At 39.7% G+C, this 72089-nt stretch overlaps 1 protein-coding gene across 6 annotated transcripts; it reads left to right on the plus strand.

Annotated features, from left to right (window-relative positions):
* Window positions 1-24637: 24637 nt before the first annotated feature.
* LOC148843860 (uncharacterized) lies at window positions 24638-55582 on the plus strand. 6 transcript variants are annotated; one of them, XM_088959002.1, is made up of 7 exons: window positions 24707-25029; window positions 26136-26342; window positions 52725-54009; window positions 54194-54244; window positions 54321-54419; window positions 54630-54788; window positions 55159-55582. In XM_088959002.1, the coding sequence occupies exons 3-7, from the start codon at window positions 52747-52749 to the stop codon at window positions 55288-55290; spliced, it is 1704 nt and encodes a 567-aa protein (XP_088815128.1). In that variant the 5' UTR covers window positions 24707-25029; window positions 26136-26342; window positions 52725-52746; the 3' UTR covers window positions 55291-55582. The 6 variants fall into 6 exon arrangements, with proteins under 6 accessions (XP_088815124.1, XP_088815128.1, XP_088815129.1 ...); XM_088959003.1 differs by having other exon boundaries at window positions 24960-25029; window positions 26035-26342; XM_088959000.1 differs by lacking the exon at window positions 24707-25029 and adding an exon at window positions 25034-25535 and having other exon boundaries at window positions 26035-26342.
* Window positions 55583-72089: the final 16507 nt, after the last annotated feature.

Below are 72089 nucleotides of genomic sequence, written 5' to 3' on the forward strand. Positions count from 1 at the left end.
ATTCGATGGAGGTTGTGAGCACGACTTCAGATCAGCCTTTCTCCAATGGCTGATATCAAGAACTATTCTAGATCGCTCCTACAAAACTAGAGATCAAAGTGGTAGTAGGCGGCAATTGGAGGAGAACGCAGGGAGAAGATGGCGCAGTCACACTGTTGTTGTCTTCTCTCTTTGTGATCCGAGATCTAATCTCTGGAGATGAGATGTTTTTGGATGAGCTGAATGGTCCGTCCCCTACTCCTTTTATAGACTTAAAGAGATCAGCTCCTAATCCCATTAGGAGTTTCCTTATTCAAATCCTTATTTGAATTTGGACTCTCTTTAAGTGATAAGGATAAGTCCTTATCTAATCTGCATATTAGATCAACTCAATCCTAACCTCATTAGGAGGTTTCTAGATCCAAATCTCTATTTGGATCTAGACTCTCTGAGTGGATAGGGTAAGATCCTATCCTATCTACTGATCCAAATCCTAGATCTGCCCCTCTTTAATTAGTCTAACTAAACCAATTTGAAATGAGCTTTAGGCCCAATAAGTCTTATGTGCTCAATGGCCTTCCAAACTGCTGCCCAGTTGGGCTTCTTTCTATGGCGTGGGACCCAAACATTTATCTACACATCAACCACATGGATTCAGCCCAACCTCTGTTATAAGGCCTGGCCAAATACACTATTATGGACAGTGAACCCTCTGAGCCCATCACATGGGCTCTTAATGGGCCCAACACTTACATTAAGTGGTCCCTGGGCCAAGCCACCTTATAAAAACCTATGGACTGTGGGCAGATGCAAGATTAGCCTATCAGGTATTACCCTCAATGGTCTTAAACTTAACCTCTTAGCACATAATGATCAAACACTGCCCGATAAGAGAGGACCTCTCCCTCGGCTGCAAGGAACAGTGTTGCACTCTCTACTCACATGGATTCATATATAAATATATTTTGCAAAACAAATTTCAACGATTGAAATCGATTGCCGGCAGCCTTGGTTTCCATCTGAGAGAGTGCATCCCCGATCATTACCTTTGTTCGACAAAGGGGCTGATCATTCACTATTATCACCCACTCGGGTGAATTCTCAGACTATCCCAACATACCCAGGTTTTGGCCCCCTCTATGGATCTCACTAATTGGCATATCAAAGGCAGCCCAATCCGACACCTAGTGCAGTATCATAATTGAGTCCAGGGGTCAGGTGTAACTTTTCAGTTTTGCCCATCAATCTCCAAGGTCTAGGGAAATACTGGAAATCTGGTCCTGTTCAGGGTTTCATGTAAACCTACACTGCAAGTAACTCGAGTCTCACCCTGGCAACTGAGACAGGCCACCCCAACACTTGTTGGCACATCAGTGTCAACCTTGGCAGGATAAATCTCCCAGACTTATCCAACGGCTGCGAACATTTTAAACTAACATGAGTCTCATATGTGTCTAGTTAAGGGATTACACAGAAACATACCACAATAACACGAATCAAATATTTACTTTACTCATTTACAATAAATGTCATAAGGTACATCAATCTGGTTGGAGCTAAGGGCATACACTGTCTAATAGCTCCCACTTGCACTTAGGCCCAATCTAGTATAAGCCAAAGTCTCATACTTTCCACGTGTTTCTCAACACTTTCTATGTCAATGGCTTAGTCAATGGGTCTGCTACATTCTTCGCTGAATTTGTTATTTCTTTTAGTAGTAATCATATTACCAAAAAGAATAGAATATCCATCCGTACACAACTTTGAAACAGAAATTAGATTTCTTCTCAAGTTCTGTACATAAAGACAATCTTTTAGTACAATAGTTCCTTCTCTGAAAATTAACTCTACAGTTCCTATAGTTGCAGATGCAACACTTGTAGAAGTCCCCAAATAAAGAATTACTTCTCTGTCACTCAACTTTCTGCTTACTTTGAACCCTTGTAGTGAGTTGCATGCATGAATTAAAGCCCTTGAGACAATACACCAAGACGCAGAAGTTACCAACAGATTGGTGTCTATGACACAGGATTCGAAATTACCTTTCTTGGATTCCAGGAATTGAGGTCAGTTCCTCTTCTAGTGGCCGGTCTGTTTGCAGAAGTGACATGCATCAGATGTCTGTCCTTCTTCTACTTTTTGGACTTGGTGGTTTTCTTCTGAGGCTTCTTCTTTTCCTTCCTCCTTTTCTTGCCTGACTTGCTAGCTTCAATAGGCATAGCAATAGGCTCATCCTTCTTTAATCAGTTCCTCGGCCCTCTACAACATATTGCTGAGTTCCTGAACGCTGACATTCAGCTTATTCATGTTGTAATTCATGATGAACGGATTAAAGGAAGGAGGCAAATAATTCACAATGGCATCTATTTGGGTCGCATGGTCCAGCTTGGATCCAAGAGCCTCAAGCTCATTCATATAACCCATCATCCAAAGACAATGGTCATGAACTTGCTAGCCTTTAAACATCTGTGCGGTCATGAACTGCTTCAGGACCTTCTGTTGAGTAGAACGATTCTGCTCTTCATACATTGTCTTTAAACTATCCATTATGTCCTTGGCAAGTTCGATCTGATCAAACTGCCTCTGTATCGGATTATCCAGTGAGGCAATGATATAACATCGGGCCAAGGAGTTTTTCTCCTCCCATTCCTGATAGTCCCTCCTATAGGCCTCAGAAGCCCATCACCCGGACACTCCGGGGCAGGATTTTTAGTCACTTTGTCCAACTTCTCAGAAGTCAGGACCAGCATAAGGTTTCAGTACCAGTCAACATAGTTTAGTCCTTTAAGTTTTTTGTCGTCCAACAATTTTGCAAATTGTCCATTTGCCATTTCTGATAAAAGCAAACATTAGTCCACAACCTAATTTGATTCATGTTAATTACATAGATATGGCTTTTAATCTATGTTCGATTCCCATTTATTCATCTCTAAGGTTTCCCTCCCATCTTAGTGACGGAGACAGCGACTTATGTCTCTGGAAATGTGGGAGATCACATAGGGTGCATGGAGTATTTCAGCTGCATAACCCTACCACCTTTCTGTGAAGGATCATATCCACTAACCATGTGAGCTTTCCCATTGGCCTCTGTCAAACAAGGTTCATTGCCATTTTAGGTTAAACCTTTCTATCCAGTGAGTGCTCACCCATCATATTTGTGAACACAAAGGTACCGTGAGAGAGTCCTCCATTTTCTGATAAGCCCCTCCCACATCGGTCTATCATCTTATGAAACATTCCAACAAATCTAGCAGCAAATGGATAGCCCAATTTTATGGTTTGTTTCCTCATTACTGAAGGACCCATCTTCATACTAATGATGGAAGGCCTTTAAAGAGTTCATCATATGAATCTCCTTATCACATTCACTCATATTGCAAGAGGGAACAAAAGTTATGCCCTAGTTTAATTTAAGTCAAACCAAAGTGGTTACCACTGACTTTCATAAAGCTAGATTTCTGGTGAGCCCTAAATGACTAGGGTTCTGCACGTATCCTTTTCAGGGGTGTGGGGCCCACCATTGAGGAAGATCATCCGATGATCTTTAGGGACACTATGGCAATGATGTGCATTCAGTCATGGTGTGCGCAAGAGCCACTATTGAATCTGCATGGGCCAACTACTTATGGCCCATGTACGATGCACATCACACATCCATACATCACATGCAAGGATAAAATTGATCCAATTAATTAATATCTGTAAAGCCCATTACTAAAGCTCATTTTAATCCATAATATTACTAATTAATATTATCTAGGTAAATGGGCCGAATAGGGTAAAGCAGTTCGGCCCATATAGCTCATCTGCAATTAGTGAGCTTTTAGTAGTTTTAACTCTTTAAAACTGGGCCTTACAAGTGTGGGCCGAATTAAACCTCTCAATTAACTATATATCCCTTAGCTCAAAAGTGGGAAATTAGGCTGACATCAGCCTCCATTGAACCACAGATTTGGTCTAACCAGTTTGGACCAATCTGGTTTGAATGGGTCTAAGGTTCGATTTTTAATTAAAGAATTAATTCAAGAAACGATTTGAAATTAAATTTACTGATTAAAGAACAAGCAAGAATCAGTAACAGGTAGGGTAGGCAGCTGATTGGATAACAACTCTAGTTTCCTTTAAAGGACCTAATCTCAAAGCATAGTAAATCGAGTATGGCATGACATTGATAGATGCACCTAAGTCTAGCATGACATGCTCGATTCGCTTATTTCCAATCACACAAGGTAGGGTGAACATACCTGGATCAGCATGTTTTTCTGGTAAGGTCCTCTTGATCACGGCTGAAACATTCTCTCCAATTCTCACCTTAATGGGGCTCTCGTTTGAGTCCTGTACCTCCTCTTCTTCCTGTCCTTTATCCGCCTTCCTTGGTGAGGTAGGTTCTAGCTGCAGTTCCTTCCCGCTTCTCAGCACCATTGCACTTACATTCTCCTTGGGGTTGACTACCATTTGTGATGGTAGTTTCCCGGAGCTCTACGCCTCCAATTTGCTAATGGAAGTGACAAGTTGACTGATTTGGTTCCCCAAATTCTGAATGCTGGCTATTGTTTCCTACTGAAATTGCTGAGTGTTAGTAGCAAGAGCCTTAATGATTTCCTCTAATGACATACATGAACTTGAGGGTTGACTTTGCTTTGTGATAGGTGCTGAATATTAGGGTTGTCGATTGAAATATTGGGGCTGATATCTCTACTGTCCTCCTTGGTTCCTGTAGCTCAGATTTGGATGATCCCTCCACCCCGGATTGTAGTAATTGGAGTAGGGGTCATAATTTCATTGGGGCTGCCTAGGAATCCTTCTACGGCATTGACTTACTGCATTGAACCATCTTGCAATGATGGGCACATGTCCGTAGGATGCCCAGGAATTGAACAGACACCACATACCCTAGCTGTTTGCAATTGTCCTGTAGCGAGTTGTCTTATCAAGGCAGTTAGATCTAAGATTTGATTTTCTAAATTAACATGACATACCTCATTAACATGCCTAATATTGCCCTTTGTTCTTGCGCCAAACTATTGTGAATTTTCGGCCATGTTGGAAATTAATTCCTTGGCCGCTTCAGGTGTTTTGTTCACCAAGGCTCCGCCACTGGCTGCATCTACCATACTTCTATCCATGGGCTGAAGCCCTTCATAGAAGTATTGGATCAAAAGTTGTTCGGGTATTTGGTGACGTGGACAGCTAGTAACAAGTTGTTTAAAACTTTCCAAATATTCATATAGCGTCTCACCACCAAATTGCCAAACTCCACATATTTCTTTTCTTATATTTGCAACCCGGGATGCAGGAAAATATTTGTCTAAAAATATTCTATTCATCTCATCCCATGTGCGTATTGAACCGGGAGGAAAAATATACAACCAATCCTTCGGTTTATCACGTAAAGTAAATGGAAAGGCTATGAGTTTTACCTGGTCTTCGGTCGTACCATGGGGTTTCGTGCTTGAACATACGACATGGAATTCCTTTAGATGTTTATGAGGGTCCTCACCTGGAAAACCATGAAATAGATGCAATAATTGTATCAAACCAGATTTCAATTCAAAAGCTACCTCAAGAGTGGGATATGTTATGCATAAGAGTTGTTGGTTCATAATCGGTGCAGCCAACTCCCTCAATGTCCTCTCTCTATCAGCCATTTTTTCTCCTTCAAAAATGGGTAGATTACAAGCTGGTAGATCGAAATCTAAATTCACCCTTTTAGGTGAACGATCCTTCCTTTGTTTCGCCTCCTTCCTTAAACGACGGGTAGTCTTCTCAATTTCGGGGTTGTACTCGAGTTCACCTCGTTGAGAAGCACACGTCATAAAACAAAAGAGGTTAACAAGAGAAAGGTAATAGCTAAGAAATTAAAGTTGCTTCCCGGCAATGGCGCCAAAATTTTTACAGGTTGTCAAAGCCCTCAAAATTAATACTAGTCCCACAATAAAATATTTGTAGTAAAAGTGGTACTAGGTCGAATCCCACAGGGAGCTAAACACTAATCTCTTAGCCGAATGGATCCTATAATTGAGTGGGAAAATTTTATAACTAAAATTAAAAGAATAAGAAAGCAACTAAACAAACAAGAGAAAATCAGTCTTACTAAATTCTGGTTCAAGGGTTTGGATTGAATCAATTGGCCATCGATCCTAGGTAAATTTCAGCATTCTTGCGATTCAAGCATTTAACCTTAGATTTATTAAGATAGCCATAATAAGCCTTGTGTTTTCCTAAATCAGTTGACCATACCCAGCATTCGATCAGCACTTATCTTTAATCAACTGGGTATGATAGCGCTCCATATTAATTAATGATAGCATTAAGCTTTGTGAAAACAGTTAAACCAAAATAACAATAATTGAGATAACGACAATTATTGAATCTTGTTCCATCGATTCCCTTTAGGTTAAAACATGTCAATACATTGGTCAAAGGCTGTCATGAATAATTGACCCAGAAATATATTAGCCTAATTGTTACTTGTACCACTATTCGTGACAATTACGGATCACCGAAATCATGGATAGTAGTAGGAAAATCAACATTAATTCAGTTTGTTAGACTAATTAACATTAACATCCAATAAAAATGTGCACAAGAACCAATGAATACTTCAAATTAAAAGCAAGAAAATAAATTAACTACAAAACCTCACAATGGCACAATCAAACCTCCCCCATTGAACCAAAAAAAGAAGCTTAGCTCATGATTTGCGAAACCTCCATGCTCTGCTTCTCCATGGCCGAACTGCTCTCTTAAGTTTCTTGAGTTGCTTGGTGATCTCTTGGATCTTGGAGTAAGTGATGCTAGAGATGGTCCGCCCCCTCTTTATATAGCAGAGGGAGAGGGCTGCTTTACAACACTTTTTAGGAGATGGTCCGCCCCCCTCTTGGCAGGATAAATCTACCCAGACTTATCCAACGGCTGTGAACATTCTAAACTAACATGAGTCTCATATGTGTCAAGTGATAAGTATTACACAGAAACATACCATAATAACATGAATCAAATATTTACTTTATTCATTTATAATAAATATCATATGGTACACCAATCTGATTGGAGCTAAGGGCATATACACTGTCTAACACCCTGGGGTGAAAGCAATTGGTTGCAAATGGATCTACAAGAGGATGAAGAGCCCTGATGGAAAAGTTGAGACCTATAAATCTCGGCTTATAGCGAAAGGGTACACTCAGAAAAAAAGGAATCGATTGTAAGGAGACATTTTTGCTAGTGGTTATGCTCAAATCCATAAGGATTCTTTTAGCTATAGAAGCACACTATGACTATATGGCATATGGATGTCAAAATAGTGTTCTTGAATGGAGATCTTATTGAAGATATATATATATATATATATATATATATATATATATATATATATATATATATATATATATATATATATGTATATATATGCAACAGGTGCAAGACTTTGTTGCCACGAAACAGGAACACATGGTGTGTAAACTGAACAAGTCCATCTATGGCTTGATGCAAGCTTCCAGAAGTTGGAAAGTCCGATTTGACTCAACAGTCAAACAATTTGATTTTGAGCAAAATACGGATGAACTCGGTGTTTACAAAAAGATAGTGGGAGAAATTTTTACTTTCATGATTCTGTATGTAGATGACATTCTATTCATTGGGATTGATATAGGAATGTTAACTACAGTGAAGGTATGGATTTCGCAACAATTATCTATGAAAGATCATGGAGAAGCCTTCTATATTTTGGGACTTCGACTCTATAGAGTTAAATCGAAAAAGAATTGGATTGTCCCAATCTATTTACTATTAACAACTAATTTTTACTCGGTCCCATCACCCTACTTCTTTATACCCCCTCTTAGACATCGAAAACTTAGAAATACAATCAAATCAACTTGAGACTTTCCAAAACTCGAAATGCATTCCTTTAACACAATCCACAAGGCAAAACAACATTGATATCAATATTAACATCCGATCAAACGTCATCCCCAGATTTGGAAAACTACAACTTAGTTACACATCAATTCTCATGATTAAACTCCAAAGATCCACCGTTCATCACACCAACTTCCTTTCTAAGGGCCACAATCCATGCAATATTCAAACTCCACTACCCAAAATCAAATCCAACATATCCAACACCTCGAGATCATTAGGAAACAATCAACCAGTGAATCCCACCATAAAATTCTACGATGATCAACCGCAAAAACATCAAGATTTCATTTCAATGACCCTGAATGATCACCAAGATTGACCACATATTTCTCATATCATAACCATCCACTTGACTCCTCCCTTAATCCATGCCTAGCTACCAAATTGTAGCTCAAAATTCCCCCATTTGACCCCCCATCAAGCCTAGAACCTATTTCAACAAATCTCATTAATTAGAGCTTACCATTCATCATCCCAATACAACCAAATAGACCTTAAAATTGTGTTCAAAAACCCAAAAAATCTTAGCATGTAAAATTTCACAACTAAACATCTTCGTTTGATCATTGAAAAAGTAAATTTCCTTTTCAGGCCCTCTCGTTGATTGAATAACCATAAGCTAAGACCATTATTTGAACTAAAACACTCAATCTATACCTCTGATCAAATATTCATCAATTCCATTAGATTCAGGATGTTCAAAAGTGCTAACCCACCAAATTTGATCCTAAAATTTCCTTTTTTGACCCTTCATCAAACAAATATTCTATTTTAGCAAATCTCATTGATCCAAACTTGTCAACCATAGATCTCAATCATCCTGAGCCTATATGATCAATCAGATATCACCACTTTGTTTAGATACCAAAAAACCCTAGCACCTCAAATTTCACATCCTAATTCACCCATTTGACTATTAAACTAGAAAGATACAATTTCGATGCACCAAATTAAATTGCCACATCCTCTGTCCTAACCTGAAGCCTCAAAAGGGTGATGGCTGATGTCAAACCCATTTTTGACCCATTAGAACAATTGGACTAATGAAACAAAGCCTAATAGGCTTAAAAAGCTCAAATTACCAACCAGACCCCCCACTTAAAGCCAAGAAAAGACAAAACCACTTTAAAAAGTTCATCAAATTTACATTTTTTGCCATTATCAGCCTTAAATACGGGGTTGCAACGTTTGGCATGCCCCAATCCCTCATTTGATGCACAAAATCCATGAAAACTACTTTCAAATAGAGGAAAATGTTTCACCAAATAGGAAAGCTTGACCGAGCACATATTTCTTTGAAGACTCTTTACCTATTTGTGGAAAAAATCTCTATGGAATCTCAGGCATTGTAGCTGAGCGAATTTAGACTTGACCCCCCTCCCATTCTCTATAAATATTGACCTAATTCAAGCTCAAGGAGGGGGGGACTGAAGGGAGGAAATTTGAGAGAGGTCCCTAAAGAAAAAAAGAGAGATGAGGAGGGAGATTTCCCTAACTTATTTGATACACCCATTCTGCTTGAAATTTCAAAGTCCCTAAAGCCAAGCTTAAGCCTCATCTCTTGTCTTCCAAACTTAAGACCAGAAAGCTCAACTTAGTTTTGTGTCTTACTCAAGTTTCTTTTGTAGTCCTTTTAGCTACTGAAAATCTTTTGACAAGGTATATACGAAAAATAAGTCATTTTTTAGTTTTACTAGGTTTGCTTAAGGTTCTAAAATGTTGGAGAACCATTGCTTGCAATTTCTTTTTGACTGAGAATAGAGGTAGAGAGGTGAGGGTCTTAGGGAAATCAGTACTTAAGACCATATAACATCACCTCAAAATCGATCTTAGGAGAAGTTGAAAGCATGTTCCTCCAGATTTAAGAAATTCTTGCAACCATTTTTGTTTTTCCCCGAAAGAAGTTGAACCTGAACAACTCCCATATATTGGCCTGTTATAGTAGCTTAGAGAGAGGGGTGCCTAATACCTCCCCTTTCCCAACCCTTGGGACTCGAAATCTCTTGCTTGTGTGCTTTTTTCATGGAGGATGGAGTTACTATCAAAGACTTAAATAAAAAATTTCAAATCTAAAAGTGAGGGCCCATTTCCCCTAAAAAATGGGTGGCGACTCCTCTTTGAGCTAGCCATGAGCTTTTCAGAGCTCACACTTACATTGACAAGATTGTCAACAGGTACAACATGGAGACTCTAAGAAAGTATTCATTCCTTTTAGGCATGGAGTCACTCTCTCTAAAGGCATGTCACCTAAGACCGCAGAGGAGATAGAGGACATGAGAGAGGTTCCCTATGCCTCAGCCGTTAGGAGCATCATGTATGTCATGTGTACACTCGGCCAGACATTCCTTAGGTCGTCAGTGTAGTAAGTAGATACTAATCTAACCTTAGATAGGAGCATTAGAATGCTGTGAAAATCATAATAAAATACCTATGAAAGACTAAAGATTATTATCTTGTCTTCGATGGTAGGTCACTACAGATGGTCGTGTATACTGATGACGCCTTCCAGTCTAACCCAGATGATAGAAAGTTTACATCTAGACACATCTTCATGATTAGGTCCTATATAGATAGTTAGAAAAACAACAAACAAGGGTCCACAGAAGATTCCACGATCGAGGCCAAATACATTGCCACAAATGAGGCTGCCTAGGAATTAGTATGGATGAAGAAATTCATCCACAAATTAGGAGTTGTTCCATCTAGCACATCACCTATTCCACTATTGTGCAACAACACTAGAGCCATTGCTTAGGCTAAGGAGCCAAGAGCCCACTCATAGCATAAGAATGACGTATTTGTGACTTTTAAATAGTGGAAAACTTTGCTTAAAAAGAAAACAGGAAAGCAATTCAAGCGGTTAAGAACAAATAATTTTTTAGAGTTTTGTGAAAATGAGTTTAATGAGTTTTGCGAAAATGAAGGCATTGTAAGGCATCATATTGTTTCAAAACACCACAACAGAATGGAGTTGTAGAACATATGAACAGAACTCTACTAAAGAGAGCAAGGTGGATGTTGTCAAATGTTGGTCTCTCCAAGGATTTTTGGGCGGAAGCAGTTCATATGGCTTGTCACCTGGTACATCAATCTCCATCTACTGCCATTGAGTGTAAGACTCCAAAAGAAGTATGGTCTGGCAACCCTCCTAATTATTCAACTCTGAAAATATTTGGTTGTCCAACATATGCACATGTTAATGAAGCCAAGCTTTAACCTAGGGTTAAGAAATGCATATTTCTTGGTTATGTTTCAAGTGTGAAGGGATACAAATTGTAGTGTCCTGATCTTAAATCGCCAAAATTCATAGTTAGTAGAGATGTTACTTTTGATGAGTTTGCTATGCTTCACCCAAGAAATGAGTCTTCAATTTCTTGTGATGCAAATAAAAACTAGGTTAAGGAAAGAATGTGGAGTGTGAAGTTAGAAGTTCTTCTTCACATCAGTTTACATCAGTGTAGGTGCCCTTTTTTATTGAGACAGAAGAACTTGCACAAGAGGAAGAAGAGGAGGAGCGGTATTTTTTTGATAGTGGTAGAACAGGGAGAGATGTTAGACCACCTCAGAGATATGGTTGTGTTGATCTGGTTGCCTATGCATTGTCCGTTGCAAAACCTAATACGTGTGTAGAAGCTAATCCTTGCATAGGAACTAGACTTGGGAGTTGGTAAAACCACCTAAAGGAAAGAAGATTGTTGGATGCAAATGGATTTTCAAAAGAAAAGAAGGATCTAAGTGTAGAAGATGCTAGATATAAGGCATGATTGGTTGCAAAAGGCTACAATCAAGTACAATGTGTTCATTTTAATAATGTTTTTTCACCAATTGTTAAACATAGCTCCATTCATGTTTTTCTTGACTTGGTTGCCATGCATAATTTGGAATTAGAACAGTTAGATGTTAAAACTACTTTCTTGCATGGAGAACTTGATGAACAGATTTATATGCATCAACCTGAGGATTTTGTTGTTGAAGGGATGGAAGACCATGTTTGCTTGTTAAAGAAATCCCTACATGGCTTAAAATAGTTTCCTAAACATTGGTATAGAAGATTTGACTCTTTTATGGTGGCTCTTGGGTATTCTAGATGCAAGTATGATAGTTATGGTTATTTTAGGAAACATGCAGATGATTCTTTTGTTCACTTGCTGCTTTATGTTAATGATATGGTTATTGCAACGAGAGAAATATCTGAGATCAACAAATTAAAAACACATTTGAGTGGTAAGTTTGAAATGAAAGATTTGGATGCAACAAAGAAGCTTCTTGGCATGGAGATTCAGAGGGACCGAAAAATAGGGAAGTGACACAACAGAAATATGTTGGAAAGGTCTTAAAGTGTTTTAGCATGAAAGATGTTAAACCAATAAGTACTCCTCTTGCATCCCACTTCAGAATTTCAGCAATTTTATCGCTATAAATAGATGAAGAAGAAAGATATATGTCACATGTCCCTTATTCTAGTGCAGTTGGGAGTATTATGTATGCCATGGTTTGCACATGACCTAAAACTTCACATGCAGTTAGTGTGGTGAGCAGATATATATGTCATGTCCTAACAAGACACATTTGGCAGGTAGTGAAATGGATTCTCAAATACTTGAAAGGAACATCATGTGCTTGTTTAGAGTTTGGGAGGAGTAGTGATAGTTTGATGGGTTATGTTGATTCAGATTATGTAGGTGATCTTGACAGGAGAAGATCACTCACAGGTTATGTATTTTCTATTAGCGGTTATGCTATTAGTTGGAAAGTTACTTTACAGTCTACAGCTACTTTATCTAATACTAAGCCAGAGTATATGGTAGTGACTGGGGAAGTTAAAGAAGCTATTTGGTTGAGAGGTTTGTTTAGTAAACTCAGCTTGGGTCTAAAGGTGTTGTCTACTATGATAGTTATAATGCTATTTATCTGACTAAGGATCGTGTACTATGAGAGGATGAAACACATTGATGTGAGGTACCATTTTGTCCATGATGCTGTAGAACAAGGAGATATCGTTGTGAAAAGACTGGTACTGCAGATAACCCAACTAATATATTAACAAAGCTTCTTCCTGTGGATAAGTTCAAGCATTGCTTGGACTTTACTGGTATTTGAAACATTTGAGTTTGCCCATTGGAGCTTTTGTTGGAGAAGATGGAGGGAGATTACTATTCTGTGATGATTGAGAGAATTCAAGCTAAAGTGGAGATTTGTTATGTTTGTGCCTTGAATTCTTTGTGACAATCCTCTTCATGAATCCGCTCTGAATTAATTTGAGAAAAACCCAAAGGTAAATTTTCATAATGGTTTGTGTTGGATGCATAGCCCTTAGCCCACCACAAATCACCTTTTGGAGTGTGCGGGTGCAGCCCCGTGGCAGTATGGACCCAATCCATATTCATCTTATAGGTCTGAATCAAATACGAGCAGTTATGTATTTTTGGGGGTTTTCTCTCTTGTATACGGAGAGTCATAGTCTTGTAAGAGACAAGTGAGACATTGGGTGTATTTGAGGCTTAGGTTTTCTTCTTTTTTTTTTCCTGTGAAGGCACAACTCTATATTTCTTCTCCTGCCAACTTTATAATGGATTTTTTGTTCCTCCTTCGCCCGTGGACGTAGGCTATAATTTGAACCATGTAAATTTGTGTGTGTTCTGTATGCTTGTTTCTCTTTATCTTTACTTTTACTTTCAGGTTAGGTGCCATTCAAATCTGTTTTTTTTTTTTTTTTTTTTTTTTTTTTTGGGGGGGGGGGGGGTTCACAACATTAATATAGAAGGAAGCCTTCATCAATGACCTATATATTTCAATGCTTTCCTTAATTTTACAGTCACTAACGGACCCAAGTGTGAGCTTTGGGAAGCTCATGGCCGGTTCAAAGAGATGGAGTTGCCACCCATTTTTTAGAGGAAATGGGCCCTCATTTTCAGATTTGAAAATATTTGATTTAAGTCTTTGATAGTGATTCCGTTCTCCATTAAAAAGGAACACAACCAAGAGATTTTGGATCCTAAGGATTGGGAGAGGGAAGATATTAGGCACCCCTCTCTCCAAGATAATGTAGTAGCCCAATACAGGAGTTATTCAAGCTCAGTTTCTTTTGGAGGAAAACAGGAATAGTTGTAGGAATTTCTTAAATTTGGAGGAACATGCTTTTAACTTCTTCTAAAATTGATTTTGAGGTGATATTATCAGGTCTTAGGTATTGATTTCCCTAAGACCCTTGCCTCTCTACCTCTATTCTTAGTCAAGAAGAATTTGCAAATGATGGTTTTCCAATATTTCAGAACCTCAAGCAAGCAAAAAAAAAACTTACCTTTCATATATACCTTGTCAAAAGTTTTCCAACAACTAGGATGAGATAAAATGAAGTTCAAATGGGTTCTTAAGCTAAGGAATGTTTCGGGTTGCAACAACTTATGTTTAAAAATGGAGGAGACGAGTTCAGAATCTAAGGTTTAGAGCACCTCTGAATTTTGGGTGAATATGAAGTAGTATATGGGCTATGAAAAAGCTCACTTCTCTCTCTTTTTTCTCTCTAGGGTCCTTCCTCAGGTTTCCTCTCTTTAGTCCCCCCTTTTGAACTCAAATTATATCAATATTTATAGAGAAAGGGAGGGGGTCAAGTTTGAAATCGTTCAACTACAGTGCTTGGGATTCAATAGAAGTTTTTATACAAATAGGCAAAGATTCTTCAAAGAAATAGATGTCCAATCAAGCTTTCCTATTTGGTGAAACATTTTCTTCGATTTGGGGGTGATTTTCATGGGTTTTGTATGTCTAATGGGAGCTTAGGGCATGCCTGTCAAGGAGTCTCGTATTTGGAATTATTAGTGGCAAAAAATGTAAATTTGATGAACTTTTAAATGCTATTTTGTTTTTTCTTGGTTTCAAGTGGGGTCTATTTGGTATTTTAAGCTTTTTAAGCCTATTAAGCTATGTTTCATTGGTCCAAGTATTCTAATGAGTCATGAAATTTGGCATGCTAGGATTTTTTTGGGTCTCTAGACATAATGGTGAGTTCTGATCAAAAAACTAGGGTCAAGATGATTGAGATCTAAAGTTGACAAGTTTGGATCAACAAGATTTGTTGAAATAAAACATTTGTTTGATGAAGGGTCAAACAGAGGAATTTTGGGATGAAATTTGGTGGATTGGCACTCTTGAACATCTTGAATCTAATGGAAGTGATGAATCTTTGATCAGATGATAGGCATGGATTAGGGTGAAACTTGTTGAAATAGGATCTAATTAATGAGATTTGTTGAAATAGGATCTACGCTTGATGAGGAGATTAAATGGGGGAATTTTGAGCTATAATTTGGTAAGCAGGTATGGATTTGGGTCAAGTGGATGGTTCTGATATGAAAAAGATTTGGTTAATCTTGGTAATCATTCAGGGCCACTAGAATAGGATCTTGATGTCTTTGTGGTTGGTTGTCATAGATTCGTGTTGGGATTTGCTAGTTGGAGGGACTAGGCAAAAATTGTGGTTGGTTGTCATAGGGTGAAGGGACTGAGCAAAAATTGGGTGCTAACAACTACCTCTCTTTGTTAGAGGTAGCAAGTTTCTAAACAATAAAGAAAGAGAAGCACACAAAGATTTTTGTGAGGGCCAAGAGTTTGGAGGAAGAGATTTCACTGCTAGAATTCCAATCAAGGTTGAAGTTGATGTAGTGCAAAACCTTTGTTTGGAAGGTGTTGTACCATCCCAAGCCATGGAAGGCAATTGCAACTGTCAAACAAACACGGGAAAAACATAGTGGTTCAATCCAAAAAATAGCTAGCATTAGTTGATGTTTGATTTTTTTGATGCATGCATTTGTGATTGATGATTCGAAAGATTTGATATGTTTTGGTATTGGTTGAAGCTTGCTATGCTATTTTTTATGGATTTCAAATTTATTATTTGTTGGATGCTTATTAGTTGGGTTTGATTTTTATATATTGTGAAGTTCGAATTTGTGATATGATGAAGGCTTACAAATTTTGATTTAAAAGATTGTTGAGATTTTATGGATTTAGGTTTTTGATAGTTGATGTTATGAAGTTCAAATTTGTTATTTGATTCAAATGCTTAATGGAATTTTTATTAAGTTAATATGGATTTTGGCATTTGGCTTGAATTTTTTTATAGGTCGTGATTTTGATTTAGATATTTGATGGATTTTTAAATTTGGTTTGAATTTTCACAAGTTTTGATTTTTGAAATTAGTTATTTGATTCAAATATTTAAATTTTTGTTGGTTTTAGTTATTTGATTTAAATGGACTTTAGCTTTCGATTTAAATTTTTATGGGTTTGATTTTTGAAATTGGTTATTTGATTTGAACATTTGATGGATTTTGACTTTTGATTTGGATTTTTATGGGCTTTGATTTTTGAAGTTGGTTATTTGATTTGAATATTTGATGGATTTTGACTGTTGATTTGAATTTTTATGGGTTTTGATTAGTTATTTGATTTATGGTCTTTAATTTTTGAAAATATTTGATGGAAGTTTAATATGGATTTTGATTTTTGTTTTGAGTTTTTATGGGTTTTGATTTTTGAAATTAATTTTTTAATTTAAGTATTTGATGGAAGTTTAGTAATTGAATATGGATTTTGATTTTTTTTTTTTTGAGTTTTTATAGGTTTTGATTTTTGAAAATATTTGATGGAAGTTTAATATGGATTTTGAATATTATTTTTAGTTTTTACGAGTTTTGATTTTTTATGTTTGATGTTGAAATCATTTTAGGAAACCATTTCCAAAACTTGACAAAGGTCCTATGCATGTTGTCATTCTTATAGGTAATAAGATCCTTTTAGATAGGAGTTATTTGCGCATTAGAACTTTGATAATTTAGGCAATGAAAACTTTATGGTGCAAAGTGTATGATGTTAGAGTAAATGTTATGCCCCTAGTGAATGGTATGATTCATTAAGGGTGGTTTGAGGGTAAGGTGGTTTGGTCACAACTTATTAAGCTTTTTGTGCTTCTAAACATATTGCCATGCATCGGGGGCAAAAGATTTTGAACTCTACAATTAATTTTAGAAATGATCAAATTGAAAGTTTTTTTTTTTCTTTGAGTGATTTGCCCGAAGGTATCTCACATGAGATTTTTTTTTTATTACCAAGTGAGTGCTTTTGATTGATTCCAAGATTTTGCACGAAGGCAAGCCACACAAAGTGATAGATTTTGATGGATTCTGATGGGTGTTTGATTATTCCCGAAGATAGATCACATAAAGCAAGAGATTTTGATGAATTTTGATGGGTATTCGATTATGCCTAAAGGTGGATTGCACGAAGTGAGAAATATTGATAAATTTCAATGGGTATTCGATTATGCCCAAAGGCGGATCACACGAAGCAAAATATTTTGATGAATTTGGATGGGTATTTGGTTATGCCCAAAGGTGGATCGCACGAAGCAAAAGATTTTGAAGAATTTGGATGGGTATTTGATTATGCCTGAAGGCGCATCACATGAAACAAAAGATATCAATGATTTTTTATGGGTATTTGATTATGTCTAAAGGCGACCGCACGAAGCAAGAGAATTTAATGAATTTTGATGGGCATTTATGAAGGGAAGGGAGATCCATCGAATGGATGGCCAAACCATGCAGAAAGGTTAGGCGAAATTTCAAAAAATTTCTCTCTCCCTTCTTGGGAATCTGATTCCCATACTTAGAAAACTACATTTTCAATGTTCATTCTTGAATCCAAAACCATACTAGATCTAAAACCAAAAGAGAGTGGAGGAAGTACTTGATACGAAGTAACAGTAACTCCCAACGTAGGTGTTCATGCTTAAAGAGAAGACCAAAACCCGCTTCCACTAAAGATGCACAATGTGTAGTGAAGCAAGATCAGTAGGATGGTTATTCAGCAAGAATTTGAATTCTTCGACAAGAATCGAGTAAGGGTTGATGAGCACAACTTCAGATTGCTTCTTCTACTAAGAAAAGCATGAGTCTCATGGATGTCCAGTTTAAGGGGTAAATTCATAGAAACATACCAATGTCAATATGAAACAATATTGTACTTTTATTCATTTATAATAAATGTATCTATACATCAATTTGGAGTTAAGGGCATACATTACCTAACATTCTCATGAATGACTTCCTGCAAAACTTCATTTGATAACAGCAACTGGATCGTGACTAGGGTTTTAAAATCTAACTTGTCTCATTTTTCATCACTCATGGTTGCAGGTTTCTTCTTCCCGTGCAAAGCTTTGTGTAGTATGTCTTGTCCCAAGATGGAACACATCTTGACTTGCCAAATACTGAAACTGATGTTACCATCAAACTTCATTGATGGTATTATAAGTGGGAAACGAAAAATAAGGCTCTGATACCAGTTTGTTGCAAAAAAAAAACCAACAAAATAGATTCGAATGGCACCCAACCTGAAAGTAAAAGTAGAGATAAAGAGAAACAAGATCAAAGAACACACAAATTTACATGGTTCGGCTTATAGCGTATGTCCACGGGCAAAGGAGGAATAGAAAATCCATCATAAAGTTGACAATGGAGAAAAATACAGAGTTGTGCCCTCACAAAAGAAAACCCTAAGCCCCAAATACACCCAATGTCTCACTCGTCTCTCACAAGACTAAGACTCTCTGTATGCAATAGAGAAAACCCCCGAAAATACATAACTCTTCATACTCGGTTCAAACCTATAAGATGAAGGCTGCACCCCCACACACCCAATGGTGATTTGTAGTGGGCTACAGGCTATGCATCCACCATAAACCACTATGAAAATTTCCCTTTAGGTTTTTCTCAAATTAATTTGGAGTGGATTCATGAAGCAAGTTGCCACAATGAATTCAAGGCACAAACATAACAATTACTCCTTTTAAGGAGCCACTACATCTATAATGCCTAGAATCACTTAAATAGGCTAAAGCTATTGTCTAAAGACCTAGTCTTGTTAAGGGTTTTATGGCTATTTGTATTAAGCCAAAGTGGATAAAGTTATAATCAGCTTTTTTCCTATAAGCTTCTATTGTTCTTTTATCTATAAGGTGGTAATCTTTTGACTTGTTACCGAAGGTGATTGTCCTTTCTATAGTTCTTATATTAAAGTCTACTTTTAGACTAAGATTCCTTTCTTATAGATCTCTGATGGTGCAATCTTGGGAATATTCCAATTTTGGAGTGACTTCTCTATGTTACTATAATTTACTTCATATTTGTTTATGGACATAGATTTGGTAAGGGAAGAACTTGTACTACATTCTTCATAACTATCTTCATTATTAGATCCTGTCCTAAACAATCTCCTCATCTTATTCTTCCACTTCACCGTTAATAGGTAGTCAACTTCAATGGCCTTTCTTCACAAATCTTCACGGCCTAAACATGATTTCACCCCTGGGTTCAAGGGTTCTAGCCTTGGTGAAACAATTAGGCAACTAGCCTAAGCAACTTGGGTTCTAGCCAAGTGATCTTTCCAAGAAGGTTGCAGGCTTTGGGTTCTAGCCAAAGGTTCTAGGTAGTGCTGGTACATTAATAGTTCTAATTCTTGTAGGTTCAAGCTTTATGTGGTGCTGTTTATATATGGTATAAAGTATATGGATGGATTTTTGAAAACTTCTCTAAAAAAAGAAAGGGATTGTACTAGAGAACTTTGGTATGAAAATATGATAGAATCACGAGAAAACATCCTTTTGGGACTGATTCGTAAATCAGAAGTAGTTTAGAAATGCAAAACCCCCAAAAGAGGATCTAGATCTTTGTGATCCTACAAGATTATCTAGAGCATGGAAAACTGATTCTATTGGTAAAACCATAGAATCAATACATTCTCCTCTAGAATCCATCAAGATGGGAAAAGAAGAGCTAATTGCAAGCCCAATAAAAAACTCTATAATAATTAAAGAAGCTAAAAAGGTAATCCTAGAACATTGTTCTCAAATAATAAAACAAAATAAGAATACAAACATATATCTGAATGTTCTAGGCAAACAGACAAACCAAATAGAAACATTATTGAGTTCATTAGAAATCTCTAATTAGAAAACAACAATAGTAAAAGAGAAAAACCCATGGGAATGGTGCGAGAATTCCCGTTAAACATGAGAATTAAGAAAGCCCCACTAGATTTGTCTAAAATAGACTATAAGGAACAAGCAGCAAAAATGATTTCATTCTAAAACTCTAAATGGGAACAAGGAGAATCCTCTAATAAACAAGTATCAGAAGAAAGGTCATTTGGCTCTCATTCAATAAATCTATTAAATGAAGAATCAGAAAAGGGAATCGAGTCAAAAATAGAACCGGTAGAAAATCCCTCTATGGAGCTAAATAAGCTCTCATATAAAAGTAAAAAGCCTTATTTTCCTAATACACTGGTATACTTATTATTTGAGGAACTAGCTAAATCTCAAGTTAGCTATGATGGAGATACTTTTTATGAATGGAATCTAGATGGAAAATCAGAATACCAAATCCATTGAATGATCCATCATATGGATATGTATGCTAATGCTAGTAAATTAGCTAGAAATGAAGAAAAAAATAATTGCTATGGTAATAACCGATTCCTTTACTGGACAACTCAAAGGTTGGTAGAATAATTACCTTATTCAAGAAGAAAGAGATTACATCATTAATTTAGTAAAAAAGGATGAAGATGGAGAAGTGGTCTTAAGTTAAGTTCACCCAATCCAGGACGTAGTTACCACTTTAACATTTGGGTATTTGGTTCAAATCATAAAACAAGTAGGATTAGATTTGTGCAATGACATGCTTAAAGAGGCAAATTAAGAAAGAAAAATCTAACTCTAAAAAAGAGTTAGGAGACTTCTGCTACCAGTTTAGGGTTGAACCTGAACTAACTCGCACCAAACTGGTACATAAAAGAAGAAAATCAAAGTTTTTCTTTTTTACTCACCTTTTTCTCTTTTTTGTTTTTGATTTATTTATTTATTTAATTTGAGTTTTTATGGTAGTATAACTCTTCTCTAACTTCCTTCTAGATTGGATAGAGTGATGTTTCTTAGTTGACCCTATCGGAACAAAAGTGACTTTCCCCTTTTTCTTTTTCTTTTTCCTCTTCTTTTCTTCTTCCCTTTTTAATACCCCCCATTAATTGTTATATTTTCTCTCTCTTTGATTATTTTAGAGTTTCTATTTATTTTCATCATCATTATCATCATCATTATTATTATGAATGATGATGATGTGTATTTATGTTATTATTGCCTTTTCATATTAATTATCCAAAAATATTGTTAACTTTTCCTTTTCATTTTATTTTATTTTTATTTTTATTTTTATCATTTATTACTATATTTTTTAATGTTTTAATTTATGTTTTTTTTTTTACTTTTACTTTTTTATTTTATGTTTTATTTTATTTTGTTTCATTGGACTTTTGACTTTTTATTTTTTGATTTTATGTCATTATTTTACATGGCTCTAGAAGGGGTCAATAAGCATACAATTTGTGAGTGTTAGAAAATAACTTGCGTGGGCCAATTTGGAATCACCATCCATCAGTTAAGTGAAATGATGGTGATGAAACCTTTGAAAGTTATTTTCAGGAAAAAAAAACATTTTATTTTATAGTTACTTCAAATTAAGGCACCCATTAAACCAATTCGAATAAGATTCATATGGGAGAGAGAAGAGGGTTACACACCCTCTCTTGGGTCGTAATGTGGGGCTGATATGGAAAAATCCAAAATAGAGTATGAATACAAAGCATGATAACGAGAATTTTACAATCTATGCATCTTGTATCAACATAGAATACGTGGCACGTGGCATATTCTGAGACCGGGCTCAAACCATAAAATAGTGAAAAAGGAGAGCTGGACTGCCGTAGTGTCACGGGGGTAGTTCTACAGCGGAAGAACCCGTGCAGCATCCTGGCCAAGGCAGGCCAGAACAAGCCTTTGTAATGCATAGAGGCTAGGAGTTGCCCGATGGGATGGCTCCACCAAACACTGGATCATGACCTCAAGTCCAATGGCCGGGGCACTCTCCTGGCTCAGACCGGTCCATGGGAGGCACCGCTTACGTGCTAAAGGGGGACAACCATAATGGAAGGCGACCATGCGCCGATGAGGTGACTTGGCACCGATGTGATGGGTCTCCTATAAGCCGATGATGACAGGCACCTGTGTGCCATGATGATATGCAACCGCTTGGGATGGAACACACCCGTGCGCCAAGGGCAATGGGGTAGCTCACTCAGCTTGGGCAAGGGACTAGCTTTGTGAAGGGACGTAGTTGAGCCAAGCCCGCATGCCAAGCCTCCCTTGAGTATCGGCAGCGTAGTGCCGGTCCAACACTGTCCCCATGAGCAAGTGTGCGCCCATGAGGAACCCTGGTAGCCATGCTAGCCGTTAACCAGGGCCGCCCCGCAAGGGGATGATGGTCTAGGAGTGCCAAGGTTAGGCACCCAAGGAGGTCGACCACCCCTCCTCAAAGAGTACGTTAAGCTTTTGGTGGTCTGCCTGAAGATGACATCAGTTCTCCCAAAAATCTTACAGGCCAAAATGACGGGCATGTCCCTAACGTAAGCCTGCCAAGCGTAGGCAAGGCTAAGCCTGTGTCGGACCGTCACAGGCTCCCCCACTCAATCCATTGTCGACCTCAACAATGGTCTTCATGTGAATGCACGTCTGTGTCCCTCGCCATCCACTTCTCCACCAGTTCCTGGGCTCACCTGGTCAACCCGGGTCTTGCCTATGTTGGTGTCCATTTATGGGGACGGAACCACTTCACCATTGCCGGCCTGCTTGGACTTCACCCCTCCAATGTTGAGGTTACTCAAACCGCACAATGGCTATGCCGTTGATTTGTGAAAGGAGGGCCCTCGAAGAATTGTGTGTGGTGCTTCGTGGAGGTCCGCCCCATGTATCATCTTTTACCTCAAGGCTCAACCGTCTTCTTGGTAGCTTTTCAGTGATGCTACCGAACACGCTGATAGGTCTACTCCTCTTGTTGGCGATGACCTGGGTACCCTTTCACCATGCTGGCCTGCAGACTTCACCTCGCCCTGTGCGGGTTACTCAAACCTAGCCATGGCTTATGCTCTCCTGGCCCTCGAAACTACGCTTCGCCTCGCCGACTCGGGCTACATCTTCACTCTGAGGGGGCCCCACTGCTACTGCCTCAAGGAGACTTGACCGCAATCTGTGCGAGTGTGGCAACTTTTACCCATGAGTTGCCGAACATGCACTCGCCTTGTGATGCGCTTCTACTGCTGCTAGTGTTCAACCAGAAAACTGAGCATGTCCACCTGATACATTGCCGGTGTTGGGCCGCCATGCTCCAACGGCCAGCGTAACCACATTCCTAACAAGACCCACGCGTCTGCCCCCGCATGAGGACAACAACCAATGCGTCTGCACCCACAAGGGAAGTTGTTTTAGGGTCATTGGAATGGGAACGCGAACATTGAATGGCCTCTAGCTAGGCCTGATAAGCAATATGCTCGGGTAGTGTACCCACATTCCTATCAAGGCTCACGCGTCTGCCCCCGCATAAGGACAGCAACCAATGCGTCTGCAACCACAAGGGAAGCTGTTTTAGTGTCATTGGAATGAGGACACGAACATTGAAATGGCCTCTTTCCAGGCCTGATCTGAATTTTGCTCAATCCTGGGTGGAAAGTGCCTAGGGACCACACCCCACAAAATGCTGCTTGTCGAAATGACCGCTTCAACTGGCTCTGGGCTAATCTGCCGAAAACCAACTGCGGCTGCAATTGGCCAACTGGCTCTGATACCAACTGTCACGGGGGTAGTTCTACAGCGGAAGAACCTGTGCGGCGTCCTGGCCAAGGCAGGCCAGAACAAGCCTTTGTAACGCATAGAGGCTAGGAGTTGCCCGATGGGATGGCTCCACCAAAGTCAGTAGCACTGGATCATGACCTCAAGTCCAATGGTCGGGGCACTCTCCTGGCTCAGACCGGTCCATGGGAGGCGCCGCTTACGTGCTAAAGGGGGACAACCATAATGGAAGGCGATCATGCGCCGATGAGGTGACTTGGCACTGATGTGATGGGTCTCCTGTAAGCCGATGATGACAGACACCTGTGTGCCATGATGATAGGCAATCGCTTGGGATGGAACACACCCGTGCACCGAGGACAACGGGGTAGCTCATTCAGCTTGGGCAAGGGATTGGCGTTGTGAAGGGACGTAGTTGAGCCAAGCCCGAATGCCAAGCCTCCTTGGAGTATCGGCAGCGCAGTGCCGGTCCAACACTGTCCCCATGAGCAAGTGTGCGCCCATGAGGAACCCTGGTAGCCATGCTAGCCGTTAACCAGGGCCGCCCCGCAAGGGGATGATGGTCTAGGAGTGCAAAGGTTAGGCACCCAAGGAGGTCGACCACCCCTCCTCAAAGATTACGTTAAGCTTTTGGTGGTCTGCCTGAAGATGACATCAGTTCTCTCAAAAATCTTACAGGCCAAAATGACGGGCATGTTCCTAACGTAAGCCTGCCAAGCGTAGGCAAGGCTAAGCCTGTGTCAGACCGTCACAGTAGTGCAGAGTGGTCGGTCAATTGGGTGCGGTGATTCGCGTCAGGCGGCTGAACTGTTGCACTGTGTGTGGACGAAAGAATTGGTTCTTGACGATGACGTAAAGGTCGGGGACACTCGTCGTTCTTTGACTATCTGACAAAACAGATCCAACGGCTACAATCATTTGCACTTGTGTTTAATGGAATCGGATTTGGCTCACAAATTTATCACACATCGTTCTCATACTCTTTACACCCTTACAGCCGTGTATTGGAAACATTTTCTATGAATAAAAGAATAAAATCATAGAGATGCTCCCAATGTACGAGTGAAAAGGTCAGTAACAATTGAATAAGCGCAAATTTGTGAAGACCAAATCCGCTCTCTTTGCTGGAACACGATTGTTTGTTAATTGTTATTTTATTTATATCTTTATTTTATTTTCTATTTAACTATTTTTATATTTCCAAGCGTAGCCAACCTACCAGAAACCCGAGTTTTTTAGTTTTACTGGGCTTCGGATCCTAAAAGAATATTTTTAGGTATTTGGTGCTTGGTCCCTTCTCTCTTTGTAGTGCCCAACACGTCAGTTCCACAGTTGAAATTCTCCTCTCCTGGCAGAAGGTCAAATAGATATTCCAACGAGAAAAGGTATGAGAAAATCCGATAAGTTATTCCTCGATTTTATTTGAATTGTGTTGTATGGGAACTTTGTGATTTTCTAGTTAGTGAATTTGATAAGAATCAGGAGATGGGTTGTTGTTGTTGTTAGTTTTTGTTATTGTTTATTTGGATTTGCTTTTGGGTTTCATTGATTTTTGTTTCCTTTTTGGGTTTCTTGAGAAACTTGAAAGCCGGGGTGGTTTGCTTTGGAGGGATTGGGCTTTTTTGGCGCCATGGATTGCGGTGGAACAGCTTTATATTTAGAATAAGAGGAAAAGATTTGTCCGAGTTGGGAAGGAATATCTCGTATGGAAAGAGAGAAAAAAGAATGAAGTTCTCTTTCAAATAAAAGGAGTCGACTTTTTGGATGAAATTAGCTATATGGGTCTCGTTTTTTCTCTACTGGGTTCGTAATCTTCTGCGTTGTGAAGATGGAAGGTTTGATTCTCTTTGGTGGGTGATTGAAGAAAAGGGTCTTATCCCGTATTTCCGTGGTATTTTTGCATGATCTTCCTCTGTTTTTCTCCTTTGTTGACTGGACGTGTTTTTTTTTTTTTGTTATATGTTTTCAATGAAAATTCGAGCCTTGTTGTTGTTTGTAATTAAGTTTGCTCCAGAATTTGCTCAAACATTACATCCTAAATAGAAGGAAAACTGGAATGTATAGCCTTTCTCTTCTTCTTTGCTTCATGAGATTTAGTTTTTTCTTTTGTCTTTTTTTTTTTTTTTATGTATGTGTTGGTGGCTCCATTTGTCACATGTTATTTGCTGAGTTCACCGATATTTTGCTTTCTCTGTTTATCAATGGATTTTCTTTCTTTTTCTATGGGTCCCGTACAATAGTAATCTTAATTACCGTGGAAATTTTCTTACTTATTTAGGAAGGGGAACTGGAGGGAACTGTTGTTTGTTCTTTTCTTTAATCATCTTGATTATTTGCTTTTCCCGCTTGTTGATTTTTCTAACTCTTTGAGTATTCTTGTTTAAAATCAGCTTCAAAAGGAAAAAAATACAAAGCATGTTGAGCTCATGGTTATGGTTGGTCATGTGCATAGAAGACAATTAACACCTGTTAAAAGAAGTGATCTTTGCAGGTTGAAGGGGCTAGAAGGGCTAGGGGAAGATAAAAAGGGAAATCAATGGGAGTAGTAAGACATGATTTAAGCGCTCATAATTTAATAATGGATATGGCGTTAAACAAAGCGGAATGGTGAAACAGGATTCATGTAACCAACCCCATATAGTTGGATAAGGCTTGGATGATGATGATGATGTTGAGCTCAAAGTTATTAATCTTTTTGGTTAGTAAGATAATCCTCCTTGCCAATGTTGTTCTACTGGTTTGAACTACCTAATTCTTTAGGAGGTCTGGCTTGTCTGTGTATATTGTTGGCTAGAGTAATCAAATGTATACAAGACACGTGTATATGATATCATGGCATGTGTACTTTATGAAAGTATGCAGTATGGTTCTATTCACTCCCGAGTGTGAATATTTATCCAGTATGTATGCGGCCTCCTGTTGTATACTTATATGGAAATTGCATATGCTCTTTCTACTATTATGTGCTTGTTTTTCTAGGCTATTTTTCAGTGCTACAAGTATTTGGTATAATGGTAAAATCTCAGGCTGGTAAGTTTGAGAATGCATTTTCAATGATGAGAGCAACCAACTTTCTGCACAAAAATGCCAAATGTTAGGATTGTGTCCGCTCTACCCCTCCCAAGACCCCAGATAGCTGGGACCAACATTTTCTTTTTGAAAAGGTAAAGTAATGAAATTTTTTGATAGAACAAAACATGGTACAACAGGGTCCTGGTGGAACAACAGACCTTGCAGGATGGACTGATGCTTAAACTCTTTAACAACAGAAACCTAGGACAACAGCCTACTGTCAGCAATTCTAATTAACTCATCTACACTTTTCCTTCTATTACAGAAGATATGGTTATTCCTTTCAGCCCAGATAGTTGCTATGACCACAGTAGGAATAGACTATCACACTAGGTTTGCTGTTTTGCTCAGGCCAGGGAGCTTCCAGCACCAGATTAGATCTTTAACTGATAGAGGCATTACCCAAACTAGGCCAGCTGCCTTGAGCAAATAATCCCAGTTTTTTTGCAGAGATCAAACAATGAATACTCAGCTGATCAGCTGATTCCAAAGTCTGTCCACAGGGGCCACAATTCAGGTCCTGAAGATGCAAAGCAACACTAGTAATGTCCTTTAGAGCTTTTCGGAAGAAGGAATCTAATTCTTAGTAGAAATGCAAGTAGGCTTTAGACTGTTATAATGCCATCTCAGAGAGATTGTAAACGTATTCCTTGGGTTTGATTATTGAAGGAAATAAGATTTGTTTAACTCCATATATAGTTTAGGAATTGGATTTTGTAACTGCTACTAGCGAATAATGAGATGGGACAACTTTTTGTAGAATTGGTCCTCTGCTGCAAGCATTAGAAATTCAGAATCGACACTGAAGATTTCAAGCATTTTGCTCAGCTTGCTGAGGATGCTGACATATTAATGTGGCCTCCTTTTGGACCATATTGACATAATTAAGGTGATTCATGCTGACAGGAAATGTCTTTCTCTAGATCTTATGGTGGTAACAATTCATGAACTAAAGCAGAGATAGAGTCAGCTTGAAAAAGAGGCAAAGAAAAAGATAAGAGGTAGAACGACACTATCACCTAAGTAAACAGTTTTGCAATCTTTAGTAATATGCCACGGTTGAGTCTCATCTCTACCATAGGAGAAAAGTAATGCTTCTAGAATTTCATTAAGTTCCAAAGAAAGCTTAGATCTTTTCTTAATTTGTACATTGAACACTTCAAGGAGTATTCCTAGAGAATGGAAACAGCTGTAATGTTCATAAATTATAGTAGAAGCAGTCGACATTAAAAGACAAAGGACAAACTTAATTAATATTTCATGGTTTATTGTTCATTTTAATTTCTGTTTTGTATTTCCTTGTGGTATATGAGTACTGAGTTGCAAGTAAGATACAAAAGATTAAGGTAAAATAAAATTATTTTTATAAATGGATTACTAACATAGCTTTATCAATAAAATATTCATTTTTAGAAGAGACTATCTAAATATGTTAATTGGAAACATGATTATTTTAGAACATTCCTTGGAGTTGTTCATCTGGTTAACCAGATGAAACATCTAGATGAAAGGGGGTGATGTGGGGTATATTGACTTAACTCTTTATAGCTTTTGATAATGCTAAGTTTTCTCACTTAATGATATTCATAAAAAATTCTCATTTAATGAAATGTGGATATTATTTTTAATCCACACCTATGAACTTGTAAAATAATGCAATTTCAGTAATGAACATGAAGATTTTGGTAACTATGAATCTTCTAAAGATTCTAGCTTGACCATAGTTTTCAAGGTGGCAAGGCGACCAGAGTGCTTAGTTGCCTAGTCGCTTAGGTGCCCCTGCCTAGGTGTCACCTAGTGTATTAAATATAACCTTGCTTTTCCTAGTGTTTCAAGGTTTGTGTCCTAGTGCTTCAAGCTTTGTTTCTCAGAAATAATCCTTCTCTTCCTAATGTTTCATGGCTAGTGTCTAAGAAATATAAGGAAATATAACCTTGCCTTTCTTAGTGTTTCAAGGGGCTAAACCTTTGTTTTTGTCATAGAAAAAAGAAGAAAAAAATCAGAAAAATAAGGAAAAGGAAAGCCAAAGCACCTGTTTTTTGTCTCAGAAAAGGGAAAGCAAAAACAATGAAGGAGAAGGGGAAAAGCCACTGTTCTTGTCTCAAAAAAAAAAAAAGGATTGAAAGAAAAAGCATTGAAAATGATGATGGGGTGGAGCCCCTGTTCTTGTTTTAGGAAAAAGATAAGAAAAAAAAATCAAATGAAAAAGGAGAAGATGGGCATATCCCTGGTTTTTGCTCCATAAATGGATGGAAAAGAATAAAATGTTTAAGAAGCAGAGAGGGTTATTTTCTATCTCAAGAAAAGGTGTTGAAGGCAAGAAGAAGAAGAAGGTCCTGATGGAATGAAGAAGGTGCTGACAGAGGAAAATACTTGCAATTATCTCATTGATTCTGGTTGCTCTAGATGTTTGCTCTTCAATAGTTTGATGTCTTTGAACTCCTTTGTATCATTTGGACAAAGAATGTTACGGTGTATCGCCATCTATTTTAATATTATGAGCTCAAAGTATAAAAATATTGTAAAATAATGTAAAGTATAATATAAATACTGGTTGGCGTTTGGGCGAGGCGAGCAATAAAAAGTGCTTAGTTGCCTAGGTGTCACCTTGACAACTATGAGATTGACCCTGTTAGTAGTATGATCAACTTCATCATGTGGACCATAGTTGGTGGTTCTATCTTGGCTCCGTCTAGTGTGTTCTTGTTCTATAGGCATGCATCTTTAGGTTTGGAGGTCCATTTGCATCATTTGGTTTTTGAGCTTAAAATTAATTCTCTTATCAGGATGTAGGAGGTTTGGTGAGACCTCATCACCTTGATCTTCATTAGTTAGGAGATTGTGTTATGATCAAATGTATCAAATGTTTGTGGCCTTGCTACTATTGGATGTCCTGATGTTGACAAATTTTTATTGAACAAAATCAAGGACGAGTAAGTGCTTCATTTAGTTGTTGCAAAAAAAAGAAAAAAACTATTGATTAATTAGGGTTATTTCCCTAATTTTACTTTTAACATATCAATCAACATTCCTACGATTTTTTTTTTATTGGAAACGGTAAATTTCATTAAAATAACAGTTAGATACAAAAGTGTCAACTACTCATAGCATGAGTGTTGATGCCATACAAATCTCAAATCTAATACAGCCCAAAACAAGCTTTCCTTGAGAGTCCCCTGCTTTGCCAAGTTATCAGCCACAGAATTGGCTGATCTCCTTACCATTTGAAGATTACTCCCACTTCTGTTGCTAGGCAAAGTATTTCCCTCATCTATTGTCTTAGTGTCCATACACCCAAGTTTTTTGTCTGCAGCTATCCTATTAGAAGTTTAGAATCTCCCTCTACCTCAAGGTTTTGATATCCCCATTGCTTGGCCAATCTCATACCTTGAAGCAGAGACATAACTTCAGCCCTTAAAGTGTCTCCCATGCCTACTGTACCAGTATAAAGTGCTTACGTTCTGCCCTCCCCATACCTGAAAACTCCCCCAATTCCAGAGGACCCCGGATTTCCTAATGAGCTTCCATTGAAATTCAATTTTACTCTTTGTTGTGGGGGTTGAATCACACTTTGTGCAGCTGAAGAGTTAGTCACCACTGGCCATCCCCTTAGGATATCCTCAGCTGAGAAATTTTTGAACAGTTCAGTTGCTTTCAGCTAATGTATGATCTTAACAACTATGGAGTCAATGACTTGCTTCTTTGTTCTTTCCATTCCTTGGAATAACCTGTTAGTCCTTTCTTTCCATAAAGACCAAACTCCAAAGGATAACAGCTCTTGTTGCCCTCCACATTATTTTGCCCCTTTTCTTTGGTAATGTGAAAAAACTCAGATAAAAAAGAGTGGCCACATCCGAAGGAGTCCACTTGCAACCAAACAGAGAAGAAAACCAATTCCACACAAACAAAGCAAGAGGACAGGATAGTAAAAGATGTGTACTTGTCTTTCCATAGCTCAAGCAAAGGCAACAAACATGAGGGGAGAGGCAACAATTTGTCTTTCTTCTTTGTAACTTATCCAAAGTGTTGATTTTTTAAAGTACCACTTCCCAACAAAAGACTTATTTTTGGGGGTACCGGGTTACACCAAACTTCTTTTGTGGGGAAGGACCTTATTAGATGAGAAGAATGAAGGAGAGAAGTGAAAAAGGAAGCGCAGGTGAAATAACTAGATGGGATACTAGCCAAATTCTACCATCTCAACAAGTGGGATCTAGAAAGACAGTGCTGAGATGGGAAATGAGCTCATCTACCAACCCCATTTCAGACTCTCTCAGGCCTCTCCTCAAACCCAAGTCCCAAGAATTGTCATTGGTATACATTGAGGATATTACTCTCCCTTTGTTGGGAGATAGGGAATAAATAGACAACAATCTGTTTTTAAGAGGAGTATCCCCAAACTAGACATCTTAATATAAACACACTTCATTACCTACACAAGCATCATACCTGATATTCAAGAGGAAGGAGGGTAGCAAGCTGTGAATTACTTTCCAAGGAGACGACCATGATGCCCTAGGATCAAGACCAACATCCCATCCATAGTCTACCATGCCATGAATGCTTACAATCACTTTATGCCACAAGTTTTTTTGTTCCAAAGGCAACCTCCAAAGCCATTTCCCTAACAAAGCCGAGTTCCTTAATTTGATATTTCCTATCCCTAAATCTCCATTCCATTATCCCTGCTCCTAGACACTACTTCCCACTTCCCCAAATGATCATTCTTTGTATCCCTGGTAAGCTACTTTACTAGTAAACTGGCAAATTAGTCATGATTGACTTTATTAGAGTTATTCTACCCCTTAAAGAAATGTAGCTTCTCTTCCACCTCGCGAGTCTTTTTGTGAATCTTTCCACTACTGGGTACCAAAAGCTATTGGAATTTGGAACGGACTCCCAAAGGTAGTCCCAAGTACTGCAGTGGTTAATCCCCTACCTCACATCCTAACAACTTAGCAAGGTTTTCTACATCCCCTTTCTCTTTATTAATTTCCTGCTACACAACTTTTGTTTTAGTTCACTTTTTTTGATAAATGAAGAATTTATTAATAAACCACTGATATAGAATACACTTGGAGAGGTATGAGATGCAACCTCTCCAACCCATCAAGAACTAAAAAGTATTACAATTGAGCCCAATACAGATTTTCCCTATTAGCCCCTTGCTTGGCTAAACAATCAGCCATAGCATTGGCAGATCTCCCTACCCATTGTATTCTAACATCCAAATTCCTTGTCAAGCATTTGAATCTTTTAAGTTCATTTTTGAAGCACCATATTGTAGTCTCTGGTTTTTGTAACCACCCCACAACCACTTTGAATCACCTTCTATTAGTAGCTTCTCCACTCCTAGCTGTACTGCAAACTGTACCCCTTGTAGTGCAGCTAATAGTTCTGCCCTCGTGGAGTCCCCTTCACCTAAAGGACCAGAAACAGAAAAACTACAGAACCACTTACATTCCTTATGGTACCCCTCCCATCCCATAAAGACCTGAATTGCCCAGACTACTACCATCAAAATTTAACTTCATGAAACCTTCAGGTGGGGGTACCCAGCTCATGCGCATCTTTGTCTTCAGAGAGGAACTGCTTGCCACTTCTGCCCAAGGCCTCCATAGGTCATTGAAAGAGAACTACCGAATGAATCTAGAGATTTTAACCACACTATAGCCCTGTATAGGATACATTCCTTCAGATCTTGTTGGCTTTGCACCTTCTCTTGGAATATTCTGGCATTCCTTTCTTCCCACACTGTCTAAAGCAAAGCTGCTCTTGCAACCCTCCACATTATTCTTTCTCTTCGATGGTGCCAAACAAAGGTAGAAGGGTCAAAAAGCCTGCTTACATCTGTTGGCCTATTCCACCTGCATCCAAAAATCAAGAAGAGCCAATCCCACAAATCTGCTGTAACAGTACAGGAAATTAGTAAATGGTTGCAGTCCTCACCAAAGGATTTGCAAAGAGTACACCAATTGGGTGAGAGGCAGAGACTTCTCCTTTGTAGATTATCCAAGGTATTTACATTCCCATGAAACACTTCCCAACAGAAAGCCAAGACCTTGGGGGAGTAGGCTTACACCAAACCTCCTTAAAAGGGAAAGAAAGAGAATATAGAGGACAACACAAGGCCTTGAAGAAAGAAGCACAAGAAAAATTCCTTGAAGGCACAAGAGTCCAGAACCTTTTATCTGGTTCTGTGGGATCCAAACACACTTTTTTCAAGAGAATTCAATAGCCCAGTTAGACTCACAATTTCCTCGTCCCTTAGACCACTTCGGAACCCAAAGTCCCAAACTGGAGTTGAAGGAGATTCCAAAAGGGAACAAAAAGAAGAATCAAGCTCTTTCTTATACAAAGAGATAGAGAATAAGGATGGAAAGAGGTCCTTCAATGGAACCTCTTCAACCCAAACATCTTCCCAAAACAAAACCGAATTACTAGTATAGACATCATACCTGAGAAAATTATTGAGTTGAGGGAGAATACTGTGGATTGCCTTCCAAGTTGTTGCCAAAGTTCCTCATTGAGAAACCCCAACATCCCATCTGTTCTTTGAGTGGCCATGAATACTTCCTATCACCTCATACCACATTTTTTCTCTCTCTAATGACCATCTCCATAGCCATTTCCCCAATAATGCCATATTCTTTTGCAACAAGTTCCTTAGTCCTAGACCTCCCTCTTCTTTACTTTTGCACACCACCTCCTATTTCACCAGGTGATCCTTCTTACTTTCTCTCAGTTCCCAAAGGAAGTCTCTTAACTTTTCTAGCTTAGCTTCCCTATAGGGAATCCTAAAGATTGACAGAAAATAAGTAGGTAGGTTTGCCAGGGTGGCTCTAGTCAGGGTAATCCTACCCCCAAAGAAATATAATTTTTCTTCCAAGAGGCCAATCTCTTCTTAAACTTCTCTACCAAACACTAGAAACTGCTCTCCCTAGGGTTTGCCAGGTAAGTTAAAGGCCAAGAAGCTATAGAACACTCTAAATACCTTGCAATCGCCTCCAACTTTCTATCATTCAAATTTACCTCTGCCACAACACTCTTCTCAAGGTTAACTTTCAGGTTGGACATACTTTCAAACCTTTTCACTAACGTCTTTAGATTCCTTACCTGCTCAAGGTTCCCTCCTTCACTGAAAACTAATATGTCATCTGCAAATTGAAGATGGGTGATTGACACACCAGCCCTACCTATTTTCCATCCATTTACTAAGTTCTCCCTATCAGCCTTTGAGATCATTCTACTCAACACATCAACTAATAAGGTGAAAAGGAATGGTGAGAGAGGGTCTCCTTGCCTTAGACCCCTACAAGTTGGGAAAAAATCCTTTACCACTCCATTAATCAGGATAGAGAAGTGACTAGAGCTCACACTGCCAAAAATCCACTTAGACCACCTTTCTCCAAACCCACACTGCCTCAAGACTTGTAGGAGGAATTGCCAATCCACAAAATCATAGGCCTTTTCTAGATCAAGCTTGCAAACAAAGCCCTTCTTTTTGGATCTCCTCATTTCTCCCAGGCATTCATTACCTATTAGGATTTCGTTTGTAATTTGTCTCCCTTGCACAGAAGCCCCTTGGTATTTTCTGATTAGGTAAGGAAGGACCTCTTTAATCCTCAAGGACAACACCTTAGCTAGGATTTTGTAGATACTGGTCACCAAGCTTATAGGTCTAAAATCCTTAGGGAGGATAACATCAGCCTTCTTCGGGACTAAGGCCAAAAAGGTAGCATTTATTCCTGGACTTGCTACATGATTGTCTACAAATTCTTTGAACACCTCACAAAGATCTTCTTTTAGGATCTCCCAACAATCTTGATAAAAAGCCATTGTAAAACCATCTAGACTTAGCGCCTTAGACCTGTTCATTGAGAACACTGCCCTTTTAATCTCCTCTTCTTCAAAGCCTCTTTCCAACCAGCAAGCTTTTTCATTGCCCAACCTTGGCCAATCCAGTCCTTCCAGAGGTAGCCTCTCATCCAAAAGTCTTCCAAACAAATTTTTGAAAAGGTTTACAAAGGTTCTAGCTCTATCCTCTTGGTCAGTAATTGCCTCCCCTTCTACTTCTAGTTTGGCTATAAAGTTTCTCCTTTGATGTCCACTTGCCAAATCATGGAAAAATTTGGTATTCCCATCTCCTTCCTTAATCCATTGATGCCTTGATTTTTGTCTCCAACAAGTCTCTTCCCTTAGCAACACATCATCTAGATCCTTCTTTAACAGTCTCCTCTGCTTTCTCTCTTGTTCAATCAGAACCCCTTAGGACTCTTCATCTAGACCCTCAATTTGAGTGATAATATTTGACTTTTGCTCCTCCACTCTTCCAAAATGATCTCTATTCCACTCTTTCAGTTTTGATCTTAACCTTAGCAGCTTATTGTGGAATTTCACGCCCTTCCATTTTACCTCGCTTAGCTCTTCATCCCACCATTCCTTCACTTTATCCTGAAACTCCGGATGTGTTAACTACATGTTTTCAAATCTGAAAGGTCTAGGGCAACACTAAAGGATTCTACACCTATCTTAATAGGACAATGGTCCGAAGTGACCCTAGGCAAAGCTTTAGAGACCAAGTTGCTCCAATAATTTTCCCAAGTTAGATTCAAGAGGAACCTGTCCAATTTCGAGCTCAAAGGGTTTTCCTATTCCTAGAGGTTAGACCAAGTGAATCTATGTTGTAGTAGCGGAATCTCCTTCAATTCACAATCTTCTACAAACTCATTAAATCTTCTCATTCTTGTGATTGACTAACGAGGGTTATTTGTTTAATCTGAAAATCTTATTACATTAAAGTCCCCTCCCACACACCATGGGCCATCCCATAAGCCTTTTATTGCAAACAACTCACACATTTCATTCTTCTCTCTATAGGAGTTGGGACCATACACATTAGTTACTACCCACATGAAGCCATCATCTACATTCCTAAATTTGATAGATATAGAGAATCTTTCTATCAATTCCTCCATAGGTTCGATTATCTCATATCTCCAAATCGTCACAATTCCCCTTGAGGCTTTGCAAGACGGAGCAAAAGACTAACTCACTCCCCTGGACCTCCAAAAGCTTCTAACCCATCTTGCATTTATCTTAGACAATTTTGTCTCTTGTAGCATCATGATATTTGGATTTTCCTTCCTAAGAAGATCCTTTATTACTCTTATCTTCCTTGCACTTCCCAAGCCTCTCACATTCCAACTGAATATTTTAGAGAACACTGATGTGGGCCTCACTGCAGTGGTCCCCACTGTGTTTGTAGGACATGTGTAGTTATTTGTTCTAGTTATAGTAGTGTCAGTTTGAGTCAGTTTGTTAATTAAGTTGTTATTTATTTCAGCTTTTATTTACTTTATTTATTATGTAAGTACTAAGGGCAGATGTGTCCTTTCCATTATGTACTAAACATAACCTATAAATAATAAGAAAGTGGCGGTGGCAGATCAGTTAGAATCTGTCCCTCCTTTCAACCACTTGTGTTCTCTTGTTTCTCTTCTATTCTCTCTCCTTTCTCTCACCTTTCTTCTGTTTTGTAAACCTAAAACCTATTAGGATTCAAGACTGATTACAGTCTTGATCTTCTACTTGGTATTAGAGCCTATCTAGGGCTTCTCATGTGTGTCTAGTCCAGCCGACCACACGAGGACTAGCTAGGGTTGGAAGCTTTGAAGAAGTATTCGGTGGCTGAATCTTGGAGATTACCAGGAGAGGTTCGTAGTAGTTGAAGACTTGCCGCGGCTTGCAGAGAGTTGGTAATCAGGAAGAATCTGCAAAGGTTAGGGTTCAGGTAACCCTAGAAGATAGTAAACCGAAGTACATAAGTAAGTTTTTTTTTATTTTTTTATTGAGTTTCAGAGATTGCAATCAGTCGAGATAAGTTGGACCTATCTAGAAGTAGGGGCCGAACTGTGTTCAAGTTTGTTTCTAGGGTTTGACTTGCCGAACTGTGTTTAAGTTTGTTTCTAGGGTTTGACTATTGGACCGAACCCCTTCCGTCTCAGAGGTGATTAGTTTTTAGGGTTTCATATTGCCCTACGACAAGTCCCACTTGTGCGGACTGCTTGGAGAGTGCAGCTGAGCACTTATTTCAGACCTACAGTTGAAACCCTAATTTTGCTCTCGCAGCAGTGGGCCCCACAGTAGTGATTTCAGAAAATAGCATCTCAGATTGACAGGCTGCCTGGTATTGTGCATGCCGATTGATTTCAGATCAGATTTGAGTTGATTGCTTGCCTATACTGTGATAGGCGATTGATTTTAGATCAGATTTGGGTTGGTTTTAGATCAGATTTGGGTTGGCTTTAGATTATATTTCGGATCAGATCAGATCAGATTTGTGTTGGTTTCGGATCAGTTTTCAGACCTGCTTGTTTGACTCTGTTTTCTGGTATAGTGACCCTAACAGTTTGTAGCCACTGAATCTTGATCAAAGATGGAGTTTAAGGGTCAGGGAGAAAGTAGTTTTAGAAACCACAATTATGTTTGTGTATCTGAAACCGGGTTTTAGATTACAACTATGAGATTTGATGGGTCGAATTATTTGGAGTGAGCTCAATCAGCCATGATGACTATTGGAGGAAGGGGAAAACTGGGTTACCTCTTGGGAGATGTGAAAGAACCTTCCAAGGAGGACCCAACATACACCGAGTGGGTTCAAGAGAACTATTTGGTTATGGTGTGACTGTGTAATTCTATGCAGCCACATATCAGCTGAAATTACTTGTGGGCAAAGACAACCAAAGAGATATGGGATGTTGTGAAAGAAACCTATTCCCAACCCCTTAATGTTGCCAGAGCCTATGAAATGAAGTGTGAGGTGAACAACCTTAAACAAGGAGAGAAACCAGTTTTTGTCTACTTCTCTACCTTGAAATCCTTGTGGCATGAGATTGACTATCTAGAGACCTTTGAGTGGGAGAGTCCCAAAGATGCACAGACTCACAGAAAGCAAGTCGAGACGAATAGGGTATTTGAGTTTCTAGCTGGTTTGAATTCAGAATATGACATTGTGCGAAAACAGATATTGACAAGAGATAGTGTGACCCTTTCTCAAGCATACTCCCTGGTGCATAGTGAAGAGACCAGGAGGAAAGTCATGTGTAGCCTCAACCCTCTTCCCCAACCTTGGCAGCTATTAAACCTAAGCCAGGGGGTGACTCAAAAAGGGACCGGAAGAAGGAAGATAAACGAGATCTGGTATGTGAACATTGCTAGAAACCCAAGCACACAAAAGATACTTGTTGGAAGCTACATTCTCACTTGGTCCCAACAAAACTAAGAAATAAGAAGGGTAATGCTCATGTGGCCGTGAACACTGATTCGGCATCCTCATTAGACACATCCCTAGAGACTTTAGCTGCTGTTCGAGCTGCCCTCATACAGTTGGAAAAGGAAGTCGGGAGTTCAGCTTAGCCATCTCAATCACCATCAGCTCCTGCCACATCTGCATTTGCACATTCAGGTACTCGAGCCTTAGCTTACCATGCTTCAGCTCCAGGTAATACTGACCACTGTTGGGTAATAGATTCAGGTGCATCTGACCATATGACTAGCTTGCCATCTTTGTTCACTTCTTATCACTCGTCCTCTGGCCGAGATAGAGTATCCATTGCTGATGGCTCTCTCGTCGGGAGGAGTCAGTGGATAAGAAGTCTTTTGTTTCCCAGTCTGTGAGTTTGGATATGCTTTGGCATAACCGATTAGGTCATTTGTCTTTTAAGTCTTTGAAGAGTCTGTTTCCTGCTTTATTTGAGTCTGTTGAGTTATCAAAGTTGAGGTGTGAGAGTTGTGAGTTTGCCAAACATTGTAGAACCTCTTATTCTTTAAGTAATAAAATGAGTAATTCCTCTTTTGATATTGTGCATACTGATGTTTGGGAGCCATATCATATCTCTTCTATGGGTGGGTACGGATATTTTCTACTGTTTGTTGATGACCATACCCGTTTTTCTTGGGTCTATCTTATGCGTTCTCAGGATGAGGTTCCTGCTCTGACCCAAAACTTCTATCAGATGGTTCTCACTCAGTTTGGGACCAAAATCAAAGTCCTTAGATCTGATAATGCAAATGAATACTTTGCTCAACCATTGACCTCTTACCTTCTTAGCCATGGAGTTATTCACCAAAGCACTTGCCCTTATACACCACAGTAGAACGGTGTTGTCGAAAGGAAGAATAGGCATATCTTGGAGGTGGCTAGAAGCATTATGTTTACCTCCAATGTACCTATTCACCTCTGGGGTGATGCTATCCTCATGGCAGTTTATCTCATTAATCGAGTTCCTTCTTGGGTTCTTGATATAAGAACCCCCTTTTCCCTTCTATACCCAGACGAGGAGTTGTTCATTGTTCCCCTTAAAACCTTTGATTGTACCTGTTTCATTCAGCTTATCGGGCCTCATCATTCCAAGTTTGAACCTAAGGCCTCCAAATGCATTTTCCTTGGTTATGCACAAACTCAAAAGGGTTATTGCTGCTATGATCCGGTTTTAGGGAAATGGTTTGTCTCCATGGATGTCACATTCTTTGAGGAGACACCCTATTATCCTAGGGTTTCTCCTCAGGGGGAGAGCAGTGAGAGTGGGGCTGTTTTGAGTTTCTTTCCTTAGGGGGAGAGCAGTGAGAGTGGAAGTGGGGCTGTTCCTTTATCTATTCCACTAGATAATGAAGGTTGTAGTGGTGAGGGTGGTCAGAGGGAGCCGGAGTTGAGAGTCTATCACAAGCGATGCAGGCAGGTTGATCCTAGTCATCGACAGTCCCGGCCAGCTCCAGTTCCTTCTACGGCTTCAGATCCAGAGCCTACTGAGATACCTCTCACTGTTGCCACTTCCCCTCTTGTGGATGACCTTGATCTCCCTATTGCCATTCGCAAAGGGAAACGACATTGCACCACTTCTACAGCTCACAGCATCTCACAATTCTTATCCTATGATCGTTTGTCTCCATCGTACCGGTCCTATCTCACTTCCATTGCCGATGTCCCTATTCCAAGAACAGTGCAAGAAGCCTTATCAGTTCCAGAATAGAAAGATGCAATGCAAGTCGAAATGGATGCCCTGTTGAAGAATAATACTTGGGCACTGGTTGACCCAACAAAAGGAAAGAAACCGGTGGGATGCAGATGGGTGTTCACTGTGAAGCATAATGCTGATGGCTCTATTGAGAGGTACAAAGCCTGGCTGGTTGCAAAGGGGTTCACTCAGACTTATGGTATAGACTACTTGGAGACCTTTGCCTCTGTAGCCAAGATGACCACCATCCTAGTTCTGTTATCCCTTGCAGCAAGTCATTCTTGGCCCCTGTTTCAGATGGATGTTAAAAATGCTTTTCTGAATGGAGACTTACAGGAAGAGGTTTACATGTAGTTGCCTCCTGGATTCTATGATACAGAGACAGGTAAGAAGGTTTGTCGACTGAACTAGGCATTGTATGGTTTGAAGCAGTCACCTAGAGCCTAGTTTGATAGGTTCAGATTAGCCCTTGGAAAGTTTGGTTATGTACAGGCCCAGTCATATCATACACTATTCATCAAGAGGGTGGAGTCCTCTCTGACACTAATTGCAGTATATGTTGATGATATTGTGGTGACAGGAAATGACAGTCATGAGATTGAGTCCCTCAAATAGCTCATTCATCAAGAGTTTGAGGTGAAAGATCTTGGTGCACTACGATACTTTTTGGGTATTGAGGTTGCGAGATCCAAGCAGGGGATTTTTATCTCTCAGAGAAAATATGTTCTAGATCTGTTGGTGGAAACTAGAAAGTTGGGTGTTAAGCCGACTGATACACCCATCGAACAAAATCACAAGATTAGTGCAAAGGGCGGGGAGCCTCTTGAAGACAAAGTTATATTCCAACGGTTGATTGGAAAGCTCCTATATTTCTGCCTCACTTGATCGGATATCAGCTATGCAGTTAGTGTTGTTAGCCATTACATGCACTCCCTTAGAACTTCTCATCTTCTTGCGGCAGAGAGAATATTAGCATATATGAAGAGATGCTCGGGTAGAGGTATACTGCTCAAGAACAATAATCACATGAGGGTGAAAGTCTATACAGATGCCGATTGGGCTGGGAGTGTTGATGACAGAAGGTCTACCTCTGGATATTGTGCCCTTGTGGGAGGTAACCTTGTCTCTTGGAGGAGTAAGAAGTAGAGTGTTGTTTCCTGCTCCAGTGCTGAAGCGGAATACAGGTCAATGGCTAATGGAGTGGCTGAAATCTTGTGGCTGAGGTCACTACTTGAAGAGTTGGGTATTGACTATGAAAAGCCCTTAATGCTGTATTATGATAATCAGGCAGCTATTAATATAGCCCACAACCTAGTGCAACATGACAGAACTAAACATATCGAAGTTGATCGACATTTTGTGCGAGAAAGGGTCCTATCACAAGAAGTGTCTTCCGAACATCACATCTAATATGTAGCTCGCGGATATCCTCACCGAGGCTGTACCAAGGAAGAAGTTAGAGACAGACCTATCCAAGTTGGGAATGATAGATATCTACTCCCAACTTGAGGGGGAGTGTAGAGAACACTGATGTGGGACCCACTACAGTGGTCTCCACTGTGTTCATAGGACAACATGTGTAGTTATTTGTTCCAGTTATAGTAGTGTCAGTTTGAGTCAGTTTGTTAATTCAATTGTTATTTATTTCAGCTTTTATTTACTTTATTTATTATGTAAGTACTAAGGGCAGATGTGTCATTTCCATTATGTGCTAAACATAACCTATAAATAATAAGAAAGTGGCGGCGGCAGATCAGTTAGAATCTATCCCTCCTTTCAACCACTTGTGTTCTCCTGTTTCTCTTCTATTCTCTCTCCTTTCTCTCACCTTTCTTCTGTTTTGTAAACCTAAAACCTATTAGGATTCAAGACTGATTACAGTCTTGATCTTCTACTAATATCTTCATCAATGCTTTTTCCATAACCCTTCTTTTGCCAACCTCCTTTCCTTACCTAGACTTCTTCCTCCTATCTCACCTTCCACTAAACTCTAGATCCCCCTCGATATTCGAAAGTAACCTTTCCACCTCGAACCTTTTTTTCTTTTTATTTTCCTTCATTTTTTCATTTTTCCTACAATATTTCTTTATCTCCTCCTTCCCCCCATTAAATCACCCCCTTTCAATTTCTTGTCACTCATCTACCTCAGCCCTACCCCTTCCCCCTTTTTGTCTTCTTCAACCCCTACCTCCTTCCTAGCCCAGTCCAGTCCCGAACTCCCTTCCACATAGCCCTCTCTAATTCTACATTCCTCAACATCCAAACAAATCCACCCCCAAATTCTTTTTATCTCCTCCTCCCCACCTTTTCTAACAACACAACCCACCATATCTTTATTTTACTCTCCAGGACCTTCCTTTCCACCCTCTAACTTGTCACCACCCTTCTTGAAAGGATGCTGGGCAGCTGGGGTATCTGCAAAAGGCTCAACACACAGGTCAGTACCATAAACCAAAGGGACACACATACCTGGTTGAAGAGCAGACAAGGTAGCACACCAATGGCCTTTGGGATGGGACAAAACAGATGAGGCCGAGGAGTTCCCCTTGGTTGGACAAGCTAGAGAAGTGGTTTGGGTTAGATTGACAACCCCTTCTGATCTTATTAGGAGCGACCCTGTATCTACATCTCCCTTCTCAGTCTACTTTCACATAACCTAGGGGAGTCCCGTCTCTCTGAGCCAATTATTTCCTCCGTCTAGAGATTGGAGATCCTTTCCAAGTGCGTTACTAACCTTTTGAGATCAATTATTTCCTCCCTTTCTCCTTCACAAAAATTAATAATATCATCTGCAATTGTAAATGAGTGACCACCACATTATTTCCCCCAACTCTCCAACTTCTAAGAGAGTTATTTGCATCAACCCTTGAGATCAAACGACTCAACACATCTGCTACTAGAGTAAATTGGAAGGGGGATAGGGCATCTCCTTGTCTAAGACCCCTTTTGGCCGTAAAGAAATCCCTAGCTACTCCATTGACCAAAATGGAGTAGTGATAGCTAACAGGAGAAAATATAACCCTTTATCCATTTGCACTCTCTCTCTCCAAAACCTCTTAGCCTTCACACCTTTAGAAGGAAATCCCAGTCCACCAAATCACATGTTTTCTCCAAGTCTAGTTTACACATTAGGCCTTTTTTTCTCTCTTTTTTTTTTTTTGAAATCCACACATTCATTAGCAATGAGGATTTGGTCAATTATTTGTCTTCCGAACACAAAGGTCCCTTGATTTTGAGAGATCAAAGAGGGAAGAACTTTCTTGATCCTCTCAACCAGCACCTTGGAGACAATTTTATACATATTTCCCACTAGGCTTATGGGTCTAAAGTCCTTTGGGTGTTTTGCTTTTGCTTTCTTAGGTATCAAGGCAATAAAAGTTGCATTTGCCCCTAAGTTGAATTTACCCCTTTCAAAGAATTCCGCAAAGACTTCGATCAAGTCAATACCTACTACCTCCCAGTAATCCTGAAAAAAAGCCATTGTGAAACCATCCGGGCCTAGGGGTTTCGACCTCTCCATAGAAAAGGCTACTTCCCGTTGAGACACAAATAAAGGGAATACAAGTGTACAAGAAAAGGCCACGCCAGCCTTTAAAGAATGTAACTAACAGCCAACCACTAGAACAAACAAACTAACAAACTGGACAAGTGGAGAGACGGGTATAACAAAATTGTAACAGCAGTATATAAATAAGGAAAGGAAGCTAGGAGGGGATTATCGATTTGGGAATACAATCTCTCTCTCTCATTCAGGAGGCAGGTTCCCTCGAAAGAGTCCCTGAGTTAGGTAGTCCCTAACAAGTTGGTATCAGAGCCAAGATGCCAAGCACAAGGTCATCCGCAATGAAGAACAGAGTCGACAACATGGAAGGAGAAATGCAAAAAATATCGGCAGATGTCAAAGAAATCAAAGAAAGCTTCGCATCCTTGCTTGAATGACTGGCATAGGCACCACTTGCGTCGAATTAGGAAGAGCGCAATGACACCAGTCATTGAAGCGGATCAAGAACAACAAGAATTGAGTTTCCCATCTTCGCAGGGGGAGATTCCACATCCTGGCTTCTACAAATAGAGAGATAATTCGATTACCACGACACACAGGGATCTGATCGTGTCCCATTAGCTTCTGCACACCTGGAAGGAGAGGCAATCGTTTGGTACCAGTGGTACCGGTGACGACACCCAAGAGCCACATGGGCAAAGTTCACCGATGCCTTAACCATGCGATTTGGAGTCTCGGCCTTTGAGAACTATGATGAAAGCCTCGCTAAGCTACGATAGACCAACTCCGTCCAAGATTATTAGATGGCGTTCGAAAGATTAGCTATGTGCGTGCAAGGCTGTCCAGAAAACGCGCTTGTCGGCAGTTTTGTTGGTGGACTCAGGGAAGAATTGCGGTTGGAGGTAAAAGCCATGCAGCCCACCACCGTTCTTGAAGCAACAACATTAGCTCGACTACATGAAGACAAACTGAATCAGGCAAGAAGGGTTAATCAACCTCTAGGAGCTGCGATCATACCAGGTATACCAAACCCAGAACTAGGTATCTTGGATAAACTGAAGCCCAAATCAGGAGTAGGAATCACAGGCAAGGACGCCAACTCTGATTCAGGCCCGGCTCAGCCAAGAGGTTAACCTGGGCTGAGATGCAAGCCCGACAGGAAAAGGGCCTTTGTTATGCATGTGGAGACAAATTCGGGCCGGGCCATCACTGTAAGATCCCTCAAGTTTTCTTCCTTCAACCTGAAACCGAATATGTCGAGCAATCAACAGACATCGAAGAGCCAATGGACCACCAAGAATGGGGGCAATGGACAAAGGAATACCCGAAAGTATCCCTGCAAGCCTTGACCGGTCTTGCTTCTTCTCAAACTATGAGAGTAACCGGACTGGTACAAGGGTGCCATGTGTCAATTCTGATAGACAGTGGAAACTCTCTCAATTTCATTACCCAAACATTGGTCAGACAACTAGGGATTCCGGTCCAACCATGTACAACCTTCCGGGTGCACGTAGCTTACATGCACAGAATTAAAGATGAAGATACAAGGACATGAGTTCGAGGTAGATCTGCACCCCCTGGAAATCAGTAGAGCAGATGTAGTTCTCGGAGTCCAATGGTTAAGGCAACTAGGGCCCGTGATATGTGATTGGGCACGTCTCACCATGGATTTTCAAGTGGGCAGCTCATAGGTGCATATTCAAGGGCGGCTGTCCAAGGGTCTAGGACCTATTAGTCTCGCCTCCCTAAAGAAATAAGCAGTAGACCCAACCCACATCGTTTTAATGCAGATAGACTCCCACGGGAACGGCTCCATTCTAGCCCAAGGAAGCAGATCCGAAGAAGGCCGCATACAACTACAGCAGCTACTTTAGAAGTTCTTAGTGATCTTCCAAGAACCTAAGGAACAGATTTCAGGTGGATATGCAAAGGGAATCGCATCGAACCAGAGGTATTGGTGGTATGGTCAGGTCTCCCAATTGAGGATGCAACTTGGGAACTTTACTTGGATTTACAGAATAGATTTCCACATCTTGACCTTGAGGGCAAGGTCGCTTTCAAGGGAGGAGGGACTGTTGAGACACAAATAAAGGGAATACAAGTGTATAAGAAAAAGGCACGCCAACCTTTAAAGAATGTAACTAACAACCAATCACTAGAACAAACTAATTAACAAACTGGACAAGTGGAGAGTCGGGTATAACAGAATTGTAATAGCAGTATATAAATAAGGAAAGGAAGCTAGGAGGGGATTATCGATTTGGGAATACAATCTCTCTCTCTCTCTCTCTTTCTCTTTCTTTCTCTCTCTCATTCAGGAGGTAGGCTCCCTCGAAAGAGTCCCTGAGTCAGGCAGTCCCTAACACTTCCTTAATCTCTTGAATATCAAAATTCTTCTCTAAGGCTTCCATCAGATCCCTAGAACCTCTCCTTTAATTCAAGTTTTCTAGAGATTCTCTAGGTCTCCTCTGTCCAGCAAAGATACCTTTGAAATGATCCACAAAGGCTTGTGCAATATCCTCCTCCTTTGTTATTGATTGCCCATTCCATTCTAGATGAGAGACAATATTCCTTCTTTTCCTTCCATTTGGTACCAAGTGCAAAAAGCTTGTGTGACCATCACCTTCTCTTAACCATTGACATCTATATTTTTATCTCTAACTTATCTCCTCTTTTTTTCAGGATATCTTCAAACTCTTGCTTTAACCACCGCCTTTCAGCTCTCTCTTCCACCCTTAATGTCTTATCCCCTTCAAGCCCATCTAACTCCTCAATTCTATGTGAAATGTAAGCCTTTCTTCTATCTTCAAGAAACCCAAACACCTCCATATTCCACTCGTTAATTCTACTTTTCAACCGCTAAAGTTTCTTATAAAATCTTTAGCCCTTCCTCCTAAACTCCACCTGATCTTCCTCCCACCATTCTTTTACTTTTGTCTTGAAGTCAGGATGCAGAAGCCACATGTTCTCAAACCGAAAAGGGGATGGTCCTCCTTCCACTCTCTTTAGGGAAAATTTGATTGGGCAATGATTTGAAGCAGTTCTAGGCAATGTTTTAAAATGTTGAGGCATGACATGAAACATTCTACTACCTAAAAGCGTGAGGCATAGTTCAGAACATAAGAGGCATAAGCCTCCTAAACACAAGGGGGGGGGGGATGAGGAGGAAGAAGAGGAAGAAAAATCTCGTTTTTCTTTATTTTTAATAAAAATCTTTTATACTAAGAAAAATGAAGATGCATAACACTAGTTGACAAGAACCCCCCTTTACAACTAGTGCTATGCCTCTTCATTTTTCTTAATATATAAAATATTTTTATTAAAAATAAAGAAAAATAAGATTTCTCTTCCTCATCGCCCCTCCTCTTAAGGAGGCTTACGCCTCTTACGTTCTGAACTACGCCTCACGCCTCTAGGTAGTGGAACGCCTTGCATCACGCCACCGCGTTTTTAAACATTGTTGGAAATATCACATGGAAATATTGTAAATTACGTATATGGTGGAAACATTGTAAAATATGCAAAAATATAGAATGATATTTTATGGAAATGATAAAAAAAGCAGACAGACCTTTTTAAATTATTATCTTGTTCCAAATCATTAAACAATGCTAAGAAACTAAAGTTATAGACAAAACTTAAGATTTAAAAAAAAGCATAACACGTTTTGAAGTTGTCTTGTAAACCTTAAGATTCAAAACTTCATGATAGAATGAGTTAAAGCAAAATTTGAACTCATAGAAAATGCAAATGGTTGTAATAGATCAATCAAATAATCTATTACATAAAAAAAATTGATATTTAATTTAGTATTTGAAAATAGAAATGAATATGAGCTAGCTCAAATTGGTAATCATGTAAGTTTGGTGGATGATAACATTGTTACTCCACATATCTACAATATTGTCCCCAATTTATGTTATAATATTATCTCTTCTACTCCGTATAGTGCTGGTAGTGTTTACTGGGGAATATGTCGATTCTAGTAAAATTTCATGTTGCTACCCATGGAAGTGGAAATGGAAATAGAAACTATCTCTTGTAATCCATAGTGCTGGTAGTGTTCACTGGGGAATATGTTGATTCTGGTAAAATTTTGTGTTGCTACCAATGAAAGTGGAAATATGTTGTGGATATATTAGGGAATTTAGGGACATTTTTAACCATGGCTTCAATCGGGTTTCTCCTAGAATCTTGGTTTTCACAAAGGGTTGAGAGATCATGGGTATAATGATGTGATTTACTTGGTTGCTTACCTGAAAGATTTTCTCATAGCTCATGAAGGTATGCGATCCATGCTAGAGTTCCCTCTCATGTTTTGTCATTTTTTCAACGTTTTAGTGTTTCATGTGATTTGCTTGTCATTCTTCACAGAGTTGTCACAGACTCTCATGAAAGCTAGGGCATTCTTTTGGCAGGAAGCCCTAGATCAAGATTCATAATACTGGTAAAAAGAGATCAAGACTTGTAGTATATAAAGAGGAGGCCAGAAACTTGGAAGATTTCTAGTTATGCATCATGTCCCTTATTTTCAGCAAACAGAGAATTTTCTCAAAGACATTTTGATTTGTGTTGATTTTGCTTCTACAATCAAGAATTTTTTTTTTGCCTCTTTAATCTCTATTGGATATGTATGCTGAGAAGGAACTATTAGATTTGCCTCGAGTATATCATGCTCGATCTTCATTAAAGTTGGAACTTTTCCTTTCATCAAAAGAAGGATCTTGTGGAAGTGTATTCTTGTGAAGGTGCTTTCAAGCATTTCAAAGGAGAAACTTCTTGATCTTGAAGGGAACACTTACTGAACTCAGCTAACCATTGATCTTTGTGCTAATAGAGTGTCTTATTGGTATGGTTTTGAAGAATCCTTTGGAAGTAGTGTTGTTGGTTTGGTCCTGGCTTTTCTAGGCTAATGAATGGTGGTGATACCAGAAGTTGTGCACCTAACATCTTCCAAGGGGTAAAATTTTATCCCTTGGATATGAGAGGTGATGATTGTTGGGGATTGTCTGGTTCTATTTGAGTTGATGAGATGGTTTGCCAAGGGCCTCATGTCATCTCATAAAAGATGCTAAGTTTAAGATATGTCTTGAGTATTAAGGCCTTCATAATTCTAGCATAGTTGTCCACCTCTCCTTACTCCATGTTAATACTAGTTATACTTGGACAAGTTAACTTTAAGCTTGAAACCTTTTCCATGGTCTTTAAGATGATCTTCTAGTTACTTGTATCCTCCTTAGTGTTTTAAGAGCGCAAGGCTCAAAAAAGGCGCAGAGGTCAATTTGCGCCTAAGGCGCAAGGCGAGGTGCGTGCCTTTTTGAAGCAAGTCGCAAAAATACAAAAAAAAAGCTAAAAAATAAAAAAAGTCAGAAAATTCAAAAAAATGCGAAAAAAATAAAAAAAAGCAAAAATATTAAACATAATATTAATAAAAAATATAAACTTAAATTTTAAGTAAATGTTTTAAAATAACTATTATCTAAAATTAAAATACATAAACATATGATGTAAATCATATTCAAATGAGAATTTAAAAATAAAATCAAACATATAAAACATTTTCAAGCATGTAAAACCTCTAATCTCTTCTTTCACTCAATTGCATTACTTCAAGTAGCTAACGTAATGTAAAACATATTACATTCTTGATTCTACGAGCCGCCTTTGTGCCACACCCCTCGAGGCAAGACCAAAGAAGTCCATGTTAGGTGTTAAATTCTTAGTTCTCACACAAAATATAATGAATTTATAATTTTAATTGCTTTTTAGGAAAATATTTTATCAGGATGAATGAATGAACAACATCAGAAAATAGGGGGTTCACTCATTCTTTTTAATAAAATATTTTCTTAAAAAACAATTAAAATTATAAATTCATTATTTTTTGTGTGAGAACTAAGAATTTAACACCTAACATGGACTTGTTTGGGTTTGCCTTGAGGGGCCAGTCGCTATGTTCAAAAAAAGCAAAAAAGTGTTAAATTTTCAAAAGGTGCATGCCTGGGCTGAGGCGCAAGGCGCACCAGGCATGCGCCTTTTGAAAGGGACGCGTCTAGGACCTAAGCGAGGCACATACCCTAAAATGCACCTTTTAAATCACTGATCCTCCTCACCTCTAAACTCACACAGGGCGATAATGTTATCTGCAAATTGTAGATGAGAAACCACTTTACTGCCCCTCCCCACCCTGGAGCCCCTAAACTGTTTTGGTGTGGGCCATGGGAGTGCCAATTTGAGGAAAATCCTGAATACTAGATACAACCCCAAAATAATAAGGGTCATGGCCAGCCAGTGGGACAATAGGAGGTAAGCTTCATATTTGAAAGGGGAACAACCAGGATCACTAGATAAGGACCCTAAAGAATTGCTCAGTGATAAAGAGGGTAAAGGTGTAGAGAAACTCTTGAGGTTTGCCTAGAAGTATCCACCCTTGATACAGTGTGTAATAGCTCACTGATTGAGCACTCTTGTCCCAAAAATGAATGGAGCTAAAGTGTTCTGCCAAAGCTGTGTGATGTCAAACTGTATTGGTAGAGGATGTTCTGCCTTAGAGGGAAGTACCTTCACAAGCAGGCAGGTAAGAATGAATAATGGCATTCCCTCTGATCAGCCAAATTGAGGATAGGGTTCAATAATTCATCCACCAGGTTAACAATAGAGAAAAGATAGTGTTTCCTTTCCATTATTCTTTATTCCTTGGGTAGATTCTTAGTTAAAAAATATGCCAAAATCTGCCTTATCCCTTAGAAAAAAAACCAATCCACATGGAGTAAATCATTACTGGTAGAAGTGTTCATTCAATGATACTACTACTGAAAGATTTACTAGCATCCAATTCTGTTTTCTGCATAATGCACATATTTCCATCTTAGTAATTTATAGTGATGAGAATGATTTCAAATATTTGGTTTTTACTTTTCCTACGGAGGAATATGAATGGCATGTTGGAAATGGTTCTCTTGGCCATGTGTGAGAACCTTATGATGCATTCAAACTTGATTTATTTCCTGGCATGCCTAGGTAACAAAGAAGTCCCATTTATTTGTCATAAATGTGCAAGGCACCTGTGTTGTATTGATATTCATGATCTGACAGAAGAGGGGTAAGTGGTTTTGGAGATGTACTACAACTGCTATTCTTTTGTGCAAGTGGGAACACTAGGACTTTCAAAGAGAAGCTACAATCAAAGGAAGCTATCGTAGAAAACATTTCTGTTAAGTCATAAGATTGGGCAAAGGTATTGGATGCCTTCTCTGCTTTTATCACTCTTGACATCATCTAGAATTGGCAAACTGTGGTCAACTCCTCGCTCCCTAGGAGAGCATCAAACTTATTATGGACACCACTGCCTTTCAATCTAACCAAAATGAATTTAATGGCTGTGGCATAGGTAACATGGGAATCAAGATGGGATGTTTTTCTAGAAACAATGGACATATCTTGGCAGCGTTTTCTAAACCATTGGGCATGGTGACTCCATAAAGGCAGCACTTTTGGCAGTTCAACAGGGCTTGAAGCTGTCTAAAAGTCTAAAACTTCAGGAATTTATTAGTGGAAGGAGATTCCCATGGCTTACAAAGGACAATGGGCATGCCAGTATAGAAATGAAATCACGAGCTTCCAATCAGTATTTTTGATCTATTTTAAGGTGGGAGATGAAATGAACATAAGATTTTACATGCTCAGTAGTCAGTAGGCAAAATGTGCATCCGTTGCTGAATGCTATAACCTGAACCTAGGAAGAGTGGTCTAATCTTATAGATTCAGAAGACTCCTTTTTGATTGGGAGATTGAGTGTGGAACTATTGACAAAATTACAATCAGTGGAAACCCATAGGAATGGTGTTTTCTCAGTAAAATCTTTTTATAATGCTTTGATGAGTAGTCAGGTGGAGAAATTGGATGTTAAGGGCATTCTGGGGGTTTGGGGGGGGAGGGGGGAATCCTGTACCTCAAAGAGTGGAAGCTTTTGCATAGTTGGTGTCTTTAGACAGCATTTTTACTCAAGACCATATTAAAAGTAGGGAAATACAGATGGCGGGGAGGTGTTATATTTGTCTGGCTGAAGAGGAGACTGTGATGCACTTGTTTTTTAGATGCTGTTTTCAAAATATTTCTCGGGGTACTATTTTAACCTTTTAGCCATGATATGTGGAATCCAATGGCGCTTAAAGAAATTTTTTGGTTGTTGGCCTGTTTGAAGGGGAATAGAAGGGCAAAGATTGTGTGGAGTTTCATCCCTTTTGCTAGAAAGAAGCAGAAGAATCTTTGAAGACCGGTCAAAATGTTGGGAACAAGTTGTCTTTCTTGAGCAGAAAGGGATTTAGGGACCAGATTTTGGTTCTACCAGAATTTGAGGGGGATCACAAAGGAAGATTTTGGTTGTAATTTTTGGGCTTATTTGGTCTAGAACTTGGGAGATGAAAACCTTGTTTTTTTGGTTTATTATTTGTGGTGATTCCTCATCACCTCTTGGGTGTTCTCTTTTATTTTTTGATTAATAATTTTTTATTTATTACCAAAAAAATCCCCAACATAAAAAAGATGGTTGAAGAATTGGGGATCAGTTACAAGTGGATCTCAAAGATCATATCATGGATGATACACTTGCAAGACAGATGGTAGGTAGTGGTCCAAATTTGTAATATGAGATAGGAAAAGGATGGACAGCAGGGGTTGGGCCAATGAAAGGGAACCTGGGCTTATCTCATTTGTACAGCATTTTTTTATATACTTATGAATTTTGACTGTTATGGGTAAAAAATGTATATTGTTTTCTGTATCTGTAATTCTGTATTCTTGCATGCACTCATTGAAAAATATCTCATGGTACTAAGAGAAAACCATATGAACATGTCAGAGTTTCTTTTCTATATCTGTATTCAGCATTTTGTATAGTATTGTGTTTTAGGAGTATATTGATATATTTCTTTTCATCATTCAGGAAGTTTATGAGTTCTCTTCCAATACAAATCTAAAGATCATTCACTTATTAACCTTTTCATCCTGCTTTTGTCAAGTATTGCTTCCAGAAGCTATTGTTTTAAGAAATTAGTTTCTTTGCACTCTTGATTTTTGTTCATGGTGTGGCTTCCATGAGGTTCACATCTCATCTTAATGTCTGGATATTTTGGTATTCTCCAACACAAATTCATGATGATGTATAGTTCTACTGTTTCGGTATTTTTGTCCTGCTTTTTGTCAAGTACTTCCAAAATTCATCATTCTGAAATTGACCTTTACACACTATTTTATTTTAAGATGTTTCTTTCTGACATGTTGCTTACTAGTTACTATGGTTTGTCATTAAGAGATCCACATCTAACATTTATGTCTATCCCTTGCTTCCATTTATGGTTTTGGCAACTTCTTATTTGTTGTACCTTTGATGTTATTTTTTTCCTTTTACCTTATTAACTATATTTTGTTCAATGGATCATGACAATGATTTTAGTACTGAGTGGTACATTGTTTTATATCATTGTTGCAGAAGTTAACAAGTTGCATTTCAAATGGATGAATACACTGGAAAAAAACCTGTTAGTGGGCCTGGTATTTCGAGAAGAGGGTCTGGCATCACTTTTAGAGATGCATCAAACCATGAAAGTCGAAATGTTCAGTACTGCAATCGACTAGGGTGCAGCAGCAGACTTGAATCCATAAAAGGCAGCCAAATTGGCAGTTCTGATATGCCTAAATATTCAAGGCACTCACTCCGTTCTGCAAGTGGCAAGACATTAGTGGGAAGCTCCTCTAAGACACTCTCTACTGTTGTTAGTGGCCCTAGAAAGTCTCACCAGGAACCCAAGAAACTTTCTTCTCATAAAGAAACAGTTCTTGATGAAACTACTAGTGAGCTGGTAGAAGTGAAAGCATCTGAATCCATCCCTTCAACTTCAGAGGATCAAACTGGGCTTCTTGAACCTGAGGATGCAGAATCTGGAGTTCCCACTGGCATTTCTGCAGATGTACTAGAGGAAGGGAGAAACTGTAGTATAGCATCAAATCCAATATTTCAAAAGCAAACTCATCGACAATCTGGTTCAAGCAATCTGGATTCTTCTTTGGGTCCCTCTGTTCAGCGTGCTGTTAATTCTAGAAATACAAGCAAATTTGCAAAACCTGTTTCCCATGGTCAATGTTCTAACCAAAGTAGATATGAACTCAGAAACCTAGGATGCACATCTGTATCTGCTATCCTCCCATCAGGTTCTTCTTCAGACCTGAACCGAAGTAGGCCTGGTTCAGTAAAAAAGAGAAACACTGATGGGGAGAGTTCTGCTGCTAGAGGTAAGAATGTGAGGGGGTCATCAACTGGAGTAAATACAAGCTTTCAGAAGAATTCCTTGTCCAGTCCTAGCCTCTCTCTTTCTGAACGTCCTTCTCAACAAGCTTCAAGGAGGAGTAGAAATTTGCACCTGAGCAGGGATAGTGTTGCATCAGTTAGAGCCCGAAGGACAACCAGTGGTGAGAATAGGCCAAGGCTCTCTGAACATGGCAGTAGAAATAGATTATCCCTGCCTGATCATTCCATTGTGATATCACAGTCACCGCAAATTGAAATGCCAATCAGTGGGATCACTCATTCACCACAACAATCCCAAGCAGAACTTCCTTCCATTTGCCAGAGTACTAATGGGCGATCAGGTATCAGCAGTGAGAACATACACGGTAGACAGATTTCTCATCCAGATGATGGTAATGCCCGGGCTTTCCGTGGTTTTTCTTTGGATCAGGATGGTTTGAGATGGTTCAACATGGATGGAATTGCGGAGGTATCAATGTTCATGGAATATTTAGAGCATGTTAAAGCATTTATGAGCATTTTGTTATACTGTATTTATAATTTGTTTAAGATACTTGTTACTTGTTTGTGAATAGTTCACTTCTTAGACTTCAACTGGAAAATTATGGCTGGAATGAGGTGTTCCAAACTAAAATGATTTGGACATTCTGCAGGTATTGCTGGCACTTGAGAGGATTGAACAAGATGAGGAGCTAACATATGAGGTTGTTCATCTTTATGCTTGAATTTTTCATTTTGATAAATTTTCACTGAAAATTTTTTCTTTTTCATCTCATGTAGCAATTGTTGATCCTGGAGACAAATTTATACCTGGGTGGCCTTGGCTTCCATGATCAGCATAGAGATATGAGACTGGATATAGATAACATGTCATATGAGGTTTGCTATTCCTTTTCGAAAATCTTCTTTCTGCCTTTTGTTTCTTGAGTGACCAATGTATAATGGATTGCTCAATATCTTGTTCATTAATGTCATGTTAGAAATAATAAAATATAATGTAGGCACAAATTGAGATTTCCAGTGCTTGAATTTTGAAATCACCAGGTTCTGTTCACACTAATTCATCATTAGCATTGACTTTCTTAACAGGAGTTGTTAGCTCTAGAAGAGAAGATGGGAACAGTCAGTACAGCTCTTACAGAAGAAGAATTGTCAAAATGCCTTAAGAGAAGCTTCTATGAGCCTGCAGTTCCAGGTGCAGGGAGTATGGGCATTGCAGATGATGATATTAAATGTAGTATTTGTCAGGTATTCCTTGTTACCATTGAACTCCGATGATATGATGCACGATGGGATAATACCAACTTCTTAGTGAGAGAGAGAGAGAATTCTTGTCACAGCGGGACTAAAGATAAAGATGCTCAGATCTTTGACTAGATGTTTATCATCGTACCATAACTTGGAATGCCGATACTTGCCTATGTTTTACATTAACATGACCATTCCAAAATTTTAGTCCATTTTCTTCTCTCCTCTCTGTCCAGTCTCTCAGCCCTTGCCTGTGCTACTCAACTTGTCTGTTAACTTCATTATGGTGGTTCTCAGTGCCTTTACTGAAATGTATGCCATATGTTATAGAGAAGACCATACTAACATTTGGAGCATTTGATGGTTGCAGGAAGAATATGTTATGAGAGATGAGGTGGGGAAGCTAGGTTGTGAACATTGGTATCACGTGGTATGCATCCACCAGTGGTTGCGACAGAAAAATTGGTGCCCTATCTGCAAGGCTCCGGCAGCACCCTCCTAATTCCCTTGCAATAATTGATCCTGTGGCCAACATCCCCTTTTGTACAAATCTTGTGCACAGCCTTCGTTTCTCTTTCTATTCTACTTCTTCAATTTGTACATATTATAATTCTCTTTCATCATCACCAAATAAACCACAGCTTTGAGAACCTTGTATGCCATTTGGTCCTGGCTCAAAAGTGGGAAAACCATCCAGATATCAAATTCAGTAAGAATGTAAGAATGTTCCTGAAAAGTTTGCATTTCCTTACAACTTTTCACTGTTGATAAATTATGATCATTGATTTTAAAAATCTTGCTGCAATTTTCTGTGGGTTTTAAAATCGTATACACTTCCGCTTCACATTTTTAACTATTGCTATGATAAGATCATTGATTCATTTCTAATTAATAAAGTTGAACCCCCTAATGTATCGGTTATATAGTTGATGTGGAAAAATCCTTGTAATCCTTTGTGTTGAATGGAGTCGGCCTTTATGGCTTTCAAAAATTAAAAATCTAATTAATGGTGACAGACTTTTATCTTGTTTTAACCAGGAGTGCAAAATTTGCAGTGGTTAGTGATGTGAAAGAACCAGTGTTGCAAATTTTCACTAGTACCGGGGTAAAAATATCTCTATGTTTCATGCGTGCAAACTTGAACCAGGTAGGAATGGTAACGGGTCGGGTTTGGGTGGAGACCACTCCGAATTCACATCTGCACCCTACCCTGCATGCACTTGAGTCGGGAGATGTTCCCAATACACAGTTTGGATGTGCTGTGGGGTGCCTGTGGGGCGCAGATGTGAACTTCCTCCCCCCCGTCCCATGTTGCTGAATGACCATCTCAGGCCGGTCCTTGACAGAAAAATTATCTCCCATACCCGTCTCTGATGGGGATCCAATCTCATATTTTTTTTCCAATAATAAACTTATTTTGTCCTAGAAACAAAGGAGAAGATTTAACCTGTCTGGGGATCTGCTGCAATTCTAGTGAACAGAGGGAGGAGTGGGACTGTCCCGTGCCAGTTCCTGAATTCTATCTCTATCATGGTCGCCCTAATTTGTGGGAGGTGGGATGCAGCACATCAGCATCACAGTAGGTGAAGTTGGTTAGAGATAGAGGGCTGAAAGGCGGAGGCCCGGGTTCCTTTCAACTTCGAAGGTCAAGGTTGAGGTATTTTTGAATTTGAGGGAAGTGGGTCGTGGTTATGACTTGCGGCTGGGGTAAGTTGGGGTGAAGATATTTTTTTGCAAAATGGCATCTAATGATAACAGTAGTTTTATAATCTTAAAGGTTTATGGGTTTTGACGTTTGAAGTTTTTCTTTTGAGTTTTGATTTTAAGTTTAAGAATTCTGAAAAAATGATTAACAAGTAATAAATAAGAGTTATTAGATCATTAAATAATAATTAATAAATAATAAATACATTTCTGTAATTTTATATTAGGTCGGTTACATGAATTCTGTTTTACTAATCCATTCTATTTAAATCCATATCCGCTAAATTGTCAGAATTGCCTTAAGAACGTGCCAAACAATGTACACAAACAGAGCGACTGGGACCCCAAAAGCATGTCACGGCAAAGCCAAGGGCACAATGGTTTGAGAAATAGGACAATGAAAGTAGGGACGATGAATCGGTAACTAACACTCAAAGGACGCGTGTTGAGAAAGGGAATACCCTAAGTACTATAGTTCCTTTGAGAACACGTGGTGAAAAACCCCCACCTCGACATGGTAGTAAATGTTAATCCCCTTAGGAGGTATAAAAGGTAGCAAATCGATGTGATCCCAAACTCGTAAGAATAGTTGTTGGATAAGATGACCGAATAAGAACTTTATAAAAATAGAAGATGGCATACAGGAAAACGATGGTTCTGTGTTTGATCACAAAAATGGCATCCAGGAAAACGATAACCTCAATAGAAACCAATCTCTCTCCCATCATTGAAGAACCGATGGGAGAATACTCCCAGGGCATGGAATTCCGTTATGAATATGACGATGGCAGCGGCGTCGAGATCCTCGTTGACACGGTCCATAGCCTCATTGATTGGGTTACTCGCATTGAAAACAAGTTGGAAAACGTTGTTGTTGCCCTCCGGAGAGTAGAGAAGATCGACAATCCTGAACATCAATAGGAAGAAATCAAAGAGATGATTCGTTAACTTAGCTGTTGATACTCAGATTGGCCGAGGATAATACAGTAAGTTTGCTTTGCTCCATGTACGATATGGCTAGAGGACGGATTCGAGGGACGCTGAGGCTGAGGGCCAGAGGAGCTCAGAGTACACCGCAGTTAGACCTGTTCATGGGCCGGTCTGGCCCGGCCCGACCCCTGGATGGGCTTGAACATGCTTATAGGCCTGTGGGCTTAAATTCGGGCCAAAAAGCCCAGCCCGCAATAAATTCAAGCTGGGCTCGGGTTTTGTCAAAATAGCCCGGCCCGACCTAATGTTAAACTTAAAATTAGTTATATGATTATGTCCATTTGAATATATTTTTTGATTTAGGAATGTAAAATTGTATTTTAAACTATAAAAGAAAGGGAAAAACACCATCTTGTAGGCCCATTGTTCATTTAAATAGAAAAGAAAAATGGCATTTGAATTTTTAATTCTAATTTGAATAGGAAAATTTGTTTTTTTTTTTTCAATTAGGTCGGGCTTTGGGCTCGGGCTCGGGCTCGGGTTTCGGGCTTTTTACCAGGGCCGGGCTTGGGCTCGAGCCTAGTATATTTTCATTAGTGACAAGTGAAAGCCCGACCCGAGCCCGGCCCGGCCCGGCCCATGAACAGGTCTAACTGCAGTCGAGGGCTAGGGGGACTTGAGTAGGTTATGGTCGAAGGCTAGTGAAGCCTGCCCAAGGTGGGCTAAGGCCGTGAGTACCTGCAAGGAAGAGAATGCTAGAGGCCCCAGATGATAACCCAAGGTGGGGACACTGACAGTCAAGCTAGTGTTAGACAGTTATGCCCTTAACTCCAACCAAATTAATGTATCTTTTGACATTTATTGTAAATGAATAAAGTACATAACTGATTCATATCATTGTGGTGTTTTTCTATGTAATACCCTTAAATTGGACACTTATGAGACTCATGTTAGTTTAGAATCTTCACAATCGTTGGATAGATCTGGGGAGATTTATTCTACCAAGGTTGACACTGATGTACTGCCAAGTTGGTTGGGGTGGCTTGTCTCAACTGCCAGGGTGAGACCGGAGGTATATGCATTGTAGGTTTTTTTGAAACCCTGAACTGAACCAAAATTCAAGTATTGCCTTGGACCTTGGAGATAGATGGGCAAAACTGGAATGTTACAGCTGACCCTTAGACTCGATTATGGTACTGCACTAGGTGTCAGATCGGACAGTCTTTGATATGCCAATCAGTGAAATCCTTAGAGGGGGTCAAAACTTGGGAATGTTGGGATAGTCCAATAATTCATCCGAGTGGGTGATTATAGTGACAGGATCAACCCCTTTGTTGGACAAAGTGAATGATCGGGGATGCACTCTCTCTGATGGAAACATAAACTGCCGACAGTTTATTTCAACCGTTCAAATATGTTTTTGCAAAATATATTTATATTAAGATATACATACATATATATATATATATGTATGTATGTATATCTTATATATATGTATGTATATTATGGTTTCAAAATATTTACAAAATGTTTTAATTCCCGGGATCCATGTGAGTAGAGAGTGCAACACTGTACCTTGTAGCCGAGGTAAAGGTCCTCCCTTGTCGGGTAGTGTTTGATCATTATGGGCTGAGAGGTTAAGTGTAAGACCATTGGGGGGTAATGCCTGATGGACTAATCTTGCATTTGCCTAAAGTTCTTGGGTTTTCATAAGGTGGCTGGACCCAAGGACCATTTAGTGTAAATGTTGGGCCCATTAAGAGTTCATAGAGATGGACTCAAGGGTTCACTATCTCCTATAGTGAATTCGGCCAGGCCTTGTAACAAAGGCTGGGCTGAACCCATGTGTCTGATGTGTAGATCAATGTTTGGGTCCCATGCCATACAAAGAGAGCCAACTGGGCAGCAGGTTAAGAGGTTAAGTGAGCACATAAACTTAATGGGCCTAAAGCCCAATTTCGAACTGGGTTAATTAGATTAATTAAATAGGTGCGGATCTAGGTTTGGATCAACAGATATAGATAAGAGGATAAGTCTTATCCAGTTAAAGAGTCCATATCCAAATAAAGATTTGGATTAGAAAACTCCTAATTTGATTAGGATTAAACTGATCTTAAATTGTAAATAAAATAAAAGATTATCCTTCTCACTTAAAGAGTCCAGATCCAAATAAAGATTTGGATCAGGAAATTCCTAATCAGATTAGGAGGTTGTCACTTTAAGGCTATAAATAAGAGAGTATGGTGAATATGCAAAAGACACCAAACAAGACACAACAAATTGTAGAGTTCTTCCCTGTTCTTGCTGCCCTTACCCAGTTCGATATCCACTTGTGGGAGTGATCAGAATTGTTCTTGATATTGCTCTTCGTAGAAGAAGCAATATGAAGTTGTGCTCACCAACCCTCTACTCCATTCTTGTTGAAGAATTCGGTTCTTGCTGAAGAGCTGTCTTGTTGATCCAACTTCACCTCACACTGTGTCATCTTCAGTGGAAGCAGGTTTTGGTTTTTCTCCTTGGGCATGAACACCTTCATTGGGAGTTACTGCTACTCCGTATCATGTATATCCCTTTCCTCCATTTTTGGTTTCAGATCTAGTCCGGTTTGGTTTAAGATTGATCATTGAAAATGTAGTTTTCTAAAATAGGGAATGCGATTCCCAGATGAGAGAGAGAGAGAAATTTTTGAAATTTCGCCCAACCTTCTTATAGGGTTCAGCCATCCATATGATGGATCTCTCATCCCTTCAGTTAGTGAGGGCGGTCAAGGTCTGAGGGGCTCGGACGAGGTTGCTAGAAATAGAGTTTGGAGAGTTTGGTGACCAGAGAGAGACCCCTTACCTTGGGGGTGGCATGCCCTATTTATACTTGAGGTCATCTGACAGCGGACCACGTGGTTAGGATGTGGTACGACCCTAGTCGGGTGGCCATCCAAGCTCGCCGCATGTGGATGCACCATTGGTCCTGCACTAGGCACCGACTTCTGCCCTGCGGACGCACTAATTGGCTCCACCCTCGGCCACATGTCGAGGGGCTAGTGGCCTGCCAAAAGAACCTATTGTTAGACAGTGTATGCCCTTAGCTCCAATCAGAATGATGTACATTATGACATTTATTGTAAATGAATAAAGTACATATTTGATTCATGTTATTGTGGTGTGTTTCTGTGTAATACCCTTAAATTGGACACATATGAGACTCGTGTTAGTTTAAAATGTTCACAGTCGCTGGATAAGTCTGGAGAGATTTATCCTACCAAGGATGACACTGATGTGCCATCAAGTGTTGGGGTGGCCTGTCTCAGCTGCCAGGGTGAGACCCGAGGTACATGCAGTGTAGGTTTATTTGAAACCCAGAACCGGACCAGATTTCCAGTATTGCCTTGGACTTTGGAGATTGATGGGAAAAACTAGAAAGTTACACCTGACCCCTAGACTCGATTATGATACTGCACTTTGTGTCGGATTGGGCTGTCTTTGATATTCCAATCAGTGAGATCCTTAGAGGGGGTCAATACCTGGGTATGTTGGGACAGTCCGAGAATTCATCTGAGTGGGTGATCATAGTGACAGGATCATCTCCTTTGTTAGACAAATGTAATGATCGGGGATGCACTCTCTCTGATGGAAACCAAGACTATCGGTAGCCGTTTTTAATCGTTGAAATATGTTTTGCAAAATATATTTATATATGGATTGAAAGAATGGTAAGATCCATCATATGGACGCCAAAAAGGTTGTGGAATGGGTGGGCGAATTTCAAAAATTTCTTGCCATTCTTCCATTTGGGAATCATATTCCCTGAATTTTCCAGGATTTATCTTTAATCAAAACCGAAGAAGTTCTGAACCAAAAGAGAAGGGAAGGGATATACCTGATCCGGAGAAGTAGTATCTCCCAACGTCGGTGTTCACGCCCAAAGAAAATCCCAAGAACTGCTCCCACTGAAGATGACACGGTGATGATGGAACAAAACTAGCAGTGTTCGTCCCACAAACCAGGTTCTTCTGAAGAAGTCGATGGAAGCAGTGAGCACCACACACAATCAATAACTTTTCTTGATCTTCCTTCACAGATAACTCGAACTGGCAGTAGATGGCGGTGGCTGCAAGAGGAGAAGACTAGAGAAGAAGATGTCGAATTGCTTTTCTTCTGTAGGGTTTCTGAGATCCTATCTCAAGAATGCAGTCTAATCTGCGAATTCCCTTATTGCTCGAATCTTGTAATTCAAATTAGGGTTTCTCCCCTCTTTTCTTAGTGATTAAGAAACCTCATAATCTCATTAGGAGTTATCCTAATCCAAATCTGTATTTGGATAAGTAGTCTTCTTAATCCTATCTGCAGATTAGATCAGCCCACTCCTGATCTTATCAGGAGGTTACTAGATTCAAATCCTAATTTGAATTTGGTCTCAATGAGTGGATAGGGTTAAGACCCAATCCTTTTGGCTTCACCTAATCTCAGATCCGCCCCTTTAAGTGATTGATCAAATCAGCCCAGTTCGAAATGGGCTTTAGGCCCAATATATATTAAGTGCTCAATAGGCTTCCAAACTGTTGCCCAGTTGGGCTTCTTTGTATGGCGTGGGACCCAAGCATTGATGTACACATCATCCACATGGGTTCGGCCCAGCCTCTGTTATAAGGCCTAGCCGAATTCACTAGAAAACCCAGTGAACCCCTTGAGCCCATCACATGGACTCTATGGGCCCAACACTTGCACTAAGTGATCCCTGGGCCAAGCCATCTTATAAAAACCCAGGGACTGTGGGCAGATGCAAGATTAGCCCATCAGGTATAACCCTAAATGGCCTTACACTCAACCTCTCAGCCCATAATGATCAAACACTGCCAGACAAGAGAGGACCTCTCCCTCGGCTACAAGGAACAGTGTTGCACTCTCTGCTCACATGGATCCCGGGAATTAAAACCATTTTCAAACGTAATATATATACTTTTATATCTCATATAAAATATATTTTGCAAAACAAATCTCAACGATTAAAATCGGCTGCCGACAGTCTTGGTTTCCAATAGAAAGAGTGCATCCCCGATCATTACCTTTGTCCGACAAAGGGACTGATCTTGTCACTATGGTCGCCCACTCAGATGAATTCTCAGACTGTCCCAACATACCCAGGTTTTGACCCCCGCTAAAGATCTCACTGATTGGTACATCAAAGACAGCCCAATCTGACACCTAGTGCAGTATCATAATCGAGTCTAAGGGTCGGGTGTAACTTTCCAGTTTTTCCCATCAACCTCTAAGGTCCAAGGCAATACTGAAAATCTGGTCCAGTTCAAAGATTTCACTAGGAGCAGTCTTTTGATCCTTCCTTGGGTGTGAACACCTTTGTTGGGTGATACTTTTTCTCCGTATCAGGTATAATCTTCTCCTATTCCTTTTGGTTCAGATCTGGTTCAGTTTGTGGTTCAAGATTGATCCTTTAAAATATGATTCTCTAAAAAGGGAATGGGATTCCCAATTGAAAGGGGGAGAAAATTTTTTTGAACTTCACCCCTTTATTCTGCAAGATTTGGGCATCCATACGATGGATTTCTCATCCCTTCAGTGGTATTAGAGCCATGGTTCAAATCTTGAACCAATTTATTTTAGATCTGAACCTGCACAAATGGGTAGAAGGCATTCTACCCAATTTGCGTAGATATGGGTTTTGGGAAATTTGTTCCCAAAATTATGGGCGAATAATCTGAAATTAATTTTTATATAAATTTGATTATTGTTTAGAATTGTTCTTTATGTTTTTCTTGATTTATGGGTTGTTCGTACAAGAGGAGATCGAAATCTTGATTTGCGCAGGGAACCTGTGATTTCGCAGATTATGGATTATTTTGTTACATTTGGTTTGTAATTTTTTTTTTTGTTATTTTTAGACTGAATGTATAGGTATTCGATCTGATGTAATTATTAATAGAAATTAGGATTTCTATTTTTTTATTTTGGATAGAAGAAGGTGGCACAGAGGAGATTTTGCAGAGAAGGAGATTTCGCAGATGGGAGAACTGCAATCTGTGATTTGTAGTTTATGGAACTGCAACCTGTGATCTAACCTCTGTTTTGCAGGAAAGAGTGTGCAAACAGCCCTATGAGACTGATTATTTCTTTTCTTTTATCAGTATTTAATTTCAGATAATTTTCTTGAATTAAAGATTTAATTAAAGATCAAACCCTAGACCCATTCGAACCAAGATTTGTTCAAATTGTTTGGACCGAATCTAGGGTTCGATCAAGGCTGAAAGTCAGCCCTAATTTTCCCACTAATGGGTCTGAGGATTGATATTTAATTAAATGGTTAATTTGGCCCAACCTGTAAAGGCCCAATATTAAATGGTTAAAACTGCTAAAATCCCATTCCTACGGATAAAGCTATATGGGCCGAACCCATCAACCATAATTCGGCCCATATACCTAGGTAATATTAATGGTTAATATTATGGATTTAAAAAGGGCTTCAAATGGGCATTACAGATAATTAATTGATTGGATCAATTTATCCTTGCATGTGATGTTTTACGTACATGGGCCATAAGTACTTGGTCCATGCTCATCGACAGAGGCTCTTACGCACACCATGTCTGAATGCACATCATTGCCATGGTGTCCCTTTTGGTCATTGGATGTCCTCCCTTAGTGGTGGGCCCCACACCTCATCATAAGGTTACGTGCGGAACCCTAGCCGATTTAGGCCCACCAAAATTTGACTTTATGAAAGTCAGTGGGAGCCACTTTGGTTTGACCTAGATCAAACTAGGGCGTAATTGATTGTTTCCTTCAGCTAATATGAGTGCTTGTGATAGAGAGATTCATATGATAAACTCTCTAAAGGCCTTCCATCATTAACATGAGGATGGGTCCTTCAGTAATGAGGAAACGCACCAGAACTCGACATCAGTATACCTCTGGATCTGTAGTGATGCACCATCGAATACTAAACAAAACTCTTTTGTCCTTCGAAAGTACTTAAGTATGCATTTCACAACGGTCCAATGCTCTTTCCCTGGGTTGGCCTGAAATCGGCTTACTACACTCACCGCGTAAGCAATATCGGGGCGAGTGCACAACATGGCATACATGATGCTCCCCACTGTAGAGGCATAGGGAACATTCTTCATGTCCTCGATCCCCTCAGATGTCTTGAAAGACATCTTCTTGGAGAGAGCAACTCCATGCCTGAAAGGAACGTTTCCCTTCTTGGAGTTTTCCTTGCTGTACTTTTAACGATTTTGTCAATGTAAGCAGATTGGGATAATCCTATTATCCGCTTCGATCTATCTCTATAGAGTCGAAGACCTAGTATATATGATGCTTCTCCAAGATCTTTCATGGAGAATTGCTGTGAGAGCCATACTTTGACTGATGTCAACATTCCCACATCAGTCCCAATGAGTAGGATATCGTCCACACACATAACCAAGAATGTAACCTTATCCCCCTTAGTCTTCATGTAAACATAGGGCTCATCTGGATTCTACTCAAAGTCAAATGTTTTGACAGTAGAATCAAATCGGATGTTCCAAATCCTAGAAGCTTGCTTAAGTCTATATATGGATCTATTTAGTTTACATACCATGTGTTCCTAACCCGCAACTATGAAGCCTTGCGGCTGCTGCTTGGATATTTTCAGTAAGATCTCCATTCAGGAATGTAGTTTTGACATCCATTTGCCAAATCACGTAGTCATGGTATGCTGCTACAGCTAGCAGGATCCTAATAGATTTAAGCATGACCACCAGCGAAAAGGTTTCCTCATAATCGATGCCCTCTTTCTGAGTATACCCTTTCGCCACCAGACAAGCCTTGTAGGTCTCAACCTTACCATTGGGGCCCTTTTTTCCTCTTATAGGTCCATTTGCAACCAATTGCTTTTACCTCGGGGGGCAGATCTACTAGAGTCCAAACTCCATTGGCCTCCATTGAGTTCATCTTAGCTCTCATGGCATCTACCCACTTCAAGGAATCTATGTCCAACATAGCTTCTGTATAAGTCACGAGATCTTCCTCACTTGTCGTAGCTTCCACCAGGTAACTATTCTAGTCATAGCCGAAATGAACTGGAGGCTTGGAAACCCGGGTCGATCTTCTAGGTTGGTTACTACCTGGAACTTGTGGGACACCTCCCACTACATCCGAGCTCTCCAAATCAAGAATAACTTCTTGACGATGATTGTTTAGGATGTAATCCTCCTCCAAGAAATGGGCATTCCGACTAAAGAACACCTTCTGTTCTCCTAGGTCATAGAATAGATAGCCCATTGAGCTTTTGGGGTAGCCTACAAATAGGCAATGACTGGTTCGGGATTCCAATTTGTTCGAGCTCATTCTTTTAACGTGTGCCGGACAATCCCAAATCTTCAAGTGTCCGACACTTGGTTTTTTTCTACTCCAATGTTCATATGGAGTGCTCAGAACTGATCTAGTTGGAGCCCTATTGAACACGTAAATCATAGTCTTTAATGCGTATCCCCCAAAGGATGTGGGTAACTCCGAGTGTGCGAGAAGTGACTGGACCATATCAAGTAAGGTCCTATTCCTCCTCTCTAAAACACCGTTAAGTTGTGTAGCAGGAGGAGCTAACTGCGATACTATTCCGTTGACCTTTAGGTAGTCCCTGAATTCATCAAAGAGATACTCGCCACCTCGATCGGATTGAAAGGTCTTGATTTCTCTCCCCAACTATTTCTCGATCTCTTGTCTAAACTCATTGAACTTTTCAAAGGATTCAGACTTCTGTCTCATTAGGTACACATAATCATACCGCGATTAATCATCGGTGAAGGTGGTGAAGTATACATGTTGGTTACGATTCCTAACATTTAGGGGCCCACATATGTCACTATGTATAAGGTCAAGCATTCCCGTACATCTTTCAGGCTTCCTGCCAAATAGCCGTTTTGTCATCATACCATGAAGGCAGGGCTCATAGGTGGGATGATCTTTTATAGTTAGAAAATCCAAAGGACCATCCTTTACCAACCTTGTGATTTGGTCAATATCGATATGGCCAAGACAGTAATGCCATAGGTATGTGGGACTAACGGTATCATGAATTCTCTTGGGAACGTTAACCGATGTAGTTTCGGCTATGTTGGATTCTAGAGAAGGATGCAGAACATAGAGACCGTTCTCCAGTTCCCCGCATGCGATGAATTTGTTGTTTCTTTTAATAGTAATCGTATTACTAAAGACAACAGAATATCCATCAGCACACAATTTTGAGACAGAAATCAAAATTCTTCTTAAATTCTGTACATAAAGACAATCTTTAAGTACAAGTGAACCTTCTCTAGATAACAATTCCACGCTGCCGATGGCCATAGCTGCAACGCTTGCAGAAGTTCCCAAGAAGAGCGTCACCTCTCCCTCACTTAGTCTTCTGCTTATTATGAAATCCTACAATGTAATACATGCATGAGTCGAAGCCCTAGAGTCAATACACCAGGATGCAGAAGTAACCAACAAATTGGTTTCTATGACATAGGATTCGGGATTACCTTTCTTGGATTCTAGGTAGGCAGGACAGTTCTTTCTACAGTGACCGGTCTGGTGACAATGGTGATAGGCATCGGATGCCTTGTCCTTCTTCTATTTCTTCGATTTGTTTCCTTTTTTCTGGGGTCTCTTCTTAGATCTCCTCTTCATGCCATGCTTGCCTACTTCCATAAGCATGGCGACGGGTTCATCCTTACGAATCAGTTCCTCAGATCATTGCAACATATTGATGAGCTCTTGTAAGCTGATGTTCAACTTATTCATGTTATAATTCATGACAAACTGATTGTAGGACGGAGTAAAGAATTCAGAATGGCATCTACCTTGGTGATATGGACCCTAGGGCTTCCAGCTCGTTTATGTATCCCATCATCCAAAGACAATGGTCATGCACTTGCTGTCCCTTGGTCATTTGAGCAGTCATGAACTGCTTCAAGACCTTCTACCGAGTAAAACGATTCTGCTCTCCATACATAGTTTTTAGACTGTTTAATATGTCCTTGGCCAGTTCGATCTGATTGAACTGCCTATGTATTGGATTGTCCAGAGAAGCTATGATATAGCAGCAGGCTAGGGAGTTCTTCTCCTCCACTCCAGGTTGTCCCTTCTGCGGGCCTTAGAAGCCCGATCACCTAGATGCTCTAGGGCGGGGTTTTTGGCGACTTTATCCAGTTTTTCAGAAGTCAGTACCAACATGAGGTTACGGTACCAGTCAGCGTAATTAAGGGCCTTAAGTTTGTTGTCATCAAGAAGCTTGGCAAATTGTCCGTTAGCCATTTTCCGGTAAAAATAGAAAACATTAGTCCATAACCTAATTTGGTTCAAGTTCATTACATAAATATGGCTTTTAATCTATGTTCCATTCCCATTTGTTTATCTTTCAGATTTCCCTCCTATCTCAGTGACGGAGACAGCGACTTGTCTCTAGAAATGTGGGAAACCACATAGGGTGCATGGGGCCAATTGTTTAAGCTGCAAAACCCCACCACCTTTCTGTGAAGGATCATATCCACTCATCATATGAGTTTTCCCTTTGGCCTCTATCAGACAAGGTTCAGAGCCGTTTTTAGGTAAACCTTTCTGTCCAGTGAGTGCTCACCCATCATATTTGTGAATGCCAAGGTACCGTGAGAGAGTTCCCATTTTTTGGTGAAGCCCCTCCCACATCGGTCTATGACGCCCCTATCATCTTATGAAACACTCAGATAAGACCAACAGCAAATGGATAACCCATTTTCTGGTGCGTTTCCTCATTACTGAAGGACCCATCCACATGGTAATGATGGAAGGCCTTTAGAGAGTTCATCACATGAACCTCCCTATCACATGCACTCATATTTGCAGGAGGGAATGGAAAAATTACGCCCAAGATTGATTTAGGTCAAACCAATGTGGCTCTCACTGACTTTCATAAAGCCAGATTTTGGTGGGCCAAAATCGGGTAGGGTTCCACACGTATCCTCTTCAGGAGGTGTGGAGCCCACCACTGAGGGAGGTCATCCAATGACCAACAGGGACACCATGGCAATGATGTGCATTCAGCCATGGTGTGCGCAGGAGCCACTATTGAATCAGCATGGGTCAAGCACTTATGGCCCATGAACGTAGCATATCACACATCTATACATCACATGTAGGGAAGAATTGATCCAATCAATTAATATCTATAAAGCCCATTTTAAAGCCCATAATATTAACCATTAATATTATCTAGGTATATGGGCCGAAATTAGGGTTGATCAATTTGGTCCATATAGCTTTATCTGCGAAGTGGGCTTTTAGCAGTTTTACCAAATTAAAACTGGATTTTTATAGGTTAGGCCGAATTAAATATTCAATTAATTATGAATCCTTAGGCCCATTAGTGGGAGAATTAGGGCTGACATTCAGCCTTGATCGAACCCTAGATTTGGTCCAACCAGTTTGGACCAATCTGGTTCGAATGGGTATAGGGTTTGATCTTTAATTAAAGATTTAATTTAAGAAATTAATCTAAAATTAAATACTGATAAAAGAAAATCAAGAATCATTCAGATAGGGCGGTTCACGCAGTCCATCCTGCAAAACAGAGGTTAGATCACAGTTTGCAGTTTCATAAACTACAAATCACAGATAGCGATTTTTCCATCTACAAAATCTCCTTCCTTGCACCACCATCTTCGATCCAAAATAAAAATAAATAGAAAACCTAATTTCTATTATAATTACATCAGATCAAATGCCTATACATTCAGTCTAAAAAATAAAAAAAATATTTTACAGATCAAATGTAATAAAATAAACAAGAAACTACAAAATCACAGGTTCCCTGCGCCAATCAAGATTTTGATCTCCATTTGTACGAACATCCCATAAATCAAGAAAATCATAAAGAACAATTCTAAATAATAATCAGATTTGTAAAATTTAATTTCAAATTAGTCGCCCATCAACTAGAAACAAATTTTCCAAAAAAACCTTATATCTGCGCAAATCGGGTAGAACGCCTTTTGCCCATTTGTGCAGGTTCAGATTTGATCCAATTCGGTTCAAGATTTGAACCATTGCTCTGATACCAATGAAGGGATGAGATATCCGTCGTATCGATGCCCGAATCTTGTGGAATAGAATGGGTGAATTTCAAAAATTTCTCTCCATCCTATTGGGAATCGTATTCCCTATTTTAGAAAAATCATATTTTTCAAGGATCAATCTTGAACCATGAACCGAACCAGATCTGAATAGAAGCAGTAGGGAAGGGATATACCTGATACGGAAAAATAGTATCTCCCAGTGAAGATGGTGCAATGCTGGATGGAGCAGAATCACCAGCGTTCTTCACAAGAACCAAATCCTTTGTAGGAATCAGCTTGATGGCACATGAGCACTACTTCTAATCAACCCTTTCACAAAGGACTGATATCAAGATCTAATCTTGATCACTCCTACTGACAAGAGAAGATCGAATTGGCAGATGTGGCGGCGATAGGAAGGAGGTGGCAAGAAACAATTTGCGTAGAGGTACTGAATTCTTTCTACTGTAATTTCAGCTCTGAAGAGGATGTGAATATGTGTATCTACTAAAGGCTGTCGCCCCCTCCTCCTTTTATAAGCTTAAAGGGATCAGCTCCTAATCCCATTAGGAGTTGCTAATCCAAATCATATTTGGATCAAAATTCCCTTTAAGTGATAAGGGTAAACCCTTATCTTATCTGCATATTAGATCAACACCTTCGTAATCCCATTAGTAGGTTTTCATATCTGAATCACATTCAGATCTGGACTCTCTGAGTGGGTAGGGTTGAGACCCAATCCTATATGCTAATCAAATCTCAGAATTCACCCCTTATTTAACTGATCAAATCAGCTCAGTTCAAAACGTGCTCACTTAACCATCCAAGCTGTTGCCCAATTGGGCTTCCTTGTATGGCGTGGGACCAAACATTGATCTACACATCTCCTGTAAAAAGTAGGAGATCGAATTGCTGGAGGCAGCGGTTGCAGGAAGAAGGTGACAAGAGAGTATTCGTAGGGTGCAGAATTCCCTCTTCTTGTGATCTCAGATCTGAAGACAAGAATGTGTTGGTTGCATGTCTAAAGGCTGCCGCCCCCTCCCCCTTTTATAATTTTAAATGGATCAGCTTTTAATCCCATTAAGAGTTGGAGATCCAAATCATATTTGGATTAGAAGTCCCTATAAGTGATAAGGGATAACCCTTATCTTATTACAGATTAGATCAGCCATCTCCTAATCTAATTAGGAGGCATCCAGACCTAAATCTTATTTAGATCATGGACTCTCTAAGTGGATAGAGTTTGGGCCCAATCTTATCAGTTGATCCATCTCAGAATTTGCCCTTTTAAATGACTAGTCAAACCAGCCCAGTTCGAAATGGGCTTAAGGCCCATTTAAGGTTATGTATTCACTTAGCCTTGCAAACTACTGCCCAGTTGGGCTTCCTTGTATGGTGTGGGACACAAACATTGATCTACGCACCAGCCTCATGGGTTTGGCCCAGCCTTTGTTACAAGGCCTGGCCGAATGCACTGTTATGGACAGTGCCCCCCCTGAAAAGGGGGTGATCTTGTCATTATGATCACCCACTCAGATGAGTTCTCAGACTGTCCCAACATACCCAGGTTTTGACCCCCACTAAGGATTTCTCTGATTGGTATATCAAAGACAACCCAATCCAACACCTAGTGGAGTATCATAATCGAGTCTAGGGGTCAGGTGTAACTTTCCAGTTTTGCCCATCAATCTCCAAGGTCCAGGGCAATACTGGAAATCTGGTTCCAGTTCAAAGATCTAATCAATCCTACACTATATATGCCTAGGGTCTCACCCCGACAGCGGAGACAAGCCACCCCAACCAACTTGGTGGCACCACAGTGTCAGACTTGTCAGGATAGGTCTCCCCAGACCGACCCACTGGCTCTGAACATTCTATACTAACACGAGTCTCATAAAGTGTCCAGTTTAAGGGTATTACACAGAAACATACCAAGGGAACGTGAATCAAATATGTACTTTTAATCATTTATAATATACTCATAAAGTACATCATCTTGATTGAAGCTAAGGGCATAGAAAACTGTCTAACAACTCCCATTTGCACTTAGGTCCAATCAGGTACTCATCGGAGTCCCTTGCTTTCCACATGTTTCTCAAACACTTTCTGTGATAGTGGCTTCATCAATGGGTTTGCTACATTTTCCACTGACGCTACCTTCTGAATCAGGACATCCCCTTTACCAACAATCTCCCGCAATATGTTGTACTTCCTCTCGATGTGCTTCAACTTCGAGTGGGCCCGTGGCTCCTTAGCCTGAGCAATAGCTCCATTGTTGTGACACAACAATGGGATGGGTGATGTGCTGGACGGAACTACTTCCAACTCGTGAACGAACTTCTACATCCACACGGCTTCTTTGACAACCTCACTTGTGGCAATGTACTCGGCCTCGGTCGTGGAGTCTGTAGTGGACCCCTATTTGCTGTTTTTCCTGCAAATAACACACGATCCTATCATGAAAACATATCCAGATGTAGTCTTTCTATCATCTGGATCCGACTGAAAAACGGCATCTGTATACCCTTGGATCTGTAGTGAGCTGCCATCGAATACTAGACAAAACTCTTTTGTCATTCGAAGGCACTTAAGTATGTTTTTCACAA

This window comes from Nelumbo lutea, chromosome 8, assembly GCF_056320005.1.
Source record: "Nelumbo lutea isolate HS-2025 chromosome 8, American lotus-T2T, whole genome shotgun sequence".
In the NCBI taxonomy this organism is placed as follows: Eukaryota; Viridiplantae; Streptophyta; class Magnoliopsida; order Proteales; family Nelumbonaceae; genus Nelumbo; species Nelumbo lutea.

What these genes read in the sequence shown, in the direction of transcription:
- LOC148843860 (XM_088958998.1), top strand. Translation starts at nt 52,747, where the DNA reads ATGGATGAATACACTGGAAAAAAACCTGTTAGTGGGCCTGGTATTTCG. An exon ending in ACATGGATGGAATTGCGGAG is followed by an intron (nt 54,010 to 54,193) that starts GTATCAATGTTC and finishes GACATTCTGCAG; the next exon opens with GTATTGCTGGCACTTGAGAG. An exon ending in TTAAATGTAGTATTTGTCAG is followed by an intron (nt 54,789 to 55,158) that starts GTATTCCTTGTT and finishes TGATGGTTGCAG; the next exon opens with GAAGAATATGTTATGAGAGA.